We start from the raw sequence: 72,089 nt of genomic DNA on the forward strand, positions 1-72,089 counted from the left end.
TTACTCCAAGGCTCCCCTTCTACACCTATAAATATTCTATAAAATTAATTTTGAGAAATTAACTTTTAACTTTTGACCTAGGATTCTTTCTTTTTTTTCTTCTTTTCTTAAGATATTAATAGCTAAAGACCTTTGAAGGGGAGCCTTGGAGTAACTGATAAAGTTGTTGTCATGTGACCAAGAGGTCACGGGTTCTAGCCTTGGAAACAGCCTCTAGCATAAATGCAAGGTAAGGCTGCGTACCTTCCTCGTACCCTGCGCATAGCGAAAGCCTTAGTGCACCGGGCTACCCTTTTTTAGTAGCTAAAGACCTTTGTTCTAGGGCTGCGACTATCAATGATTGTCGAACATTAATTTTATGGATGAAGTCGGTTAGCATTTTTATTACTCCGATATGCTTGCTTCTGCTATTTTAATGTTTGATCACCATTAGAATAAATTTATTGTCTAACTGAAACTCGAGAGACGAAAGAGAGATAGAATACTAGAATATAGGGAACATGTTTGTTCTAAAATTGTCTAAGATAATTCGTGTATAGGATGCTCGTGACACATACCTATACACCATGTTTGGTTACTAGACAAAATGATATGATTACTACATCTTTGTTGGTTCATGCTTATCCCAACTCAACAATGTAGTTAGGCTGTCAACAAAGGTAGGCAATTAGAGGTCGAGAGACCATGATTGTAAAATCAACCCTGTAACTCAGTAATTTGATAACCTTCTGAAATCCATGAAAGAGATGTGAAACATGAATTTTTAGTACGCTGCTTCCTTGGAATTGTCCCAATCATTGTAAGTTAGTATTTTTATTCATATTTAATTCTTACAATTTTTAGTTTAATAATATTAATAGTATTTTTTAGATCTCTTAAATAAATAATTACCTTTAATATAATTTAGCAAAATAGTTAATCGACAAATCCTTGTGGATTCAATATCCGATTCTGTAAAGAGCCACTGCATTACTTGTGAGACTGCATGTACTTGCGTGTGCTTTGGTAGCAATAAGTTTTTTGTGGCATAGACCCCAAAAAAATGGACACATGTCCTTATTTAATTGGTCTATTTACAATTAGTTAGTACACTTAATTATTGACATTAAAACTTATATATATTTAATTATTTTCATTTATTTCTTTGTAAAATATTTACTTTAATTTCTTTCTCACTTCAAACTTTTTATTTTTTTCTCTTTCATTAATTTTTTATCTTTTCACTTTTAACTATTTTTAAAAAAATAAAAAATAAAAAGTGTCCTTTAAATTTTATCATTTTAATTCTTTTAGTTTTATTTGATTTTGTTCACTTATTTTGATATTCGTTCAAAATTAAATTATTTTAAATTTAGAACATTTGGAATTAAATTTGTAATCAAATAAAAAGAAAAGACAAAGAAAATAAAAGGAATAAATAAAACCAATAGAAAAAAAAGAGAAAAAAATGAATGAAGGTAAAAAAAATGAAGAAAAAGAGTTTAAATACAAGGCAAATTTTTTTATTAAAAATTATGTGTATTAGCTTAATTTAAATACAAGATAAAAAAAATAAGAAGATATAAAAAATAATTTTTTTAAAAAATAAAAAATAAAAAAATATTTACACACATGGCGGATGCGTGTTATACTAATGCGACCAACTTATCTGGTTAAAGGTGCTACGACAGCACAAAAGGTGCACAAGAATATAAGAAAAATGAGTTCAAGGGGGAGGAGGGGGAGTGGTAATAGGACTATAGTTAAATTAAGGTGTGTCGCGAGAATTTCGGTCATAATTTAGGAAGATACTTATGCATTATTCCTAGAAAGTATGTAAAACTAGAGAATATATTTGCGCTTTACGCGGCACTAAACAAAAACAACAAAGAACGAAGGTAAAAGGGAGTTTTAACACTCTAAAAAAAACGTAAATATTGATTTACAAAGTACTCTCTCCATCCAATTTGTTACTTGTCCATTATATTAAAAATAATTGTTTGATTTTTACGTTTTGAGTTTAAAAAATCAAGAAATAATTTATCACTTAGTTCCTACTTTACTTATACTCCCCCTGTCCATCTTTACTTGTCCACTATACTAAAATAGATGTCCAACAATACTTGTCCAATTTATGAAATCAAGAGATTTTTACACTTAATTTCTAATTTACTCTTATCATTAATTATTAGTCATTTCTCTATTGCATTTTTTGAGATATTGTATTTATTATATTTAAAGGATGATATGATAAATTACCCTACTATTTATAGTTTCTTAAAAATTATGCAAAGTCAATAGTGCACAAATATTGTTGGACGGAGGGAGTATTAACTACAGTCGTATCCCAATACACTTCCCAAAACATTAAACTTATTATATTCAAAGAATAATATAATAAAATTTTCATTCTAGTTATTGTTCATTTAGAATGTGTAAAATCTGGATAAGTAAAAATAAACGAAAGAAATATTTATTACTCATTAAAGGGTTTGTCTATAATTAAGGAAGTATTAGTATTACATATTTACACATAATAACATCAAAATGTAACTCACTATACATAATACATTTTACCTACCTAACTGAATTTGGTTATTCAATTTTGTAAGTTTAAGCAATAATTAATTTATTTATCGCTCAACAAAAAAGTCATTCAAATTGAATGAGTTTACATCAATTTTAGCTTGTACACCCAAAATGTGTTCTTTGATATTGATAAGAACTCAAACTTTCTGTATGTACCAAAGTTGTTGAATCACACAAAACATTTTGAGTGTTCTTCGATTGAATAGTAGGTGAGATGAATATACATAAGAGAATTATGACAGTGATAAGACTCGATCTTTGAGCTACCATGGCTAGGAAATCTCCTTGATAATACATAATTGGACAATGATTTAACATTTTCGTTTTGATCAATTTTATACAACATAGCAATTCAAGGTGAAGTTGGACTAGGATTTGGGTTGTTTTTATTTTTTGACACAAATAAGTTTAAGCTTTGGATTTTTTGCTTTCCTTAATTAAATTACTTGACTATTATTATGAAATTAGAAACGTGGCAATGTTGAGTTATATTTGGAAAATGATAACTTTTTTTGTTTAATCTTTTAATTGTATGGTCTCCAAGTCCAAAAGCAAATCAAAATTATGCTACTCCCATATATACTTTTTTGGTCTAACAACAGTGAAAAAAATAATTTTAAATTTTGAGGTTTATTATTTTATTGGTCAAATTTAATTTTTCACTCATTTTCTTGTAAAATTTATCATAGATATCCAAATTTATTTTTTACATATATATACAAAAAATAAATTACAATATACCCACAAAAAAAATTAGTTTTAAATACTTTTTTTCTACTTTTTCCATTTTCTCATATTTTTACACTAAAAATAAAAGAAAAAAATAAATAAGAATTAAAAAAAACTCAAAGAATAATAAGTAAATAAAGCTATAAAGGAGACCATACCTGAGAAATCATGTGGTGAATATTGTTATCAATTTATTATATGTGGTGCCTTTTCAAAAATAAATAAAAAAAGTAAATTATGACAAAGAATTGATTGGAACTCTTCTTAATTGTTTTTAAGGAAACACAACTTAAGAATACACCAAGATGCTCATAGAAAGTCCAAACAATTAGAAATATCTGCATAACGGTATACTAGATATAGAAGTTCGTGCAAACAGCCTAACATATAGAATTTGGAGAATCAATTAAATTTATATTTTGATTTTAGATATTAAAATTGTTAATTATTATGATTTATAATACTTATAATACTGTTTTCAAATAATATATATTACACTATCAATTTATTTGAAAATTGAGTGATGGGAAGTATGTAAAACTAGAGAATATATCCGCGCTTTACACAAAACTAACATAAACAACTAAGAACAAAAGTACAAGGGAGTTTTAACACATTTAAAAAAAAAATGCAAATACTGATTTACAAAGTACTCCCTCCATCCAATTTTTTAATTGTCCATTATATTAAAAATAATTATCGATTTTTACTTTAGAAAATTAAGAGATAATCTATCACTTCGTTCCTACTTTATCCTTATATTGATTATAGTCATATCCTAATACAATTCTCAAAATATTAAATTTATTATATTCAAAGGATAATATAGTAAAATTTTCATTTTATTTATTGTTCATGTAGGATATGTAAATCTGGACTAGTAAAAATAAATGAAAGAAGTATTTATTGCTCCTCGTTTGTCTATAATTAAGGAATTAGTAGTATTACATATTTACACCTAATGAAATCAAAATGTAACTCACTATACATTTTACCTACCTAAGTGAATTTATTTATTCAATTTTATACGTTCAAGCAAGAATTAATTTACTTATTGCTCAACAAAAAAGTAATTCAAAACCATATACCAAAGTTGTTGTACACCCAAAATGTATGCTCTGATGACAATTACTCAAACTTTCTGCATGTACTAAAGTTGTTGAATCACACAAAACCATCCATCCCCAATTAGACCAGAAAAAATTATACACCTGAAAAACCAAATTGTCCACATGACTCAATGCACCCCATTTTCATTTTATTACTTGTCTCTAGCTAGTTTTCAAAGGAAAGAAAAAGAAGCTCAACATGACCTTACCTATCAAATACGTACTTCCCAAGAAGATGAAATTGTTTCTTGAGGCATTCTTATTGTTACTACAAATTCATCTAACCAAACGTGATCAGCAGACCACAAGTAATAGTCTAATGATAAAAATAATTCACTGTGACTCAAGGAAGTCGCCGTTTTATGACCCAAAACTCACACTCAAAGATCGTGTGAGAAGAATGGATATGAGATCAGAGGCTCGCATTTCAAAGCTTATGATTGACCATGATCTAGAAAAAAATGGCGATAAATTTCAGATTTACCCAATCTATACCTCCGAGTTTCTTGTTCCATTAAAGATTGGCACACCTACTGTGCCACAAATTCTTATCATGGACACTGGTAGTTTATTACTTTGGGTTCATTGTGGCCCCACCATTGGTGGTGAAGGCTCACCAGGTTCACTATAGAATCTTCATCATATGTTGAAGATGTATTTTGTGACACACCTGTGTGTGATTTTATAATGCTTAGAGGGCAATGTGGTGTTCCGACGAGGAGATGTGAGTATTTTTATAAATATGCAACAGGTCGGACTGAAGGAAATCTTGCTTCTGAAGTTGTGACATTTGATTCAAGAAATGGAACTGAAGTGACTATCAAGCGTCTTATGTTTGGATGTTCCTCAATATATTCTAAAGGTGCAGATCGTTGTAGTGGAGTTCTTGGACTTGGACAACGAGCTATTTCTTTAGTTTCTCAACTAAATTATACTGGATTTTCCTATTGTATCGGCAATATAAATGATAGAAACTATGATTCAAACACATTAGTTTTGGGAGGAGAGCCTATAATTATAGCAGCCTCCACTCCCATGTTTATGCTTATAGGCAAATACTATATAACCTTAGAAAAAATCAATGTCGGAGACAAGTTTCTTGACATCGATCCAAACATATTCAAGAGGGTCGATTACCAAGGTGGAATGCTTGTTGATAGCGGGGCCCCTTCAACTTATTTGATGTGGCATTCAATAAATTGAAAGAGAAAATTACATCTGTTATTGGTACAACCTTGAAAGAATATATAAGCTCAAGACCAAACGAGCTTTGTTATCTTGGAACTATCATTCAGGATGTTAAAAACCTGACCATTTCTGCTTGTCGGTACAAAGTGCAGATAGTAGGAAGCTACCTTTTAGCATATTAGGTGTTTGGGCACAACAAATTTATTATATCGCCTTTGACTTTAACACCATGAGGATGTCCTTCACTAACATAGATTGTGGCCGCCTATTTGTTTGATCATTAATTGTGCTCAAGGAAAACTAAATATGTTTAATTATACTATTGTTTCTACTTAATTCAGTGATACAAGTCTTTCAATTATATATATCAATATCTTCATTTGCCTATATAATCTTGGTAACTAGTTAAGTCTACGTGTTTTGCATGTGTGTATCACGTTATTAATAATAAATATATATGTAAAAAGAGTAAATTATTGTGTGTACATCATATTATTAAGTAGAAATTTTTATAAAAAATAATGTAAATTTTTTTAAAAATAAAACATGTACTTAAAGAGGAACATGATAACTCACCATCAAAGTAACAATTAAGAAGCTAAATTAAATATAGTAAACAAATTTCGTCATTGACATTAAAAGTCAAAACTATGTTGGTATTGATATACAAAAACACACTTTAAATAATAAGGTAAAAAAAATAAATCTGCACTATATATGAGCATAAAACTGTGCATAAGCTTTCCTTACTTTCTTTTAATTTCTTTGTAGTGGATGGTATATTAACTCAATTATAGTGTAAGGAGGGACCAAAACCCCCTATACAATATGTTAGTATATCTTTTTTATATGCATATCCATTAACAACCACAGTAAAGTAAAAAAATCAAAAACAAATAATACTTTCATATGCTATATATACATACATGGATAGAGATTCTTCTACTTAAAACTAATTTTGTTAGCAAATATATTTATGAGTTTGTTTTTAAACAGCTAATGTTGTCTTGCATTTCAATTCGATCTTGACTTGAAGAGTAATAAGGGGCAAGGTACCGCTCAATTTTGCGATTTAGAACGGACATTCCTCTCGTTAAAAATATGGTATATATATATCCTTATTGTCTAACAAATGGTGCATATTTATCATTTTTCTTAATAAATCTATATATAAAAAATTATTTAGTAACATACTTGAGTTATAAACAATTAAAAAGAAGTGTAAGTTCTTGAAAACAATTCATGATTATCATATACGAATCAACAAAGTAAGAAATCCTTTCATAGAAAAAATCTTCAAACATATAATGCAAATTTAAATATTAATAAGTTAAACAACAATAACATACTCAGTGAAATCCCACGAGTGAGGGTTGGGGATGGTAAAATGTATGGAGACCTTATCACTACCTCATGAAGGTAGAGAGGCTGTTTCCGGAAGACCGTTGATTCAAGTGCAACAAATTCCGGTATAAAGAAGAAGACAATAAAGAAAACAAAAAACAACGCAAAAGTAATAAAATCATGTGATAATCAATAAAGTAATGTGATAATCAAAATGTCATAAACAACATACTAGGGTATATTATTATTAAGAAACAACTAACTATAAACAATGATAAACTAGTATCCTCGCAAACACCATCCACCCTAAGCCAGAAAACACTACCCTACTAACTACCCTGTACCATAATTTAAATACTACTAAAATAAAATATTGATGAGAATATACAAATACAAACAAGGAAAAATTACTTAATTGAGTGCTTTTTAAAAATTAATTACTAATTTTAGCGATATTTTTTATTTATTACAATTTATAGCAATACATAGCAATATTATGATAAATCTACACTTGTATTAAAAGTGAATTATGCATACAATATAAATGTATTATAAGTGTTTTAAAATATATATTGTGTTTGTGTAGTAAGAAATTGACATAATGTATTATAAATCTATTAAAGTATGTGATAAATATATTATCTATCTATAAAACTTGTATTATATATGTTTTATAAATAGTTCTCTGCAATATGTATTAAAACTGTATTATAAATGTATTATAAGTGTTCAGTGAATTTATTTTTTTATTGCTATAGATGGTAAATATTTTCTTAATATTGTATATTTATGTAAGTTTCCTACAAACAATGCATATATTTTGATCTACCCATTGTTTTATTTTCGCGTCGCACATAAATTCTATAATCAACTTGAATATCAACAATTATAATTTATTGTTGATTTACCGATCCTAAGCCTCTTTCTCACTTGGTGATTTCAATTCAAAAAAAAAAGTTAATATAAAATTGATGATTTGATATCAAAGATTCAATTTTTCTCTTCTTTTTTTTTTGAGTTTTGAACAACTATATCCATATATTTTAGTTAACATGTATAAAGGAAAAAGACTATCTTGAAGAAATAAAGAAAAAATATAAAAGCGAATCAGGAATATTCTTTTTGAGTATTTTTTTCGTCTTGCAATTTGGGACCTTCTTTCCCAAAATGGCTTCAAAATCAAAACGACAACATTGTTCTTGATATCTCACTTGCAAGTATCTCAAATACGGTTAATAGCGAATACATATAATTACATGGTTAAGAAGAAATAAGGACAATATTGATGGATGATCATAGTTGGATCTAAAGCTAAGCATAATTCTACTAGAGATGAAAATAATCTAAAAGGCCTTTTTATATGAGAAACGCTGTCATTAACTTTGCTAAAGAACAAATATGTTGTGTTAGTGCCGTTTCATTATTCTTGAAAATCAGAACTTGCTTTTAAGGCTTCGTAGAATTCTAATATTGGCCACCAACCTGTGTATTCATAACCATAGATTTGTAAATAGAAATCATGGGTGCATTGATGAATAATCCAATATCTTTCTTCATACACTTCTATTGACATTGGAGTAAACGAAAGGTCTACGCAATTTTCTATGTTTACAATGAATGCTTTGCCTGTTTTTGGATCAGTGTTATTCCATCCAATAGTCGGTGAGATGAACTTTTTAATTGTCTTCCGAGATATACATAGGAGAATTATGAGGGTGATAAGACTCCATCTTTGAGCTACCATGGCTATAAGAAATCTCCTTGATAGTACGTAATTGAACAATGATTTGATATTTTGGTTTTGATTAATTTTATAGAAAATAGCAATTCATTACTACGCGTATCTATTATAATAAGTTCGCTAAAATTGTTTTTGCATAACCTATTCTAACTAGGAATACAACGTGTATATATTATTAGTAAACCTTCAAGCACTACTTTCATCACCTCATATTTCTTATTTTCCAAAGTTTTGCAACAAATATGGCTGCTTGCATATCATCATCATTAGGTCATATTGATCATCAATATTCATTCAAGAAAGTTGATGATGATTTTTTCAACATCAACAAATTACCATGCCTAAAAATGGTGACTGCATCTCTATACATACCCAAAAATAACCCAAAGAAACTATTAGGCGAAGATGCACACTTCATCTATGAATCATACCAAACTATTGGTGTCGCTGATGGCGTTGGTTATTGGGCTAAACTGGGAATCAATGCTGGAATTTACGCGAGAAAGCTTATGAGAAATTCACTTAAAAGGTCCTGACAGAAATGTGGGATTTCAACATCAGAAATGTTCTTTTTCACTGGTTCAAGCCTTGGAAACAGCGTTATAAAAATACAATTTTTGAAGGATCGTTTACGGCTTGTATTATAACTTTAGACAAGAAAAAGAATACTTTATATGCTGCTAATGTTGGTGATAGTGGATTTTTTCTAATCAGGAAGGGAAAAATTATATACAAGTCGCCGATACAACAAAGGGGATTTGGGTGTCCGTATCAATAGGGAAAGTGCAAGGATAATCCTAGTATTGCTCAGGAGATGAAATTAATCATCGACAAAGATGATATTTTGATTGTTGGGACGGATGGGATGCTTGTTAATATGAATGAAAGTGAGATTGAGAAAATTGTTCGAAAAGGGATTGATAGGAAGTTAAAAGCAGAAGAGTTGGTTGGAAAAATTGGAAAGGCTGTGTGGTATAACTCATTTGATAGATTTGCAGATACACCATATGCAAGAACAGCTAAGAGGGAAGGCCTTAGTCAAACACACAAAGGAGGAAACATTGATGATATTACTGTTATTATAGCTTATATCAATTAAGATGAATATTTTGTATAACAAATTAATATGAAGCACAGAATGTTATGTGCATATACGATTTTATGTTATATTGGAGTTAGATTACACAAAATTTTGGAACTACTTTGCTAATTAATACTTATTTTGATAAAGTTTTGCAATATGTATTTCATGCACAAAATGCGATGATTAAAATAGTGGTTGGTCATGGCAAATTAACAATCTTATTGCTATCCAATTGTATACTTACTTATTTTCCTAAGTTAATAGTTGCGCAGATGATATCACTAATTAATTGAACATGTCGATAACTCTTAGATCGACTACTCAATTATTTCTAACGCCTATATTCTTATGGTCTTTAGTCAATACTGAATTACATATATATTTCTTCTGTATCAACTAAACAAGGCTAATGGGTATATTCCTATACACGTTAGCAAAACGATTCCCCCTCCCTATGAGATTCACAAACAAGCTTTACTTTTTCTTATTAAGCTCGCAAATTTCCTCTTCTGAGTCAAATTAATGAGCCACAAATAGTATCTGCAAGATGATCAAACAGTTGAGACCAAGAAAAAGAAAAAAACTCAATAATGGGAAACCAATAGATCTAAATAATTTTAACAACAATCACGAAAGAACCACAATTCTAGAACGAGAAGCTTAGCTTTACATAGACATGGAGGAAATACAACAAATCATCCCAAAAAAAAGCATAAATAATATAGAGAATAAAAGGTAAATCAATAACTCCGACCTTCACAACGACTCCTAACCAATAACTCCGGCCTACTTATAATATGTTATATGTTCAGTCAATAAGTTGTTGCCTTCAACTTTCCGGTGCACATCTCATCACAATTCACAATCTACTTCATCCAAATTTAATCACTTTTCAATCATCACGTGAACCTTCAATGTTGCCTTCACTTCATTTACTTGATTGAATTGTACAAAATGCTTTTACTTGGTGAATAATAAATTAATATATAATTTTCCAAGCATCAAAAACCTTTCCATGGAGTATACAAAACCTTCGAAACAGATTTGTCCATCAATAATGGAGATCATATTGGTGGAAATATAGGCTGATACGTCTCCAGCTTGTATTTCAATGACGGATAAGGCGGCTTCTCTTTGATGAATGTGGGAGGGGGGAAATTCGGAGAGGGTTGATTTGGAGTGAAAGAGTAAATTAGGGAGATAATTATGTGAGACAAATCTATTTTTAATAACTCATGTATCTCACCCTAATGTGGTACATAATTAATAAATGAATGAATAATAAGTAATTATTTAAATTAGTAGATACATAATTAATAAATAAATGAATAATAAGTAATTATTTAAATTAGTAGATATATCATGAATGTATGTCTAATTAGGTAGTTTTGCCTATTAGAAATCCAGTAGTTCTAAAGTTTAGAAGTGGTAGATATAGTCAAACATCTCTATAACAGTCATTTGTTATAACAACATTTCACTATAACAATATAATTTTTTCCAGAATTGATTTTTAAAGTCACTATATTTTATTTCTCTATAACAACATTCTACCTATAATAGAAATGATATTAATTATAATAGTATACTCTTTATAAAATTACGCTATTATAACAATCATACTAGAATAATGTGTAATAATTTTTTGTAAATATAATATGTGTCAGGATCGAGAACTCGAATAATGAAGAATTTAACCAAATAATCTTATAATGACAATACCAAAGATAATAGTAAGTTGATAATAACGAAAGTAAAGACAAATAAAGAAGACACAAATTTTACGTGGTGAGGTCGGTGTGACCTAGTCCACAGGCGGAGAGGATGATTTTACTATTTCAACAAGAGTACAAAATTAGAGTAAATACTCTAATTAATCCCAAATACCCCAAGAGAATAACCTCATAAGACCACTCCAAAGAGAGGGTTCACACAAGTGTTTCTCAACACTAACTACTCTCTTACAAAATAACTCTTAATGAAAATACAAAGAAAGAAAACAATGAAATGTTTTCATATGCTTCAAGGTGTGTTTCAACTAATGGTCAACTTTTCTATTTATAGGAAAACAATGAATTGCTTGATGTCATGGATGATATCATTTGAAGATACAAAAATTTAACATCTTAGTGTAAATATATCAAATATTGTGGCTACCAAATCTTTGACATTTATGATTGTCAAATGTGAACCTTATCAAGTATGCCAAATCTTTGACAAATATGATTGCCAAATTTCAACATTTATGGCTTCCAAACCTTTGACAAACAAAGGCCACATTACAATATGTATAAAATAAAATATTAAAATATTTATGATAATCATCATTAATGTCATGCACATAGTAAATTTTAAATACCAATATATAATAGGAAAAAAATGTATTTAAATGGTATCCATTAATGATGGTCATAACTCCAGAAAGACTAGTGATGTTTGTCAATTGTCATTTTACATTCTGTTTTTTTGGTTAAACTAGTTAACAAATACATTCCTTCTTTTTGAAGACAGAATCATTAAACTATTTATTTTTTTTGCATACTTTTGCTTATAACAGAGATTTAAATGTCAAATATCAGTATACATAAATAAAATCACCTTATTATAATAGTCATAAAATGTTCAGACAAACGCTATCACTATAGAGAGGTTTGATCGTATTAGTATATGTTTAAACCAGGATTTTCTATGTCAAGTCTACTTATAGGCACTTTCGCAAAACTATGACAAGCTATCGTACTACATTCCATCAGTGATATTGATTCAATTAACTTACTATTTGCAACATATTTTGTGTACATAAATTAATAACTGTAATCACAAAATAATAACATATTTAATATATCTATAAATGAAGTTTGAAAAGGGTGATGTGGCCGCAATCTTATTTATCTTGTGAAGGTAAATAGACTATTTTTGATAGACCATTTGTAGTCAAACTAATGAATTATATGTGCACGATTATTATGGAAAGCAGAGACGTGTACTCCCAACATATATTTATTTTTTCTCTTGATACATTGCATAGTTCTTGTTATTTTGACACATTAGATTAATTCATGTACTATTTAAAGAAGTCAATTTTATTAAAATACTCCATTTGTTACCTTTGGAGAATTTAAAAAGTTTTTTTTGTTGATTAATTTTTTGAAAACATTTTATATTATTAATTATTGTGATCTATAAAAATTTTAAATAGTTTGAATATGTAATTAATTTCAAAAACTTTAACCGTATATATACTTCAATAGGGATGTAGATGGGTTGGGGTAGGATAGGACAGGGCAAGCTTTGACCTGCTAAGATTTTGACCTCGTATATGTTTTCCTTTTGTTATTTTTCCTTTCACTTTGAGTGTTATCACATTGTTTTTTTCTTCTTTTTTTTTTGGTATATTTTGTTATAAAAGGTTCAAACCAGATTCCTATTTGATATTTGACAACAAATCAAGTCAAGATTAAAACATCTATCATTAAATCAAATCAAGATTAAAAGGTTCAAATGGAAAGAATTTTTAAAAAAAAACATGAAAAATTCAATATAAACAAATAAAAATGAACGGAGAAAAATATTAATCAAGAATATAATAGACAAATAATAATTATGTATTAATTTAATGAAATTGATCCAAATACACGACAGTATTCACATTAAGTCTAGTGCAACTATGCTTAAGCCATTGATAGTATTCACATTAAGTCTAGTGCAACTATGCTTAAGCCATTGATTACAGGCCTTGATTTTGAGATTTAGATATAAAAAAATGTAGGGAGTGCATTTTTTTTAATGGAGTTCTATATCGCGCAAATTTAGATTAGTCAGATTCCAACGTAAGTAACAAGAAAACCCACATATATATATACTATACTATACTAAAAGCACGAAGGTCCTTAATAATATTGATTGAATTTTTTGTCATTCATTAAAAGATTTTACTTTAGACAAAATCGTCTTTTCACTATTTTTTAAAATTATTTAATTGTTTTCATAATATTTAAAACGGAGAAGGGCTTAAAATACCCTTAACGTATTGATATTGATACAAAAATACTCTTCGTTTACCTTTTGGCCTCAAAATACCCTTGGGGTTAACCTTTATGGCTCTATTCAACCTTTTTCTCAAACAGAATATTTAGTCCACTTAATTAAAATTTTATTTATTACGTGGCACTATGTGATTCCTTGGTTAATTTAATTAACTATAACTAATTAACCCAACCCAAAACCCGGATCCAACCCCCTTAAAAACCCGACCCTCCCACTAAACCCATTAATCTAAAAGGGGAAAACCCAACATAATACCCTTCCAAAAAGAAGCTTTCTTCTTCAACAATAGAACGCGATCTGAAGACAAATTTCTGAAGATAATCGCTATTCTACTTCGATCTTCAGGTAAGCTGCAAATTTCTGGTGAAGAAAAATTTCATGTGACGATGTGAAGACATCTTCCTCTCTTCTTATTAGGGTTCTTGAAAAAGCTTCTTGTTTAAATGTTGGCATCTTCTTCTGTCTCTTCTCCTTAACAAGTTGAGTCCCATACTTGTAAGTGTGGATTGATAGCAAAAATGTTAACAGCTACGACCCCTGCGAATGGTGGACGTCGATTCTTGAAATGTCGTTGTCTTAGCTCATTATCTTGTGGTTATTGGAATTGGATCAACAGTAAAATTCCAAGTCATGTGTCGTTGCTGATTCACAATCAAAAAACTGAATTAGATTCAATTCGGAATGAAAGAAACCAATTGAAGAAGATCTTGAAGGATATGGGTGGCGTTGAAATTTATAAACCCAACAATGGTTCAAACTTGAATGATAGGACTTTTTTTGAAAGTTCAAATTTGGAGGATAAAGTTTCAAACTTAGAGTTGAAGCATGGTATTGAAGGTGCAAATTTGAAGAACTTGGATGATAATGTACTGAAATCGAGATTGAAAGTGCATCAATTGATAAGCTTGCTTCTAATCTCTTGGGGTATTATTGTTGGTTTGTGGCTGCCAAGTTGATGTAGTCCATCTTGTCTTCATTCCCAGAAGTTCTTACGTTGTTAGTTTAGTTTATTAGATTAGTTAGTTGTATGACTATTTTGTAATGTTTGTAACGCTAGCAATCTGCAGGTTAAGATTAATTGTGATGTAATGTTAGCAAGCTGCAGGTTAAGGTTAATTGTGATGTAATGTTATCCTTGTTGTCAAGCTTGCTCGTGATCAGAAAATAAATTAGTCTATGTACAAACTCAATCCAAAATGGTATATGTGGAATTAGCTTCTATGCTTCCAACACTTCAAACATCACATGAGAACCAACTGAACACAACCAGAAAACAAAAATGTTATTCACTAAAACTAAGCTCCATGTTACAAAAGCTTTGCAACTCACAACCAACTTTGTAAAGAAACATATTAAGACATCTTCATAGCTAACTAGTAACGGAATTGTCATTATTTTGAACCCATAAAAAATTACAGTCACTTGTTCAAGATGGATTAACATCAAAAAAGAAAAATATTAAGTTTCATTATGCCATTACATAACACTGAAAACAAGAAAACAACAACATAAGTAACGACATCTTCCCTACTGCTTTCCATCCCTTTTTGCCTTCAATTTGCCAATTCTTTTCTCCTTTTCAACTGTCAATTAATTTAAAGTCATACCTTCTTTCCCTTTCCAACCCAACTTTCTTGGTGCATATGGAAGATTAGTAGGCATGCTCACACCATTTTCATCTCCCTTGGAGTCAATCCTCCTAGTACCAGTTGGTCGAATCTACATCTTCTTAGCTTGAAGCCTAGTCCTAGCTTCAGATATTGTCTTTGGCCTAAGAATTGGCCCCTCTTCATCTTCAAGGTTCACCATCATCCTCATCAGCAACTGCACTTGAAGGTTCAACAGGTTGATCACCTTCAGATTCATCAACAACTACATTTCTGTAACAACCCCTAAAACGTTGTATGTCGGTATTTCAATTCTCGACGAAAATGATACAGCCTCTGTATTTTGGGAATAACTTTTCATAGGATGGTCCAAATTTGGTGACCCAAATTTTTCAGTAACCACAACATCATTACTTACAACTTTTGTGAGACCATATGTTAAATTTCAAAGGTTAAGTAGGTCAAATAAATTAATTATTGTAAGACAGTGTGCTGTGACGAAATGGAGTATTTGTAGAAGAAAGATCATATCTCACTGTCGAATGCTCTAAATTATTTGATTCTTAAACGAAATAAAACTAGACTTCTATATCTACAATTCTTATAAAGACACTAAATCCTAATAAAGAATTTATCTTGTTCAAACGCAGCTCCAAAAACGAGTATTCTGTCAAAGATAACTCATTTCACCTACCATGGAAAGATCTAGATACATTTGACATCACTCATGACATCAATAGTCCTCCATTTGACATCACCCATGACATCAATATATTCCATTAAATTTTCATATTTCTTTTTTATAATTATTTTATTTATTGTTAGGTCTCTATTTCCCACCTATAAATACCCACCTTATTTCCTCATTTTATTCATCAAGCTTTCTTAAGCAACTCTTCTCTCTATATACTTATTTACTCATTCTCAAATATAGTTTTAGTTTTAGTAGTATAAAAATACTACTCCGGTGATTTTTATACTTCGGGTAGTACACAAAATGCTCCGGCGAGAAGAAAAGGCTAGGGGTCCAAGAGTGTTCCAATTCGGAGTAAAGCTTCGGATATAAGGTATGTAAGGCTTTTATAGTATTGGATTGAGTTCGTCCATGCGCCCAATATTTAAATTCATTATAATTGAGTTATAGTTGAGTTTTATCCAAATCTTGAATTCTAAATAAATTAATTCTTCTTCTATTGAGTTAGATATATTTATGCATTAATATTATTATTATTGTTATCTCTCATATTATTGGAATTATTGTTCATGGCTAGTTTCCCATGAATCCTAATTGATTTAATGTTCATGAATATTTTTACACATGTTTTGAGTAAAGATGTTGGCTTTTTAAAATTTTCATTGATAAAAAGAGCGATATGAATTAATACTATATATGTATTTTATTGAGTTTTAAAAGAGCAAAAGAGTTAAGTTTAAATAAATTTGAGTAAATGATGTTTTGAGCAAGATATTTTGATGAGATGTAAATGATATTTTTTTGAAGTATAATGATTGATGAAGAGGTAATGAGATGAGTTTAATGATTTAAATTAAAGTCCAATGAGACTAGATGATGAGATTAATATGAGCACATATTTTAGGAGTAGTATTGAGCACCGAGTTGGGTAAGAGTTTAATTGACTCAAACCCTAGAACTACGTAGCCAGCGTAGTATGGAGGCTATGCCTCTTAAGTCCCCAAAAGAGGACTTTGATGAGTGGATCCAAGATGGTGATGTCCTTTACCCTGGCAAGGTATTAAATGGATGTGGCAACGACATCGCTTTGTTGTATCATCGGTAGCTCATAAGTGATGGTTGTCGGTTAGAGAAACTCTCAACTGAGTAAGTATTTCTTATTATTATTTTAAATTTGCATTACTTATTAATATTGAGATGATGTTGAGTTCTGAGCTGAGTTTTCCTGAGAAGAATTTCTTGATATATGTCCTTACCTTCCTGCCATTTTACATACTCGTACATTCCACTTACTGATGTCATTCGACCTGTATCGTTTTATGATGCAGATACAGGTGTTAGAGATCCTCAACAGGCGCATCGTTCAAGATCATTATTTTTCAGCTATTTAGTGAGTCCTTCTTGTATTCGAAGGAACTCTCTATCCTTTTAGTATTTTTAAGTATTATGTTTCTTTTAAAGTAGCCATGGACATGTCATTAGCACCATTTAAGAGTATTAGAGGCTTCATAGATAGAGTTTGATGATGTAATCAGAGTAGTTCTCCTTAGAAACTACTTCTTCTAAAAATTATCTATTTTTCCTTTGATGTTGATGATGACAAGCCCACATTAGTATTCTGAAGTTTTTCGCTGATGAACAAATGAGTAATGAGACCAAGTGGTTCTCTCGGAAGCCAGAGATGGTTTCTGAGTGCTAACCACACCTAGGGTACCCTCTCAGGGCGTGACAAACTTAGTATCAGAGCACAGAATTCAAGAGTCCTAGGGTGTCTATGAAACTGTGTCTAGTAGAGTCTTGCTTATGGGTGTGTAGTTCACCATACTTATAATTAGGAGGCTATAGGACATTAGGAATTATCTCGCTTTTTTCATATGTGAGTTCGTGTGATAGAGTTTAACTCTATAACAACTTCTTTTCTAATTTATGTGTTTACACATTTTAAAAATGCCTCCTAAACGTTCAGCTAGTAAGAGGAACGCTGCTAGCACTGAGGTTCCACAGTCAATGATGCCTCCACGGAGAACTAGGGGCCGACCTACAAGGTCTACTGAGGTACCTCAAGTACCTACTGTTCAGACCACTCCTACTTTTGAGGAAAATTTTCGAGGAACGATTGTTATACTCACCCAATTGGTGGTTGCCCAAAAAAGTAGCCAAAGTTCACCAACTTCTAGCTCTAGTTATCAAGAGTGGTCTGCTACCACGAGGATTAGAGATTTTCTAAGAATGAATTTGTCGGTCTTCACGGGTTCCAAGGTTGATGAGGACCCCCAATATTTCATTGATGAGATGTGGAAGATACTAAAAGCGATGCATGCTATAGAGATCGAGGGGGTTGAATTGGTGTCTTATCAGCTCAAGGATGTGGCAAATGTTTGGTATAACTAGTGGAAAGAAAGTAGAGGTGAGGATGCAGAGCCTGCTCTTTGGGATGAGTTTGAAAGAGCATTCCTTGATAACTTCTTTCCCCAAGAGCTACGTGAAGCAAAAATTGAGGAGTTTGTAAACCTCAAGCAGGAGAGTATGACTGTAAAAGAGTATAGTTTGAAGTTTATTCAATTGTCCAAATATGCCCCAGAAATGATTCCTTATATGAGGGCCAAGATGAGGAAGTTTGTCTCTAGCCTAGGCAAACATGTAAAGAAAGAATATAAGGTAATACTAATGATTTTTGACATGGATGTTTCTAGATTGATGGTGTATACTCAGCAGGTTGAGGAGGACAAGAAAAGGGACCGAGAGGAACACCTAAGTAAGAAGGCTAAGTCTGTTGGGCATGAGAACGAGCAGAAGGAAGGGAAGGGTAACAAGTCCTTCTTTCAGAGGAGGTATTCCAATTATGCACCTTCCCCAACAAATGCTTTTACACCTAATACCAGGTATGATTAGAGATCTTTAATTCACCAAAACTTTCGAGCTCAGGGTTCTCAGTCCCAACTAAGTGTGGCTCAAGGTTCTAGAGGAAAGCCACCATGTGCTAGATGTGGGAGGCTCCATTTGGAAGAGTGTCGTTTGGGCACCAATGCTTGCTATGAATGTGGAAAGACAGGTCACTTCCAGAATGAGTGTCCTTCAAAGAGATAGGGAGATGGAAGTAGTAGAGCTCAATTTTCTTCTGCAGCTCCACAGAATAGAGGTAATTAGAGAGGTGCATCTTCAAGTGTAGGCAGGGGAACAAACCGTCTGTATGCTTTGGGTAGTCGCCAAGACCAAGAGAATGCACCTGATGTTGTTACTGGTATGCTTTGATTCCTTTCTTTTGATGTGTATGCATTAATTGATTAGGGTGCTACATTATCTTTTGTGACTCCTTACTTGGCTAGTAAATTTGAGATCCTTCCTGAGTGTCTTCTTGAGCCTTTCAGCATGTCTACTCCTGTTGGTAAGTCCATCTTAGCTGAGAGGGTTTATAGAAATTGTGTTGTGTCAATTTATCACAAGGATACCATGGCTGACTTAGTTGAGTTGGACATGGTGGATTTTGATGTGATTCTTGGCATGGACTGGCTTTATGCTTGTTATGCCTCAGTTGATTGTAGGACCCGAATTGTCAAGTTTCAATTTCCAAATGAGCCTATCTTAGAGTGGAAGGGGAGTTCTGTAGTACCTAAGGGTAAATTTATTTCCTACCTAAAGGCCAGAAAGTTAATCTCTAAGAGATGCATATATCATATAGTCCGAGTCAAAAATATTAATGATCAGGCTCCATCTCTTGAGTCAGTTCCCATTATGAATGAATTTCCTGAAGTCTTTCCTGAGGATCACCCTAGAATACCTCCTGATAGAGAGATAGACTTCGATATTGATGTCTTTCCTAATACACAACCTATCTCCATTCCTCCTTATAGGATGGCTCCTGCTGAGTTGAAAGAATAGCTGAAAGATCTACTAGATAAGGGATTTATTAGGCTAAGTGTCTCACCTTGGGGCGCTCCTGTCCTATTCGTGCGAAAGAAAGATGGGTCCCTTAGAATGTGCATTGATTACCGATAATTGAACAAGGTCACCATAAAAAATAAGTATCCTCTCCCCAGAATAGATAATTTATTTGACCAACTTCAGGGTGCCACATGCTTCTCTAAGATAGACCTCAGATCAGGCTATCAACAGTTGAAAGTAAGAGAATGTGATATCCCGAAGATGGCTTTCCGAACCCGCTATGGTCATTTTGAGTTTCTTGTTATGTCCTTTGGATTGACAAATGCTCTTGCAGCTTTTATGGACCTCATGAACTGGGTATTCAAGCCATACCTGGATACGTTTGTGATTGTCTTCATCAATGATATTTTGGTCTACTCTAGAAGTAAGAGTGAGCATGCTAATCACCTTAGGATTGTCCTTCAAACTCTTAAGGAGAGGGAGTTGTATGCTAATTTTCGAAGTGTGAGTTTTGGCTTGAATCTGTAGCTTTCCTAGGCTATATTATATCTGGTGATGGAATTCAAGTTGATACTCAAAAGATTGAGACAGTTAAGAACTGGCCCAGACCCACCTCTCCAACCGAGATAAAGAGTTTCTTAGGTTTGGCTGGTTACTACAGGAGGTTTGTTGAGGGATTTTCTTCCATATCCTCACCATTGACTAAACTGATTTAGAAAAAGGCTAAGTTTCAATGGTCTAATGCTTGTGAGAAAAGCTTTCAGGAGTTGAAAGCTAGATTGACTATTGCTCAAATACTGTCCCTACCTGAGGAAACGGATGGTTTTGTAATCTATTATGATGCTTCCAGCGTTGGGTTGGGATGTGTGTTGATGCAGAAAGGTAAGTTCATTGCCTATGCCTCTAGACAGCTTAAGACTCATGAGAGGAACTACCCCACTCATGACCTTGAGTTGACAGCAATGGTATTTGCTCTTAAGATCTGGCGTCACTATCTTTATGGTGTACATGTGGATGTATTGACAGATCATAAGAGCTTGCACTATGTATTCAAACAGAAGGAGATGAACTTGAGGCAGATGAGATGGCTAGAGTTGCTCAAGGATTATGACATGAGCATTCTCTACCACCCAGGTAAAACAAACGTAGTTGCCGATGCTCTTAGCAGGTTATCCATGGGGAGTACGGCCCATGTGAAAGAGAAAAAGAAGGAGTTGGCAAAGGAAGTGCATAGACTTGCACGTTTGGGAGTTCAACTTATTGACTCTAGTGAGGGTGGTACAATAGTCCAAAATGGAGCTGAATCATCTCTAGTTGCATAGGTAAAAGAAAAGCAAGAGCAGGATCCCATTCTTTTTCAACTTAAGGATGAGGTTCACAAGCAAAAGGTAATGGCTTTTACCAAAGGGGGAGATGGAGTGTTGAGATATCAAGGAAGATTATGTGTTCCAAGTATTGATGGCATTCGGGAGAGAATCATGAAAGAAGCCCATAATTCTAGGTATTTCATCCATCCAGGTTCAACAAAGATGTATCATGACTTAAGAGAAGTATATTGGTGGAGTGGAATGAAGAGCGATATAGCAGAGTTTGTGTCCAAGTGCCCGAATTACCAACAAGTTAAAGTTGAGCACCAAAGGCCTTGTAGAGTGGCTCAAAATATAGAGATCCTGGAATGAAAGTGGAAAATTATCAATATAGACTTCATTACTAGTTTACCACGAACCCACAAACAGCATGACTCTATTTGGGTGATTGTGGATAGGATGACCAAATCGGCCCATTTCTTACTTGTGAAGACTACGAACACTGCAGAGGATTATGCCAAATTATATCTTAGAGAGATTTTTAGACTGTATGGAGTTCCTTTGTCTATCATCTCAGATAGGGGAGCTCAATTCACTACTCAATTTTGGAAGTCATTTCAGAAGGGTTTGGGTTCAAGAGTGAACCTTAGTATTGCTTTTCATCGGCAAATAGACGGCCAGGCAGAGCGTATGATACAAACTTTGGAGGATATGTTAAGAGCCTGTGTCATTGACTTCAAAGGTAATTGGGATGATCATTTACCTCTTATTGATTTTGCATACAATAATAGCTTCCATTCGAGTATTCAAATGGCTCCTTATGAAGCTCTGTATGGGAGGAGATGTAGATCACCAATTGGTTGGTTCGAAGTTGGTAAAGCTGAGTTGATTGGACCAAACTTGGTTCACCAAGCTATGGAGAAGGTAAAAACCATCCAAGAGAAGTTGAGGACTGCTCAAAGTCGCCAAAAATCCTATACTGATGTTAGGAGGAGAGATTTGGAGTTCGAAGTGTACGATTGGGTATACTTGAAAGTTTCACCCATGAAGGGTGTGATGAGATTTGAAAAGAAAGGGAAGCTTAGTACCCGCCACATTGGTCCTTATCAGATATTGAGGAGGGTAGGTAACGTAGCCTATGAATTGGAGTTGCCCCCAGAATTAACTATTATTCATCCCGTGTTTCACATCTCTATGCTTAAGAAGTGTTTGGGAGATTCTTCACTTGTTGTCCCGGCTTAAAGCATTGGGGTGAAAGAGAGTTTGAGTTATGAAGAGATTCCAGTTCAGATTCTTGATCGTCAGGTTCGCAAATTAAGAACTAAGGAAGTGGCATCTGTCAAAGTCCTATGACGAAATCAATTTGTTAAAAAGGCTACATGGGAAGCTGAAGAAGATATGAAGGCTAAATATCCTCATCTATTTGTGCCTTCCGACGACAATGTTCAAGGTAATATTCCTTACTTCTACCTTTGAGTCGATGTGTATTCTTGAGTTTTTGTCATTGACCATTTGAGTATCAGAGTTTTTGAGAAATTGATGTATTGATGATATTCATTCTTGATGTATCCTATTTTCATCTTCATTCGAGGATGAATGATCCCAAGGGGGAGATATTGTAACAACCCCTAAAACGTTGTATGTCGGTATTTCAATTCTCGACGAAAATGATACAGCCTCTACATTTTGGGAATAACTTTTCATAGGATGGTCCAAATTAGGTGACCCAAATTTTTCAGTAACCACAACATCATTACTTACAACTTTTGTGAGACCATATGTTAAATTTCAAAGGTTAAGTAGGTCAAATAAATTAATTATTGTAAGACAGTGTACTGTGACGAAATGAAGTGTTTGTAGAAGAAAGATCATATCTCACTGTCGAATGCTCTAAATTATTTGATTCTTAAACGAAATGAAACTAGATTTCTATATCTACAATTCTTATAAAGACACTAAATCCTAATAAAGAATTTATCTTGTTCAAACGCAGCTTCGAAAACGAGTATTCTATCAAAGATAACTCATTTCACCTACCATGGAAAGATCTAGATACATTTGACATCACTCATGACATCAATAGTCCTCCATTTGACATCACCCATGACATCAATATATTCCATTAAATTTTCAGATTTTTCTTTATAATTATTTTATTTATTGTTAGGTCCTTATTTCCCACCTATAAATACCCACCTTATTTTCTCATTTTATTCATCAAGCTTTCTTAAGCAACTCTTCTCTCTATATACTTATTTACTTATTCTTAAATATAGTTTTAGTTTTAGTAGTATAAAAATACTACTCCGGTGATTTTTATGCTCCTGGTAGTACACAAAACGCTTCGGCGAGAAGAAAAGGCTAGGGGTCCAAGAGTGTTCCAATTCGGAGTAAAGCTTCGGATATAAGGTATGTAAGGCTTTTATAGTATTGGATTGAGTTCGTCCATGCGCCTAATATTTAAATTCATTATAATTGAGTTATAGTTGAGTTTTATCCAAATCTTGAATTCTAAATAAATTAATTCTTCTTCTATTGAGTTAGATATATTTATGCATTAATATTATTATTATTGTTATCTCTCATATTATTGAAATTATTGTTCATAGCTAGTTTCCCATGAATCCTAATTGATTTAATATTCATTAATATTTTTACACATGTTTTGAGTAAAGATGTTGGCTTTTTAATATTTTCATTGATTAAAAGAGCGATATGAATTAATACTATATATGTATTTTATTGAGTTTTAAAAGAGCAAAAGAGTTAAGTTTAAATGAATTTGAGTAAATGATGTTTTGAGCAAGATATTTTGATGAGATATAAATGATATTTTTTTGAAGTATAATGATTGATGAAGAGGTAATGAGATGAGTTTAATGATTTAAATTAAAGTCCAATGAGACTAGATGATGAGATTAATATGATCACATATTTTGAGAGTAGTATTGAGCACCGAGTTGGGTAAGAGTTTAATTGACTCAAACGCTAGAACTACGTAGCCAGCGTAGGATGGAGGCTATGCCTCTTAAGTCCCAAAAAGAGGACTTTGATGAGTGGATCCAAGATGGTGATGTCCTTTACCCTGGCAAGGTATTGAATGGATGTGGCAACGACATCGCTTCATTGTATCATCGATAGCTCATAAGTGATGGTTGTCGGTTAGAGAAACTCTCAACTGAGTAAATATTTCTTATTATTATTTTAAATTTGCATTACTTATTAATGTTGAGATGATGTTGAGTTCTGAGCTGAGTTTTCCTGAGAAGAATTTCTTGATATATGTCCTTACCTTCCTGTCATTTTACATACTCGTACATTCCACCTACTGATGTCATTCGACCTGTATCATTTTATGATGCAGATACAGGTGTTAGAGATCCTCAACAGGCGCATCATTCAAGATCATTATTTTTCAGCTATTTGGTGAGTCCTTCTTGTAGTCGAAGGAACTCTCTATCCTTTTATTATTTTTGAGTATTATGTTTCTTTTAAAGTAGTCTTGGACATATCATTAGCACCATTTAAGAGTATTAGAGGCTTCATAGATAGAGTTTGATGATGTAATCAGAGTAGTTCTCCTTAGAAACTACTTCTTCTAAAAATTATCTATTTTTCCTTTGATGTTGATAATGACAAGCCCACATTAGTGTTCTGAAGTTTTTCGCTAATGAACAAATGAGTAATGAGACCAAGTGGTTCTCTCGGAAGTCAGAGATGGTTTCTGAGTGCCGACCACGCCTAGGGTACCCTCTCGGGGCGTGACAATTTCTCCTTGACTTTGAAGGTCCAGCATGTTGGCTACGCTGTTGGCTACTCTATTGGCTACTCTATTGTTTACTCCGTTGACTAGAAGAAATAATAAAGCCGGGAGTAGGCATGAAGACACTGTCAGATTCTTGACTTGCTTGGGGTGCTGACACTGGCACATATTGGGCTGGTTGTTTTGATCTTTGAAGCTATAAAAATTGACAAAATAATTAGAAATTGAACTAACTAGTGTACATATGACTAAACAAAGAACTTGACGCGCATTATTAAAGAATGGATGTCATATCAATATATAACAATATAGTCTAGAAATCATAACTGTTTAAAGAAGAAGAAAAAATAGTCAAAGGAGGCCTTATAAGTACTTTAAAGTGGGAAATTCAAAGTCAAGAAACTAATATAAGATATAGTAATAATAGAATTAGATGGTGTAATATGCGCATAAGTGATAAAGCCTATCAACTAGGAGAAAAAACCTTCTAATATTTCATGGAAAATCAAACCGTATTTCAAAGATACAAACAAATACACAGGTGGCTCCAAGAAGAATTACAGCACAACTCTGAAATAACAAAGTCTTTGAATATGTAAAAGGAAAAGATAATAATTTAGCAGATCAGTTGAGTAGATTGCAACTTAAGACTAATTAAATAAATTACATTTTAGCATGACACCAACTGGCCAACAGCCAACAGACAAAGGCAAGGGCGTAGCCCAATCAGACTCATACGCTCAGACACTACTAATCAAGACTAATTTTAGACCCCAAGGTACAATTGAGATGATGAAAAGAATTTACTTCGGAAATTTCTTATCCTCAATGTAACTTATCTTTTAGAATACTACCAGACTGTAATTTAGATAAAACTCATAAATGCCTAATTGATAATCTATGGATAGTTTATAATAAACAAGACACTAAACACTTTATAGCTGTAAATAATGCTTTGTGTCAATATTTTTCAGATAAAAATAGAGAAAACAAATTTAAATTTTATTTTTTCATACATGGTAAAAAAATGGTATTTTTTAAACATGGTTAGAAGTAATAGACTCAATAAATGGGTTAAAAATCCTTTTTTCAAAGGTTTTAATAACTTCACAGAAGCTTTAGACTATGCTAGAGGAATACTTGGTCCAAATTACTACATCTCACCAGCCCTCAGACAAAGCCAAAACTAAACACCCCAATACAATATCCAAAAAGACACTGATAAACTAATTTTTTGTGACCATTGTTCCACTATGACTGAAGCCTTTAAAAGATTAAATACCAAAAACGAGGGTCTTATCCAAGAAAATATGAGACTTATGAAATAGCTTGAGACTTTTCAAGAAAAGTTTGTTCCTAAGACGGACACAGGTACTCAGACCTCAGAAATAAGTTCTCCATATCAACAAAAAATGGATGAGAGGGGTGTACATTCTCCTCTGAATGTTAAGAAATCTACTATATCAAATCCAGATACAGCTAGTCCGGTTCAAATGCAAAGGATGCAAAAAGGGAGCGTTACTCGATAAACCAATATTTCAGATGTTGTTTTTAAGTTTAGATATAAATTTCCTTTCAAAAAGAATTAGATTAAGATAAAACTGGATACACGATGAAAGAAAATTTTAATGTGTTTATCGAATTCCTTTAAGTTGATTAAAAAATCCGGACTGAGATAAAATATCCCTTCATTGCTTGTCATATCTATTTCAATTAGACCTATTATGGACGTTTTTAAGTCTAACCATCTATCATCATATAATACTATTAAGACTTTAGATCCCAAATTCTTTCTGGTTAATCAAAAAAACCATTTCAATTTAAACCATTTTAATTTTAGTATCAGAGCGACAAGTTTCTGCAGACAATTAATGCGAAGACCACTAAAAATATACAGGCTTTAAAGAAACACAAAGAAAGTTAAAAAAATTATATTGAAATATAAATGGTTGAATCAGACGAAAGAAGACATCTATAGACTGGTATCAGAGCAAGCAGCACATAGGGAGAAGAAGTTCAAAATACCCTAGTAATAACAAAAATTACTGAACAAATAAACCATATAACTGCAGAAGTTAGAGACTTGACTATAATAATAACTACTTTGTATGTACTAAATCGAATGTCTTCCTATATATATATATATATATATATATGGACTCCTTAATTTTAAATCTTCTTATAATTTAGACACGTATTGTCACGCTCCGGGAGGGTACCCTAGACGTGACCGACACTCGAAAACCATTGCTGGCCTTCAAGCGAACCACTTGGTCCAATAACACTTCCATTCAATCACTATATATTAGCGGAAAACTCAAATCACTAGAATACTATTCATAATTAAGGCCAAGAGTCAACCACATATTCAATCAACAACTAGTAAGAATAAAATTAGTCAAAATGAATAATTCAACATCATCCACACTCTAGTCTATGAAACCTCTATCAACAATCCAAGAGGTGCCAATGACAGGTTCATGGCTACCACAAATCAAAATAAAGAAAAACAAACTCAAATTTGAAAAGATAACTGTGGTATCCTCCGGAAACAGGGAGGACTCACCAACTAGCTAGAACTGAATAGATCTTTAAAGGTGCGCCGGTTGATGATCTCTAGTACCTGTCTATGCATCATGAAACGATGCAGGCCAAGTGGCGTCAGTACATGGAATGTATGAGTATGTAAAATGGCCGAATAAAACAAACATCAAGGTAGAATTAAATCAACTCGGAATCTCAACTCAGAAGAAGGAACAACTCAATCAAGATGTCCTGACTCTAAAAAAGAATATATGATTTAGACAAGACCAATCACATACAATTCAACCCAATCCATCCCAATCTGGCTTAGAGTATTATCAAGACCTAATGAGAGTTTCTCTTATATGACAACCATCACTTATGAGCAAATGATAGTACAACAAGTTGACGTTGTTGCTACGTCCGTTCATACCTTATCAGGGTATGAATAAATCAACCAATCATGGATCCATAACCAATCAAGTTCTATCATATTAGGATAATAATTTGGGAAACATCCGACTTTAACGGTCCATCTCCTCCTACGTTTGGCGACATAGTTATTGGATTCAAGTATTACTTACTCTTACCTAATTCAGTGCTCGATACTCCTCCCAAGACTCAATGCTCATAAAACTCTACACAATCAACTCAATCTAATCATATCTACAAGTCTCATTTGGACCCTTGTCAATTCATCAATTTTATCGCAATCAACATCTCAACCAATTATACTATCCAATTAATCCCAACACATCTTTCAAGAATAGTTTAGATATGCATTTATGACAATATTTAATCCTATCCAATCATCCCTTCGTTCATTTCACCAATCTTTTGGGGACTCATCAAGACTCCAAGACTCTAAATCAATAATTTAAGATAATCAACATATTTAAGTTTTTAACAAAAATATGTTTAACAACTCATATCAATCAACTCATATCAACATGAAGCATTTATCAATTTCTTGACTCAACAACATCAACATAACAAAAATTAAGTTAATAGATGAAAAAGACTCATTTGGACATAAATCTATCAAGAAACTCCATTCTTATGAACATTCAATCTCGAAGAAGATGTAGGGCACATGGGTGGATTTAACCCATGTTTTGAGTAGCCTTAATACCTTAGTGTAGATTTTGAAAAAACCTTGATGTTAGGTCTTCAATGGGAAGCTTGAATCCTTGAATTTTGTTTAGGGTAAATCTTGTTGGAGATGAATTGAGAAAGAAGAGGGTGAAGGTTAGGGTTCTTTGGAGGTGAAAATATGCATAATTTGACCCCAAAAATATTCCAAGTTCGTGTATATATGTTTAGGGAAAAAGTCCAAGTTTCCATTCATCAAAATTTTGGAAAAATGGGCAAAAAAACTGCAAGTGCAACAGTGACACATCGCACCAAGGGCCAAACTACTGAGGCTAGTTTCGGGCGCTATAGTGGCGCCGGGCACCACTGAAGCCCCAGGCCTGAAATTCCTGCAGTGATAGTCCAGGCCTGAAATACTTGTAGTGATAGTCTGTAGTAAAATGGTCATAACTTTTGACTCCTAACTCCAAAAAATACAATCTTGGTGGCGTTGGAAAGAATACTCAAAGACCTTTAATTTGATAGGTTAGGGGCTACCCAATTAGTTATATTCTATGCGATATGGTCATTTGAATTTGACCCTTATACGACCTTATTTGGAAACTTAGCCGAGATGAATTCTTTTGACTTGGCTTCGTTTTAGGGATTCCTTATGACCCTAAATCATATATAATACACTTTAATTATTTAGGAATTGATCCTAACTCATATATATAAATTTGAAATCTTCGAGTTCAAACGTATATGCATACGAAGAATTGTCCGAATCCTAGCGTGGAAATTTTTGAGGTGTTACAATATCCCCCTTTGGGATCATTCATCCTCGAATGATGAGTAAACTAAGGATGGAATCGAGGTAGAAATAACAATCATGACTCAATCATTCAACCAATCAAATGCTCAAAATAAATTACTATTCAAACTCAAGAATGGACATACCAATTCAAATCAAGAAAATAGACATTACCTTCAACATTCTCATAGATAGGCACAAATAAATGCGGATATTTAGTTTTTATATCTTCCTCAGCGTCCCATGTGGCTTCCTCAACAAATTGATTTCTCCACAAAACTTTGACCGAGGCAATCTCCTTGGTCCTCAATTTGCGAACTTGACGATCAAGAATTTGGACCGAAACCTCTTCATAAGACAAGCTATCCTTAACTCCAATACTATCAATGGGGACTACCAATGAAGTATCGCCTAAGCACTTCTTCAACATCGAGACGTGAAATACTGGATGAATGGTGGCTAGCTCAGAAGGTAACTCCAACTCATAAGCAACACTCCTAATCCTCCTCATAATCTGGTAAGGACCAATGTATCGAGGACTAAGCTTTCCTTTCCTTCCAAACCTCATGACGCCCTTCATGGGTGTCACTTTCAAGTACATCCAATCATCCACCTCAAACTCTAAGTCTCTCCTTCTCATATCGATGTAAGATTTTTGGCGGCTTTGGGTTGTATTTAGCCTATCTTGAATAACTCTCACCTTCTCCATAGCTTGGTGAACAAAATTGGGCCTAATCAACTCAACTTCACCAACCTCAAACCACTCAATTGGTGATATATACCTCCTCCCATACAAATCTTCATAGGGAGCCATTTGTATACTTGCATGATAACTATTATTGTATGCAAACTCTATGAAAGGTAAATGATCATCCCAATTTCCTTTAAAGTCAAGTACACATTCCCTCAACATATCCTCTAATGTATAGATGGTGCGCTCCGCTTGGCCATTTGTCTAGGGATGAAATGTTGTACTAAGATTCACCTTTAAACCTAGTCCTTTTTGAAAGGATATCCAAAATTGGGAAGTGAATTGAGCTCCTCTGTCTGAGATGATAGACAAGGGAACCCTATGTAATTTGACAATCTCCTAAATATACAATTTTCCATAATCTTCTGCGGTATCACTAGTCTTAACTGCCAAGAAGTGAGTTGATTTAGTCATTCTATCCATAATCACCCAAATCAAATCATGCTATTTTTGGGACCTCGGCAAACCTGTAATAAAGTCCATATTGATCATTTCCCACTTCCATTCCAAAATCTCTATATTTTTAGCTAACCCACATGGCCTTTGATGCTCAACTTTAACCTATTGGCAATTCGAGCACTTGGAAACAAATCTGGCGATATCTCTCTTCATCCCACTCTACCAATAGACTTCCCTCAAGTCATGATATATCTTTGTAGAACCAGGATGAATAGAGTATCTGAAACTATGTGCTTCGGCCATAATCCTTTCTTAAACATCATCAACATCTGGGACACACAATCTATTTTGGTATCTCAACACACCATCTCCACCTTTGGTGAAAACCATCACCTTTTGTTTGTGAACAACTTCTTTCAACTGGAGAAGGATGGGGTTTTGGTCTTGCTTCTCTTTTACCTCTTTCACGAGTAAAGATGCAGACTCATTCTGAACATTAACTTCACCTTCATTATTCTCTTCAAGCCAAACTCCCAATCGAGCTAATCTATGCACCTCTTTAGCTAATTTTTTCCTTCCCTCCTCTATATGGGCAGTGCTTCCATAGACAACCTGCTAAGAGCATCAGCAACAAAATTAGCTTTACCTAGATGGTAGAGAATGCTCATATCATAATCCTTGAGCAACTCTAGCCATCTTCTTTGACTCAGGTTGAGTTCTTTCTGACTAAAGACATACTACAAACTCTTATAATCGGTGAAAACATTAACATGCACTCCATACAAGTAGTGGCGCCAAATTTTAAGAGCAAATGCCATAGCTGCCAGCTCAAGATCATGAGTTGGGTAATTTATCTCATGAATCCTAAGCTGTCTTGAAGCATAGACTATCACTTTCCCCCTCTACATCAACACATAGCCCAAACCAACTCTAGACGCATCATAATAGATTACGAAATCCTCTATTCCATCAGGCAAAGTCAAAATAGGAGCAGGGGTCAGCTTAGTCTTTAATTTTGGGAAACTCTCCTCGTAGGCATTAGACCATTGAAACTTAGCCTTCTTTTGGGTCAGCTTGGTCAATGGTGATGATATAGATGAGAATCCCTCTATAAATCTTTGATAATAGCCAGCCAAACCCAAGAAGCTTATTTTGTCTATTGGGGATGTGGGTCTGGGCCAATGTTTCACTGCCTCAATCTTCTGAGTATCAACCTGAATACCATCTCCAGATATAATGTGGCCTAGGAAAGCCACTGATGCAAGCCATAATTCACACTTAGAGAATTTTGCATACAATACCTGGTCTGTTAGAGTTTGCAAGACGACTCTAAGATGATAGGCATGCTCCTCCTTATTCTTGAATTAAATCAAAATATCATCAATGAAGACAATCACAAACATATCAAGATATGGCTTAAATACCCGATTCATGAGATCCATAAAAGCTGCAGGGGTATTAGTCAACCTAAAGAACATAACCAAGAACTCAAAATGGCCATAACGGGTCCAAAAAGCTGTCTTTGGGATATCACACTCCCTCACCTTCAACTGATGGTATACCACATGATCTTAGGTCTATCTTTGAAAAACAAGTGGCACCCTAAAGTTGGTCAAATAAACCATCTATTCTGGGGAGAGGGTATTTGTTCTTTATGGTGACCTTGTTTAGTTGCCTATAATCAATACACATTCTAAGGGACCTATCTTTCTTTCGCACAAATAGGACAGGAGCACCTTAAAGTGAGACACTCGGCCTAATGAATCCTTTGTCTAACAAATCCTTCAACTGTTCTTTCAACTCTTTCAACTCAACAGGAGCTATTTTATATGGAGGGATAAAGATAGGCTGTGTATCAAGAATGACATCAATCCCAAAGTCGATCTCCCTATCAGGAGGTACTCTGGGCAGATCTTCAGAAAAGACTTCAAGGAACTCATTGACAATCGGAACCGACTCAAGGGATGGAGACTCAACATTATCGTCTTTCACTCAGACAATGTGATAAATACACCCTTTTGAGATTAACTTTTTGGCCCTAAGGTAGGAAATAAACTTACCCTTGAGAATGACAGGATTACCCTTCCACTCTATGACAACCTCATTCGGGAATTTGAACTTAACGATCTAAGTCCTACAATCAATAGAGGCATAATGGATATAAAGCCAGTCTATGCAGAGTATCACATCAAAATCAACCATGTCTAACTTAACTAAGTCAGCCAAGGTATCCCTGTGATAGATTGACACAGTACAATCTCTATAGACTCTCTTAGCTAAGACAGAATCACCGACAGGAGTAGCTACACTTAAGGGCTTAAGAAGACATTCAGAAATTTTATTAAATTTACTAGCCACATAAGGAGACACAAAAGATAGTGTGGCACCCGGGTCCATCAAAACATAACAGTCAAGAGTAAAAACTCAAATCATACCCTTCATAATGTTTGGGGAGTTCTCCTGATCTTGGCGACTACCCATGGCATATAGACAATTTGTACCTCCACTCGTACCTAAAGTAGTGCCCCTTTGATTACTTTTAGCTGGTGGTGCAGTGGTAGAATACTAGGCTCTGTTTCTCCATGTCAGACACTCCCTATGAAAATGGCCTACTTGGCCGCATTTATAACAACCATCTTTTCCCTCCCTGCACTCTCCCAAATAGAGCTTACCACACTTGCTGCGTGGTGGCTTTCCCTTCGAACCTTGACCCACACTAGCTCGGGATTGAGAACCCTGGGATCTAAAATTCTGATGACTATGTCCCTGCCGATCATACCTATTATGCGGCGCAGATGAACTTGCCGCAGATGGGGCATAGTTGGAAGACCTCTTTTGAAAGAAGGACCTATTGCCCTTAATTTGCCTCTGCTCACTCTCATGTCCAGCTGATTTTGCCTTCTTGCTCAAATGCTCCTCCTTGTATTTCCTCTTCTCATCCTCTACCTGCTGAGCATACACCATCAATCTGGAAATATCCATGTCAGAGATCAACAATGCTACTTCACACTCTTACTTCACATGTCTTGCCAATCCGGAGACAAAATTTCTCATTTTTGACCTCATATCTGGGATCATCTCCTGGGCATATCTGGACAACTAGATGAACTTCACACTATACTCCTTAACTGTCATACCCTTTTGTTTCAAATTCACAAACTCTTTTATTTTCGCTTCCCTCAATTCTTTAGGAAAGAAGTGATCAAGGAATGCCCTCTCAAACTCATCCCAATTGGCAGGCTAATTGGCAGGCTATGCATCATTACCTCTAATTTCTTCTCACTGGCTATACCAGATATTTGCCACATCCTTGAGCTGATAAGACACCAACTTAACCCCCTCGATTTCCATAGCATGCATCGCCTTCAGGATCTTCCACATCTCATCAATAAAATTTTAAGGGTCGTCATCAATCTTGGAACCCATGAATATGAGAGGATTCATTCTAAAAAAGTCTCTAATCCTCATGGCAGTAGAGGGCTCCTAATAACTAGAGTTAAGAGTTGGTGAATTCTGGCTACCATTACGGGAAGCCACCAACTAAGTGTGCATAGCAATCGCTCCTCGGAAATCTGCTTCCAAAGTTGGTGTAGGCTGAGTAGTAGGCATTTGAGGTGCCTTAGTATATCTCACAGGTCGGACCCTAGTCCTTGAAGGGGGCATCCCTGTCTGTGGCACTTCTGTGTGGATAGCATTCCTTTGAATTACGGTACATTTTGGAGGCATTGTCTACAACGTGTAAATGCATGAATTAGAAAAAAACCTTTATAGAGTTAAACTCTATCGCACGAATTTAGAGTATGAAAGAAGTGAAAAGATAACTGCGGTATCCTTCGGAAATAGGGAGGACTCACTAACTAGCTAGAAGTAAATAAATCCTCAATGGTGCGCTGGTTGATGATCTCTAGTACCTGTCTATGCATCATAAAATGATGTAGGCCAAGTGACGTCAGTACATGGAATGTACGAGTATGTAAAATGGCTGAATGAAACAAACATCAAGGTAGAATCAAATCAACTCAGAATCTCAACTCAGAAGAAGAAACAACTCAATCAAGATGTCCTGAGTCTAAAAAGAATATATGATTTAGATAAGACCAATCACATATAATTCAACCTAATCCATCCCAATCTGACTCAGAGTACTATCAAGACCTATATGAGAGTTTCTCTTATTTGACAACTATTACTTATGAGCCAGTAATAGTACAACAAGCTGACGTTGTTGCCACGTCTATTCATACCTTGCCAGGATATGAACGAATTAACCAATCATGGATCCATAACAAATCAAGTCCTATCATGTCGGTACAATAATTTGGGAAACATCCGACTTTAACGGTCCATCCCCTCCTACGTTTGGCGACATAGTTATTGGATTCAAGTATTACTTACTCTTACCCAATTCAGTGATCGATACTCCTCCTAAGACTCAATGCTCATAAAACTCTATACAATCAACTCAATCTAATCATATCTATAAGTCTCATTTGGACCCTTGTCAATTCATCAATTTTATCGCAATCAATATCTCAACCATTCATACTATCCAATCAATCCCAATCACATCTTTCAAGAGTAGTTTAGATATGCATTTATGACAATATTTAATCCTATCCAATCATTCCTTCGTTCATTTCACCAATCTTTTGGGGACTCATCAAGACTCCAAGACTCTAAATCAATAATTTAAGATAATCAACATATTTAAGTTTTTAACAAAAATATGTTTAACAACTCATATCAATCAACTCATATCAACATGAAGCATTTATCAATTTCTTGACTCAACAACATCAACATAACAAAAATTAAGTTAATAGATGAAAAAGACTCAATTGGACATAAATCTATCAAGAAACTCCATTCTTATGAATATTCAATCTCGAAGAAGATGTAGGGCACATGGGTGGATTCAACCCATGTTTTGAGTAGCCTTTGGGTGGATTCAACCCATGTTTTAAGTAGCCTTACATACCTTAGTGTAGATTTTGAAGAAACCTTGATATTAGGTTTTCAACGAAAAGCTTGAATCCTTGAATTTTTTAGGGCAAATCTTGTTGGAGATGAATTGAGAGAGAAAAGGGTGAAGGTAGGGTTCTTTGGAGGTGAAAATGTGCAGAATTTGACCCCAAAAATGTTCCAAGTTCGTGTATATATGTTTAGGGAATAAGTCCAAGTTGCCCTTCATCAAAATTCTTGAAAAATGAGCAAAAAAACCTGCAAATGCAGCAGTGGCGCATCGCGCCAAGGGCCAAACTACTAAGGCTAGTTTCGGGTGCTATAGTGGTGCCGGGCGCCACTGGAGCCCCAAGCCTGAAATTCCTGCAGTGATAGTCCATGCCTGAAATTCCTGTAGTGATAGTCTGTAGTAAAATGGTCATAACTCCAAAAAATACAAAGAACTTTAATTTGATAGGTCAGGGGCCACCTAATTAGTTATATTCTATGTGATATGGTCGTTTGAAGTTGACCCTTATACGACCTCATTCGGAAACTTAGCTGAGACGAATTTTTTTTACTTGGCTTGGTGTTAGGGATCCCTTATGACCCTAAATCACATCTAATATACTTTAATTATTTAGGAATTGATCCTAACTCATATATACAAATTTGAAATCTTCGAGTTCAAACCTATACGCATACGAAGAATGGTCTGAATCCTAGCGTGGAAATTTTTGAGGTGTTACACCTATGTATAAATTAGATGGTGTAATATGCGCATAAGTGATAAAGTCTACCAACTAGGATAAAAATCCTTCTAATATTTCATGCAAAATCAACTCGTATTTCAAAGATACAAACAAGTACACAAGTAGCTCCAAGACGAATTACAGCACAACTCTGAAATAACAAAGTCTAAAATAGAGTTAAGACAAATTATAGACCAATACAAACTATATCATCCAGACCAACATACAATTTACTTACAAAGAAAATTAGAAGCTTTAAAATTACAAATTGAATATTCTAATATTAGGATTAGACGATATAAAGAAATACTTCAATCTATTCCATTAGGATAAAACATAGTCTACATGCCCCTAGAATACGTAAAAGGAATTAGATTAAGACAAAACTGGATACACGACGAAAGGAAATTTAGATTTGAACTTAAAAAGAACCTTGCATGATTAAAAGAACAACTCGATAAACCAGTATTTTAGGTGCAACCGTACACTACATAAGCCATATATAAACAGCAGACTGAGCTTAGAGTAGAATTACTTAAAGAAATTTCTAGCATACAGGAAGACATTCGATTTAGTACATACAGAGTAGAATTATACGAAGTGCTTTGGAAGGTAAATTCTTTAGGATAAACAAAATAGATTCATTAAAACATCTTGAATATTTAGATCTAAGAATACATCCAAAAGAAATATAGAGCTTTACACAAAACAAATACTATTAGGTGTAATTTTGCACAAGGTGAACACATACAACACTCTGAAGATAAACATCATAATACTCTAGTAGATTTAATTATAAACTTTAGTGATAATACCCAAATAAAAGATAAGATAGTAATACGCCTCTTAGAAACTATAGAAACTACCTTAAACAAACAAACTAAGATTATAAATAAATTAGAACAAACTTTGATTTTCTCAAATCCCAACAACTAGAAGTAGATAGAAAACTTCAATATCTTAATACTAAGTTCAACCTTGAGAAAATACCTACAAAAATAGAAATAGAAAAATTAGTAAAGACAATTATTGAAAAATCTAAAGAATTAGAAGTTCAAAATACCCTAGTAATAACTAAAATTACTGAACAAATAGACCATATAGTTGCAGAAGTCAGAGACTTGACTATAATAATAAAAAGACTAGAAGAAATCTCCTTTTCATGAGTGAAGAAGACATAAACTATAAGAAAGCCTTAGAAACAGTAGTAAAATATCACCAAGACCCAGTAGGATTTTCAACACATATTCCTACTAGCATTAGTGACAAAGTTATAGTAAAACAAAATAACACAATAATAGCCCTGCTAATAGAACTAAATAACAAAATCGATAAATTAGTCAAAGAAAGACAACCTGAAAGGCAGGTACCTAACAATACAGAGATAGACTAGTTAATTAGTGAATTAAAAAGGATAGAAATAACCCCACAAAAAGAAAAACAATAATTAGTTAAAAAATCACAACCATGGACTTTCTTTCACATGGATCAAGAAAAACAGTAGGAGAAAGTAGTCAAGAAAACCAACAAAGGGTAATTTTTTCAGACAATAGAATTGGAAATAATTCTATATCCAGAATTTTATCCAAAAGATACCCTAGTGATGACCAAAACCAAGAGTTAAATGAAATAATAGATGTAGACAAAGTTTTACAAATATTCCAACAAAATCAGTTAAAATTATTAAACCCTAAGACGTTATACAATGTCAGATGTTTCTCAAGAGACAATCAACTATATAGACATTACAGAGAAGAACAAATATCAGCCATATGAGAAAGTTTTTCAACCCTAAACTTAGTTAACTCTACTTTCCTAAAGACAATTAAGAACCCTAAAATAATGTTAATGCACTTAGGATTAATAGTAATAGGAATAAAAGGATTAACCAGAAAGAATTTGGGATCTAAAGTCTTAATAGTATTATATGATGATAGATGGTCAGACTTAAAAAAGTCCATAATAGGTTTAACTGAAGTAGATATGACAAACAATGGAGGGATATTCTACCTCAGCCCAGAATTTTTAATCAACTTAAAGAAATTCGGTAAACACATTAAGATAAGAATACAAACCAAAGGATATGAAGAAATGAACAACGAAAACAATTTGTTAATGTGTGTAGTTTTATAGGAAAAATGACCCTAAATAGTAATACCAAGTTCAAACTTCAAGTTAATGATGTCATAGAAGTAATGGAAAACAAAGAGATAAGATTAATAAAACCAATTAAAATTAATCCAGAATAGTATGCAAGCCTAGAATGGAATTTAGATAAATTAAGTAAGCCTAAAGTGTTCGCACCAGAAAATCATCTTATGTATACCAGTTCTAAAGGAGAAACCTCAATAAGGTTTACAGACTATAATTATGTTAGCCAAAATCAAATGGACGACGTAGACACTGAAAGTACAATAGCCACAGAACACGAAGAAACGCTAATGAACATAGAACTAATCCAAGAAGGATATGAAGTAGACAAAGTTATCGAGACAGCAAAAAGATTATACAAAGAGAATGAGTATAGTGTATTTAAATGTAAAGGATGCAAAAAGGGTAAAATAGATATTTTAGAGACTATTGAACATTTTAGAATATGCCCAAAGAGAGAAGATAACTTAGCATATAGGATAGAAGACTCAAAATACTTAGACGAATGTTATCAAACGAAAAATAACTTGGAATCATTAGATGATATAGAAGATATATAGTCCATACTAAGCTATAAAGCCCTAATGAATGAAGCTACAACTGCCCACAGTGCTAGTCCTTTCCAAAGAACTAGTCCAGCACCTAACACAATACATAGTACAAGAAAAATGAAATGAACTTCTGTAAATCAATAATATACACAGCCCAAAGTTATGATAAAAAACCACAAAAGCAAAAACAATATAAAAGATGACCTTATTATAACCAACAACAACATAGACGCAAAAAATACTACTTAAAAAGGTCTTCAGCTAAAAAACCGTATTTGAATAAAGATAGACATGTTAGAAAATACAGAACTGATAAAAATTATAGAACTAAATTAGAATGTTATACATGTGGTAGTATCTAACATTTATCTAATACATGTCCTAAAAGAAATATTAGTAAAACTAGGAATTCTCAATTAGTGGAAGAACTACAAGAAACACTTCTAAATGTAGATGAATATATGTCAGATACAAAGAGCATATACTTCATAGTGAGTATCGAAATAGCAGAGCAGGCTCAATTCGAATCCTCTGATTCTAAAGAAGATAACCTCATAAATGAAATAAAAATAGAAAGAAGAATGTTAAATCTAGAAGACTTGCAATTAAGTACAATGATGAATATAGGTACAGAATGCAGTCATACCTTTGAAAGAAATAAGGGTATAGACAGAAACCAATGTATTATATGTAGATGGTACCCTAGCAAAACAAATAGATCCAAATGTCAACATTGTTACATGGAAGCATGTATAACTTGCATAGAAGCCAAATTAAACATTAAAATAAGGAAACAACAAGAACAGACCTCAGTAGGAAAACAAAAAGAATCAATAGAAGACTCGGTTACTAACCTTAGAAACTAGGATAAATGAATTAGAACAAAGATTTGTATACCTTGAAAAGGGAAAACAAAAGGTAGAAGAAGAAAACACACAAACTATACACCTAGATGATATAGAAACTGAGTTAATGAATATAGAAGAAAATAATACTAGCCTCATATGTAACGAAGATAAATAATTTGGCACTATAAAAGTATTAGCAAGAATCAAGATTAAAGACATAGAAATAGAAACAATGGGATTAGTCAACACTGGATGCACCAGTTGCCTTATAAATAAAAAAAATACTACCAGCAAAAGTTCTGAAAACGTTTAGAGAACCTATATCAACAATACAAATGGATGGAACATATAACTTCTATAATCATTATATAGAAAAAGCCTAAATAAGCTTTATTAATACATGTAATAGCTTTTATAAACCCACACACAATATGTATTAAATTCTAGCAAAAAACTTAGACATTAAAACAGACCTAGTAATAGATTTACATTTTCTTATATAAAATAATGGAAGTTGTTTGTTCTCAAGAGACGGAATAATGCTATTCAGTAACTCAACTTATACACCAGTGCAAACTGAACACCCCCTACCAAAGAAAGATCTCAAATTAAAAATATAACAGCACAATAAGTAATGCCTTGTTGTGACGATTGTAGTAACAAAGGAAGTTGCTCGGCACAAAACCTAAATGAAGAAGAATATTTAGATGATATAGAAAATGATTACACTTTAATAAATATAGAAACAAAATTCTATAATTTCCAGAAAGGAATACATACGAGAGGAACTATAAAAAATCCTACAGAGCTAGATAGTATAATATCAATATTAGACAAAATGAAAATAATTGGTGGAAAACCCTTAGTACATTGGGGATGTAACAAGATCATGTGTAAACTAGACATAATAAATCCAGAATACACTATAAAAACAAGAGCAATAGAAGCTAATAATGAAGACACAGAAGAAATGTACAATTTAAACTTAGTTATATATCATAACTAAGTTTAGTCTTCTATAGCTCTGATATCATATACATTATTACTCCTATATATTGACCATATAGGAGTAATAATTATGAAGACGCTCAAGATCCATATGCAGACGATGACTCAGGCATGAGTTTTGACTCTATTGCCCTTCATAATTTAGAAACTTGAAGAAATAAAGACGTGCAGAAACAAAAGAAGAAAAAGAATAGAGCAGGTCAGAATCAATAGTAATGTATGTACATAGTGTGCCATGTGGGTATGCCCACTTTATGTCTTGTAAAATTTATGTTTTGTGAGTGTTGTCCCTTTATCACTACCCTCCAAAAGAGGGAAAAACTGTTGACAAGCACGCGTCTGTTTGTCAGTCCAAAAAAATGAATTAATAATGCATGTGACGATGGGGCCCACTGAGCACCCGACACGTATTATTAAAGAATCTTATCAAGATGTCGGCCATAGAAAATAAGGTCACATAGTAGATTTCCCACCTTTGTTTAATTTTTCTACCTCTATATAAGAGATAGTTGTGTGAGTTAGAAAAATAGAAGTTTAGAGAGAGAGAAGTGTGAGAAGTCTTAAGTCTCCAACATATTCCCCTTCCTTTCTTGTATAATAATCCACTCTTCTAACAACCTATCATTTTAGACTTGTACTAAAGATTGAAATAATAAGTGTGTTTGTGTGAAGTTTTCAGTTTCCTCGCAAAGTTCTTCGGGGCTCCCAAAAGGTTAACCTCTCTCAGTTATATCATGTAAGTCTTATACAATTTATACTTGTTTCCCCCCAAAAAATATGATATTACTTTGATTTATTATTTTTGGTATCAGAGCTCTGATACTATATATATATTACTGAATCCTAGTTGGTAGGATTTATCACTTATGTTTATATTACACCATTTAATTTTATTGTTACTATATCTTATATCAGTTTCTTGACTTTGAATTTCCCACTTTAAATCACTTATAAGGTCTCCTCTGACTATTTTCTCTTCCTGTGTACTCCTCTCTCATGTTGTCGCATCATGTTTGTCTAGTAGTTTACACTCAGATTTCTGTGATTTTTTTAGTAACTTACCTTGTTCATCTCTTCCTTTTAATCTAAGTTCATAACAACTGCATCTTTAACCCCACCCCGGACATTGATCTGGCCACAAATTTGTCCTTTTCTTCGTTAAGAGGACTTTCAAGGCCAATAATCCTAGGAATTTACAGGTTAATCCATAGCGTTGTTAAGAAGTTAAAAGGATAACCATATACTAAGAGCTCGTATATATATATATATATATATATATATATATATATATATATATATATATATATTTCTTCAAGTGTCTAAATTATAAGGAGTCCATATATATATATTAGCTTTTGTGTCTTCTTTAATAGTCCATATATATAATATGCTTAAGCCCAAGCCCAAAATTATATAACTAGGTTTCTTTCTTGGGAGTCTAATTTCTTTTTAATCTCCACGACTCTCTAATAGTCTACCACCTCGACTCATATCTCCGGCGAACTCATCGGCGCCGATCTCCCTTTTCAGGCGAATTTGTATTCGTAAGCTTCTCTCTATGATTGTAAACATTCCCGTTTCTTGGTTATTGTTTTTTTGTAAATAAAACTGAATCTTAATTCCTCTCTGTGAATTAGTAGTTTCTAGTGATATTAATTATGAATTACGAATTGGATTTTGATTCAGTTTGGCTGCTTCAACTTTATGAAGAAAGTGGTATTTTTTAGCTGCTGAATACAGGACTATGAGTGTTAGGTTTTAAGAGAGAACAGAGTAAGGCCACAAAATGTTTCTGTTTTCTTTTTTTTATTTTAGAAAGCTTTTCTTGGATTGTTTTTGTGTGTGGATAGTTGCTAAGGATGAATATTTTTTTTATCATGCTATTCTAATTTCGGGGTTTTCAGTTCTTAGGATTAAAATGCTTTAAGGATATTTCTTAATTCCTATTTTATCTGAGTGATGGAACTGAATCAAATTGATAAATTTTCAAGTGATTCACAAAGTGTTTGATACAAGGAATTGGTACAACAACATATCCAGTGAAATCCCACAAAGTAGGGTCTGGGGAAGATAGAGTGTACGCAGATCTTACACTATCTCGCAGAGGTAGAGAGGTTGTTTCTGAAATAGCCTCAGCTCAGGTTCATCAATCCCAAATAAAAGAAGAAAAAAATAGTGGAGAAAGCATAATGGTTAATAAGAAAAGAAGTATAAAGTCTACATGAGTGAACCAATAACAACAACAAAATAATGTGATAATCGAAATACAATAACCAACATATGACAATCGATAGCAAGAAGCTAGTGACTTCTTTCAGGTCATTAACTATAACTTGCACGAGGTATCACAGTGGGGCCTCATTGATTAGGTCTTCTGGATCACCTGATTGATCTTTCTTATCCGAGAGTCTTATCAAACTCTCTGCCACTGTAGGTGCGATACAGGTAGTAGTGACTGAAAGAGCTGATGTGGCATGATCGAACTACAAGGGCAATACAAGGGAATTAGTGTTTGAAAAAAATTGAATCTTGGCATTTTAAAATAGATTAATACTAAGTACACAATTATATAAAAATAGCTAATTGTGATGATATATTGAAGTATAATGGATTAAGAGGATTCATGTAGATGATCTTATCTAGTTGGGGATTGTGGGCATAGTGGTTTGGTTGAATATTGGATGAAGATTTGGTGCTTCATTTTCAGGATAAAAATTGCACATTATTTTTGAGAATTCTTTAGATACAAAATAGCTTAGATTCAATTTGGAGTAAAACAGACTTAATATTTGCTTTGAGAAAGAATAAACGAACTTAATATTTATAATTGCTTTTAACATTCGTTTTATAGTATTTTATTTAATGTAACAAGGTATAATTGAAAGTTTATACTAGAACCTTCTTTTGTCTTCTCCGCTGGTTTGTGCAAATCAGTGGGAAACAGCTTATCTACCTCCACGAGGTAGGGGTAAGGTTTGCGTACATTCTTACCTAATACCTACCTGTGGGATTGCTTTGAGTATGTTGTTGTTGTTGTTGTTGTTATTGTTAGAGTGTTCCAGCAATCCTTTGGCTTTTGGAATGATTAGATATGTCACCATGTTGCTCTCTCTTTCTCTCTCTTTTTTCCTGTAACATATGTTCCAGTGTTTAAATCTGTATAATGTCATTAAAGCTTTTTGTATTTTTCTGGTTCATTCAAATGTGCCTCGGCCATAAATTTTATTATTGCCCTTCTGTCCTCTTCTTACTTCTTTCAATGTGATTTTATGCTGCTTTCTTCTCTATTTATGCTGCTATTCAGCCTATTCTAATTTCTTGCTATAATGTGATTAATCTTTTGTGCGAAGCCTCTCCATTACAATTTTGGATGTGTTGTTTCTTGTTCAGTTGGCTGAGCTGACTGGTGTACTGACGATCTATTTGTTCAAATTTTCTAATTTCTCTCTTTGGTTACAACAGATTGTAAATTCAATGGGGAAGAAAAAAACAGATGAGGCTGGTGTAAGTGGGAAGGCTAAGGGAAGCAGCAAAGATTCCAAGGAAGGGAAAAAGGAGAAGTTTTCTGTCTCTGCCATGCTTGCCAGCATGGACCAGAAACCTGAGAAGCCCAACAAAGGATCTTCAGCCACTAGTGCTAGTAAGGCCAAGCCTAAAGCAGCTCCAAAAGCATCAGCTTACACTGATGGTATTGATCTTCCTCCCTCTGATGACGAGGAAGAGGAGTATCTTCCTGGCTCCGAAGAAGTGGAAGAACAGATCGATGGTCATAGAAGGCATAGAAGGAATGAAGCAGGTCCAATTGATACCTCCGTAAGTTATAAAGAGCTAAATAAACGAGAAAAGAAGGATATGCTTGCTGCTCAGGCGGCTGAGGTGGCAAAAAAGGAGGCCCTTAGGGACGATCATGATGCTTTTACTGTTGTTATTGAGAGCAGGGCGTCTGTTCTTGAAGGTCAAGATGATGCTGATGCAAATGTTAAGGATATAAATATAGAGAATTTCCGTAGCAGCTCGTGGAAAAGACCTGTTAAAGAACACATCAGTTAAGATATCTCATGGGAAGAGATATGGTTTAGTTGGTCCCAATGGAATGGGCAAGTCCACCCTACTAAAGCTCCTTGCTTGGAGGAAGATTCCTGTGCCAAAAAACATTGATGTACTTTTGGTCGAACAAGAGATAGTTGCTGATGATAGGACTGCACTTGAAGCTGTTGTTTCAGCTAACGAGTAACTCATCAAGCTCCGAGAAGAGGCTGCATCTTTACAGAATGCTGCTGCATCTGCGCCTGATGTCTACTCAGTCACCACGATGGGAAAGACTAAAGGCGGCTGCTTGTAAACCAAACAGGTTACATCTATTACCTCTTGAATTTTGGATTGGAAGGCTCCGCACCTCAATCCTTATTTGAAGGCGAAAATAATAGATTATCTGCGTGAGGCTGTAAAGCCTAAGCAGATACAAATCTTTCCAAAAGATTTGGTATTTGATGGAGAACGGGAAATCCTTGAGCGGACTGTTATCCTTAATTGGATGAAACAGTGGTTGACTTGGCTTTCTTGCTGGCTCTACGGTGAGAATAAAGATGATGCTGATGGGGACAACATTGTAGAAAAACTTTCTGAATTGTACGAAAGGTTGCAGCTGATGGGATCAGATGCTGCTGAGGCCCAAGCATCAAAAATTCTCGCTGGGCTGGGTTTCACCAAGGAAATGCAGGGGCGTGCTACCCGATCTTTTAGTGGTGGATGGAGGATGAGAATTTCTCTAGCACGGGATCTTTTTGTTCAGCCTACTCTATTGCTCTTGGATGAACCTACTAATCATCTTGACCTTCGGGCTGTTCTATGGTTAGAATAGTACCTGTGCAGATGGAAGAAAACTCTGGTCGTTGTTTCACACGATCGAGACTTTCTGAACACTGTTTGCAGTGAGATCATTCATCTCCATGACATGAAACTACACTTCTATCGTGGTAACTTTGATGATTTTGAAAGTGGATATGAACAACGTCGCAAAGAGATGAACAAGAAGTTTGAGATTTATGATAAGCAGTTAAAAGCTGCCAAGAGATCTGGAAGTTGAGCACAACAGGAGAAGGTAAAAGTCCGAGCCAAATTTGTAGCTTCCAAAGAATCAAAGAAAAAGGGAAAGGATAGGGTTGATGAAGATGAAACTCCACCTGAAGCCCCTCAGAAGTGGAGGGACTACAGTGTGGAGTTCCACTTCCCTGAGCCTACTGAACTGACACCACCACTTCTTCAGCTAATTGAGGTCAGCTTCAGTTATCCTAATCGACCGGACTTCAGGCTCTCTGATGTTGATGTTGGAATTGATATGGGGACTCAAGTTGCTATCGTTGGGCCCAATGGAGCAGGCAAATCAACCTTGCTTAACCTCTTGGCAGGTGATTTAGTTCCTACAGAAGGTGAAGCCCGCAGGAGTCAAAAGTTGAGGATTGGAAGGTACTCACAGCATTTTGTTGATCTTCTCATAATGGATGAAACACCTGTCCAGTACCTGCTTCGTCTTCACCCAGATCAAGTGAGACCTAGTAAGCAAGAAGCTGTTCGTGCAAAGCTAGGAAAATTTGGACTTCCCAGCCATAACCATCTTACCCCCATTTTAAAGTTCTGGAGGACAAAAAGCTAGAGTTGTGTTTACATCTATTTCCATGTCGAAGCCTCACATCTTGCTATTAGATGAGCCAACAAACCATCTGGATATGCAGAGTATCGATGCTTTGGCAGATGCACTTGATGAGTTCACTGGTGGAGTTGTGTTAGTAAGTCATGACTCGAGGCTCATATCGAGGGTCTGTGATGATGAAGAAAGAAGTGAAATTTGGATAGTTGAGAATGGGACCGTTGAAAAGTTCCCAGATACATTTGATGAGTACAAGGCAGAGCTTGTAAGGGAAATCAGGGAAGAAGTTGATGATTGATGTTGCAACTGGCTTATTCTATTGTAGTGTCTTGTGGGAGAATGTAATCTTCTGTTGAGGGTGGGTTTTCTTTTCGACTTCACATTGAAGGGAGAGTGTAATCTTTTGTTGAGGATATAAAACAACATAGTGACTAAAGTTATATGTACTGTGTCATATTCTATCTATTTCTTTTTATTATGATTTGCCTCACAGGCAATAATGTCAAGCTACATTGAATTTTGCTTCTCATTCTATCTGTTTCCCCTCTTCGTTTTAGGTCTCTGTCAAATTTGCCTCACTTGCAAAATCAACTAGCATTTACATCTATACTGTTTCATTTCTGTGGATCCGAGGAGAGGTTCTATAAGTTCTTAACGTGAATGGTTTGCCGGAATTAATTCTACTTCTAGAATGGCTAGTTCGATATTATATTTCCGTTTAGTTTGAATATCCAGTTGCATTGGCATCTTGATACTGGCTTGCATTTAGGGTTCTCTTTTCACGTTAAAATCACATTCAAATATATTTTGATAAACAGGTGGAGTAATCAGTTTGGTGTTTCTTTTGAAGCAATTAGAATCTTTAAAGAGCAAAGGACAAGAAGTGTGTGAGTAGACTGGTTAAGATCATCTGTAGGTGTTTTAGTTCCGAATTTTAAAAGCATCTTCCTGTGTTCTGTGTTAAATGTCACGAAGCCATGTGGCTATAAAGGTGTCATTTAGTTGAAATAGTTCTCTAGGAGATTTTATGGGGAACTGTAGAAGTGAATATCATGGAGCATACATTCGTGTGATTTTTGTATTTATTATTTTGGTTGCGTTGTTACAGATTGGTTGCTGTTCAAGCTGTTGCTAGTGACTCGTGGGGGTTTAGTCCACTGCTTCTGAAAGTAAGCGTAGTCTAATATGAAGTGAAAGCAGGTTTTGGATTTCTTTTCACTATAAGTGCTACTTATTGTTAGCAAACTGTATTGTAAATATTAAAATAGTAAAAATAACTACTGAAAGTAATAAAACACAGAATTTGAAAAATTAATGTAAGAACAAAATCGAGTCCACTGAATGCAAAGTGTGTCCTTAAGGAAATTATTCCCCTCAACGTACCTGAGGTTTTTTGGAATTTTTCCTCCCAGGATAGAACGATTTACTCACCAAAATAGAGGTACTGCAAATTCTGGTGACTACGAACCACTCGAAGGCTGTATATCACACAAGTTTTAGGAAGTGCAAAAAGAAGAAGAAGATGTTATTTCAGAAATTTCGTATGGAACATTCTGAGGATTAACAGATATATATAGACAGTTTACACCTTTTAAGAAAAGACACATGTTGGGAAAAAGTTTGCCTATTGAAAAAATGTTTGCAACTTTTCGGACAAGGTTGCAACCTTTCAAAAAATCCGTTGGAAAAATGAAAGAAAATATTTTTAAATTAATCCGGGAAAGAAACGGGTCGTGGATCACGGGTCAGAATTTTTTCACTTAATTAATTAAATAAATAAATAATATTAATTAATTAAAATTTTAAAAAAATTTGGTCCAAAAAGATTATCAATCAATCATATCAATTGACCAAATCCAAATCTAAATCCAAAGCCAAAGCCAAAGCAGTAGCCGTAGCCGTAGCCGGAGCCGAGCGAGCGACGACGACGATGGCGCGAGGGGAGACCCTCTTCTTGACCCTTTAGCAACATGAAGGAGTGCTTCTACTTTTTAGTAGGAGACTTTTCCTTTCCACCACCTATGTGAGACCAAAGCTTATTTCATAAAGCAAGAGAGAACAGATCATTTTTCCCTCCACTTTTTTTCCCCTTAATTTCCCATTCAAACTAACAATTAAATCCAACAATCCCCCACATGAATGGGGAATGTCTACAAGATAAAAAAAATGCACAGATAAGTGTGTGATATACAAGCAAAGATTAATTGCATCTGGATAAGTAGGTTTCCCTTTGAACTTTTCATAGTGAACTTATATAGGATATACTCGATCAATCGGTAGATGCGATATCTTTGAACCGTCGAACTTTGTTGTATAACTAGACAACATAAGTCACACAATTAATCATCAACCATCTATGGTTCTCACGGTTGTGTTCATTTCAGCCATAAAAACATCGCCTGATTTCGTGAATGCATAGTGAATGGGCCTTTACCGTCATTCCCCTTGAAGCGGCTTATACTTCACATTCACATAGGTGATTTCTAAACATGTAGTCCTATAGACACACTATCTAGTCATTTTCTGCCAGACTTAGATAATCATTAAAAAACCTTTAATGCTTTATTAACTCATTAAAAAGCCTTAAGGTTTTATCCTTTGTTTCTGAACATTGTCATCTTCACGAGAATGGGTTGAGTTATTTGACAATGTTGAACCGCTAATCATAACTTTGTTTGATCTCTTTGAACCTAGTTCTTGGGATCTCTAGTCTACTAGGTTGTCACGACCCAAAAACTGAGGTCATGATGGCACACATCTCAAAACCTAATCTGATGTGTAACCCTAAAAATAAAACTCATACAAGACTCCCAAAGGGGAAAGTGATGCCACGATTTAAATAAAAAGAAAAAAAAACAATGAAGAAATTATCCAAAACCTGGTGTCATAAGTATAAAGAGCATCTAATACAAGGTTCGAATCTGAAGATACAACATAAGTCTCTGAATGATACAAAAGACTGAAAAATAAAGATAGACTAGTGACGTTCCGAATTCTGGGACCTCACCACTAATCTGAGAATACACAATCCGCTGCTAGAATATTAACTGCCACGTGGGGTACCCCAACTAGTATCTGCATCAAAAAGGGACACAGAAGTAGGGGTGAGTACAATTCACATGTACTCAGTAGGTTTTAGCTGACTGAGTATAAGGAATTAATCAAACCTATGAAATAAACTAAGGAACGCATCCACCTGCATACAGAAAAGTCCCACTTCGGCATTGGCGCGAGTAAAGTAAACCCATAATAACAGCTCATAATCACAATTAATCAGATAATTCAAACAGCACAGATATCAACGCAACGCAATGCAATATGATGATGCGATATGATGTGGTGGTACGGTGGAATCAAGACTATCGCACAGCCTGTCGTATACACCTGCTGAGCTGTGCTACCAAGCAGGACCCATGGGGGTCTCGCAGACCATATACCTCAATCACAATATCTCATTATCCTTGCCACCTCCTCGTGGTCAAGGGATCACAATGCATCCACTACCCTATCGGAAAACCGCCTCGGTCAGGGACTCAAGATACAAAGGTTGAGATCACAATGCATCAACTATCCTGCCGGAAAACTGCCTCGGTCAGGGACTCAAGATACAAATGTTTAAAGGTGTTTCATTTTCTTTCTCAAAAAGAATTTCCATATTTCTCAACTTCCCATGTTTCATGATATGATGAATGAGGATGAATGCATCAAAACACATATGGCATGGAAGTAATATTCAACTCACATGTGGTATAAGGTTCAAAGTTCTCAAAACTTAACCTACACATGATATTCACCCTCAATAAATAGTAACGGGAAGGAAACACTTTCTTTTAAATATTCACCCCTTTCTCAACAATATTTCAATACTCAAGTATGCTAAAAAAAAAACCAACTCAATCTCTCAGGCGGCATCACAAGTCAAATAATATACTCAAGCCTCTCTCTTAGGCAAATCACAAATCACATGCTCTCAAAGCAAATAAGATAACAAATAAGGCCCCCACACGGGCTATGTAATACGAATAAACCCCCACACGGAAATACATTAATAAATAAGCCCCCACACGGGCATCACAATATATATAACATTCTCAACTCATACTACAACCCCATCCCAAAGTCTATAACATAAGAATGACTAATTACCCCATCTCAATCTCAAAGAAAGATAGCCAAACCTACCTCAATTGCCGAAACCGCATTCGAATACCTCCACCGGACAAGCAACTCTCGAATTCAGCACTCGGAATGACAACCCACTATCAACAATGAAACATACACGTCACAAGGAGTCTAATGACACCCATATTGATAGGTTTCGGAATCGGGGGTAAAATGGTTCAAAAATTAACTATTTTCGAAAATGGTCAAATCTGGAAATTTATTGAACAATCCCATTCTATTGGTAATAAGGAACTCATGGTTGAAAAACCCATAAAAATAGAGCTCAAAACGAGTTGGAAATCACAATTTTCCTTAAATTCGAATTAGGGAAGAAACAAAGATTTTTGGGGTTTGAAACTAAAATTTAAGAGTTAAAATCGTCAAAATCTTAATGAAAAAGGAAGGTTTTAGGTCAAAAATCACTTACCCAACACTTTGCCTCGAAAATCTCTTCTCAAATCACCTCAAGGAGTTCAAGAACTCAAACAAATGATGAAAAATATTGAAATGGGAAGAAAGGGGCATTTTCTGCCCAAAAAGTTACTGTTCACGCGTGTTACTGTTCACGCGTGTTTTGTACAAATTTTCGAAAATCACCCTCAAGGTCATTACATAGGTAGAGTTACTGCCATGATGACTTGTCCTAGGCCTTAATCCCATTCCCCTCGATGATCTTTCAATAGCCTCTCTAGATAGGCCTGTTGTTAGTGGATCTGATACGTTATCTCTTTTAGTGATAACACCATTAGAGAGTAGTTGTCTAATAGTATTGTGTCGCTGCCGAATGTGACGCGATTTTTCGTTATACATAACGCTTCCTGCCTTCCCTATTGCCGCTTGGCTATCACAATGTATACATATGGGTGCCAAAAGTTTGGGCCAAAATGGAATATCTTCCAAAATATTTTGGAGCCATTCAGCTTCTTCACCAGCTTTGTCTAAAGCTATAAATTCAGACTCCATTGTAGAGCGGGCGATGCATGTCTGTTTTGATGATTTTCAAGACAGTGCTCCTCCACCAACGGTGAAAACATATTTCCACTTGTGGATTTAACTTCAGATGATCTGGTGATTCAGTTTGTATCACTATATCCCTCAATTACTGTGGGACATTTATTATAATGCAAAGCATAGTTTTGGCTGTGTTTCAAATACCCCAAGACTCGTTTCATTGCCATCCAATGAGTTTGATTGGGATTATTCGTGAATTGACTCAACTTGCTAATATCACATGCTATATTTGGTCGTGTACAATTCATAATATACATCAAACTTTCCAAAACTCGTGCATAGTCCAATTGTGAGTCACTTTTACTTTCATTCTTTTGAAGTGCAACACTTACATCAATTGGAGTTTTTGCAACATTAAAATTTAAATACTTGAACTTATCAAGTATGTTTTCAATATAATGTGACTGTGATAATGCTAGACCTTATGGAGTTTTATGAATCCTAATTCCTAAGATCAAGTCAGCAACCCCTAAGTCTTTCATGTCAAATTTGCTAGCAAGCATACGCTTCGTAGCATTTACATCGGCAATGTCTTACTCATTATCAACATGTCATCAACATATAAACAAACGATGACTTCATGATTTGAAGTATTTTTAACGTAAACACATTTGTCACACTCATTAATCTTAAATCCATTTGCCAACATTGTTTGGTCAAATTTCGCATGCCATTGTTTAGGTGCTTGTTTAAGTCCATAAAGTGACTTAACAAGTTTGCACACTTTCCTTTCTTTACCTGAAACTACGAAACCCTCAGGTTGTTCAATGTAAATTTCTTCCTCCAATTCTCTATTTAAGAAAGTCGTCTTAACATCCATTTGATGAATTTCAAGACCATATACAGCTGCAAGTGCCACTAACACCCGAATAGATGTTATCCTTGTTACCGGCGAGTATGTGTCAAAGTAATCAAGGCCTTATTTTTGTCTATAACCTTTGACCACAAGTCTTGCATGATATTTATCAATAGTGCCATCAACTTTCATTTTCCTTTTAAAAATTCATTTTGATCCTGAAGGTTTATTTCCAGGAGGAAGATCAACCAATTTCCATGTATGGTTATTCAAAATTGATTGAATCTCACTATTGATTGCCTCTTTCCAAAATACTGAATCAGAAGAAGACATTGCAGCTTTAAGTGTTTGAGGCTCATTTTCAAGCAAGAATGTCACAAAATCTGGTCCAAAGGAAGTAGATATCCTTTGACGTTTGCTACGCCTTGGATCCTCTTTGTTGGTTTACTTTCCTTTGGTTCTTCTCGCGGTCGTTTAGATCTTTCACTTGAGGACTCACATTTAGTTTTATACGGATAAATATTTTCAAAGAATTCAGCATTATCTGATTCACTTACCGTAGTAACATGAATTTCAGGATTGTCCGATTTGTGAACCAAAAATCGACAAGATTTGCTGTTTGTAGCATAGCCAATAAAAACACAATCCACGGTCTTTGGTCTGATTTTTACCCTTTTGGGCAAAGGAACTTGGACCTTTACTAAACACCCTCACACTTTGAAATATTTCAAGTTGGATTTTCTTCCTTTCCATAGTTCATATGGAATAGATTGTGTTTTGTTGTGGGGCACTCTGTTGAGTATTCGATTAGCTGTAAGGATAGCTTCCCCCCACAAGTTCTGCGGTAAACCGGAACTTATTAATAAAGCATTCGTCATTTCTTTTAATGTTCGATTTTTTCTTTCTGCAATTCCATTTGATTATGGTGTGTAAGGGGCAGTAGTTTGATGAATAATTTCATATTCTAAACATATCTCTTCAAAAGGAGATTCTTATTCTCCACCCCTATCACTTCTAATTATTTTTATTTTTTTATTCAATTGATTTTCTACTTTGTTCTTATATTACTTAAATGCATCAATTGCTTCATCCTTACTATTAAGCAAATACACATAACAATATCGAGTGCAATCGTCAATAAAAGTTATAAAATACTTCTTCCCACCACGAATTGGTGTATACTTTATATCACAAATGTCTGTGTGAATCAATTCTAAGGGACTAGAATTCCTTTCAATAGATTTATAAGGATGCTTAGCATATTTAGATTCAACACATGCTTGACATTTTGATTTATTGCAATCAAAGGCAATATATTTAAGTTAATCAATTTTCACGTTTTTTGATACACCTAGGACATGGATTCTATATGAACCAATGGATCGTGACAAGTCGTTACTGCCGACTACAAGAAAAGCAAAGCTTCGTAGACTCGGTCAAGTCGCTTATATAATGCCGACGACGATTTTGCAAGATTTTATGATTGACATGTCCTAAACGTGAATACCATAAATTATTTGACTCAAGTAAGTAAGAAGAAGCTTGAACTTTATTATCATCAACAACCATTACATTTAATTTGAAAAAAACCCTAGTGAGATAGTCTTTTCCTAGATACATTTCATTCTTACTGACAACTACTTTGTCTGAAACTAGAACACACTTGAATCCATTCTTGATAAAAAGACCGACAGACACCAAATTCTTTCGCATTTCTGGAACATGATAAACTTTGTTCAGCGTCACCACCTTGCCGGATGTCATTTTCAGAAATACTCTCCCATATCCTTCAACCTTAGCAGTTGCAGAATTTCCCATATAGATCGTCGCATCAGATGCTGCAGGAGAATAAGTAGAGAAGGTTTCTCGGACTGCACACACATGCGAAGTAGCTCCCGAATCAAGCCATCATTCTTTGGGATTACCTACTAGGTTGCATTCTGATAGCATTGCACATAGATCATCCATACCTTCTTTATTTTTCACCATATTGCCTTGTCCCTTTCTCTTGTCCTTTTTCGGAAGACGACAATCTGGAGCTTTGTGGCCAACTTTCCCACAATTATAACAATTGCCCTTGAACTTTTTCTTGTTCTTCTCCTGATTCTTTCCAAAAGGTTGCTTCCTTTTCTTATTCTTTGGAGCAGCATCTTCAACGATGTTCGCTCCCATAATTGTTGAATTTCCATGCGACTTCTTTTCTGTTGTTTTGTTATCTTCCTCAATCTTGAGACGAATCACAAGATCTTCCAACTTCATTTCCTTGCGCTTGTGCTTTAGATAATTTTTGAAATCTCTCCACGAAGAAGGCAACTTTTCTATCATCGCAGCCGCTTGAAATGCTTCATTAACTACTATACCTTCAGCAATAAGGTCATGAAAAATAAATTGTAGTTCTTGAACTTGGGTTCCAACAGTTCTGCTAACTATCATTTTATAGTCTAGGAACTTAGCAACCACAAATTGTTTCAAGCATGCGTCTTCAGTCTTGTACTTCTTCTCAAGTGCATCCCACAATTCTTTAGAATTTTTCACAGCACTGTAGACATTGTACAAATCATCATCCAAAGCACTTAGGATGTAACCCTTGCATAGAAAATCCGTCTGTGTCCATGCCTCAGTAATCATAAATTTTTCATTGGCCGGCATATCAGCAGCAGGTACAGGAGGGTCTTCGTTGATGAACTTCTGCATACCAAAAGTGGTAAACCAAAAGAATACCCTTTGCTGTCATCCTTTGAAGTTGGCTCTAGAAAATTTTCCTGGTTTTTCTGCTGGTGGCACAGAAGTGCGGTTTGTTGCAGCAACAGTCACAGAAGTAGTAGCAGTATCACTTGTCATTTCTTTTCACTGTCAAAATAGACAAACTGTCTTAATATTTTAGAATATCAGACCTTTTACAAAAACAACGATGAAGTTTTTATACTCTTCAAATCGTTGTACAAGAATGAACTTTAATATTCCAACGAAGTTTTTATACTCTTCAAGTCAGAATATTTATTTCATACGGAATAGAAAACCACGCAGGTTTTAGTCTCCAAAAAACATAATAGAGTTTAGTCAGAAAAACAAAAATAACAATAATTTCCTTAAGATTGTTAGTAAACTGTATTGTAAATATTAAAACAGTAACAATAACTACTAAAAGTAATAAAACACAGAATCTAAAAAATTAATGTAAGAACAAAATTGAGCCCACTGAATGCACAGTGTGTCCTTAAGAAAATTATTCCCCTCAACGTACCTGAGGTGTTTTGGAATTTTTTCTCCTAGGATAGAACGATTATTCACCAAAATAGAGGTACTGCAAATTCTGGTGACTGCGAACCACTCGAAGGTTGTATATCACACGAGTTTTAGAAAGTACAAAAAGAAGAAAAAGAAGATGTTATTTCAAAAATTTCGTATGAAACATTCTGAGGATTAACAAATATATATAGACGACTGTTTATACCTTTTAAGAAAAGGCACCTGTTGGAAAAAGGTTTGTCTGTTGAGAAAAGGTTTGCAAATTTTCGAACAAGGTTGAAACCTTTCAAAAAATCCGTTGGAAAAACGGAAGGAAATATTTTTAAATTAATCCGAGAAATAAACGGGTTGCGGGTCACGGGTCAGGATTTTTTCACTTAATTAATTAATTAAATAAATAATATTAATTAATTAAAATTTAAAGAAAATTTGGTCCAAAAAGATTATCAATCAATCATATCAATTGACCAAATCCAAATCCAAAGCCGAAGCCGAAGCCCTTTTAAGTAGGAGACTTTTTCTTTCCACCACCTATGTGGGACCAAAGCTTATTTCATAAAGCAAGAGAGAACAGATCATTTTTCCCTCCACTTTTTTTCTCCTTAATTTTCCATTCAAACTATCAATTAAACCCAATACCTTTTCTACCTATTCTGTTGTGCTCCTTTCCTTTAGATACAACATACCATCTCTTACTGAGCCATATTTGTATGGTTATTAACGCTTAAGGGCATCTTCATATATATGTCTGAAACTGAGAATTCTTGCTGTAGTTGTTATCCTCTGCAATCTGAATACAGTATGGCATAGTGATCAAAATTTGAAAGTAAAGTTGTCCTCATTTGAAATGTAGCCAATAATGACATGATGAAAGGTAAGTAGTATCTATCCTACTGTTTGTGATTCCTATATCCTTCTGGTTTATATACTTAGCATAGCCTTCTCCCTTTGTAAATTATTAAACTTCTGTATGTCTTCATTCATAAGTTTCTACGTCTTTGCATTCACCAATATAGAAATGAAACATTCACTGATTACTTGTAGAGAAGAGTTGCACATAGAAACCACAACAAGAGGAAATCAACAATCAGGTAGAACGAAGATCAAGAAAACAAGCCAACTCTTAAAAGTAAACAAGTATGGTGGAACTTTACATTTATTAGTTCCTTAGATTTCCCTTCAGTCTTGCAAAGCAAAGTATTGATGTCAAATGGAGCCAACTCGTCATGTCCGTTAAGAATGTGAAGTAGGCATTCCTCCAAGAACGGTTGACAATTAAACATCCCAAGAATCCCCAAAATGCGATAGGGAAACCTAGCACCATTGATATATAGAACTCCAGAGATAGGAACTCTTCATCATCATCATGTTCTTGTGGATTGGTTTTGCTGCCAGGATCGATACGGGGCTAGGAAGAGCATATCCTGGACACTCTTGAAGAGGAGGACCGCAGAGTTGAGCATTATCACTGTAGGATGATCTATCAAAACTTTGCAATTGAGTGCTTGACGGAATTCTCCCTGTTAAGTGGTTGTTCGACAAGTCCAACACACTAAGAAAAGTCAAATTAGCAAGGCCCGGAGGGATCACACCAGAAAGTTGGTTTCTTGACAAGTCAAGAGACTCCAACATCTTCATTTGACCAATTCGTTCAATGACACTTCCATTCAGATCATTTCTTGAAAGGTTCAAAGATTTCAATCCTCTCATCTCGGCGATTTCTTCAGGAACCCCTCCAACCAATTCATTACTTGAAAGATCAATAGTCTTCAGATATATTAAAGGATTCTTGTACTCAGACTCTTGGTTTTTCCATTGAACCAATAGGTCACCATTATATGAGTAACTGCGAGGATATTTACCATAGAAACCTTGGACTGTAATTTCCATTGGCTCACCAGTATTATTATCTTGATACAATACGGTAAAATTGTTGAAGCAACGTGGAATTTTCCCCGATAATCCATTTGCTGAAAGGTCCAGTATCTGAAGAAATTGAAGCTGACAGATAATTGATGGTATGCTGCCATACAATCTGTTGAACCGCAGGCTTAGAATGCGCAAATTGAGTAGATCAGTCCCTATCCATGCTGGGATACTTCCTGTCAACTTATTCCCTCCAAGATCCAAGATTTGCAACTGCTGACATTGTGAAAAAGAAGGCAACATTCCACTAAACTGTTCTGGCGTATGTATAACGCCTTCAAATTAGTCAAGGAACCCATTGAATGTGGAACTTCTCCAGAGAAATTGTTATAGGCTAGATTAAGAACAGATAGACTAGTCATATTCATCCAACAATCAGGAAGTTCTCCTGAGAATTGGTTGCGTGACAAGTCAAGAGAAATGGGGGATGTTCTACTTTGACAAATTGAAGAGATGGATCCGAAAAACTGATTTTTATGCAGGTAAAATATTTGGACATTGGTAGGGACTAGCGGCAAAGGCCCTGAAAAGTTGTTAGAGCTTAAATCTATAACCTTGTAACCATATGTATTCTCTATTAAGTCAGACACTCTTCCACTGATTTGGTTGTTTGAGAGATTCAAGATCTTTAGATCGGAGGGGAAACCAGAGAACCAACTTGGAAGTGTGTCTGAAATACTTGCAAGAGAAATATCAAGAACAGTATAGTTATTTTGATTTTGAAGCCATTTTGGGAAAGAAGGTCCCAAATTGCAAGACGGAAGGCTTATAACTTGTAGCTGAAAAGGAGGAAGCCAATCGAAGCTCATCTTTAGAGCCAATGAGTTGAATGACAAGTCCAAATCCACTAAACTGGAAAGGTTTGAAAGGTGGGACTCAGTGATTATACCCTTCAGGACATTATAAGAGGCATCAAATCTTTCCAGGTTCGATAGTTTCCCCATACTTTCTGGTAATCCTTCCAGTCTATTGGATGAGACATCCAAAATTCTAAGCTGTGAAAGTTCTCCAATACCTTGTGGTATCCTCCCTTGAAATTGATTAGAGCCAAGATGCAACTCTATCAATGATGGAAACAATGCTAAATCTGGTAATGGCCCTCTCATTTGGTTAGCAGAAAAATCCAGATACTCGAGCCTAGAAACTTGTCCCGCTCTTTCCATGAAAGAACCATTCAGCACATTTTCCTGCAGGTATAATTTCTTCAAGGATGAAAATCTTGTGACATTAACAACTGAACCAAATAACAAGTTGTCGTTCAACCCCAAAACCTCAAGTGATTTCCTACTGCCTGATAACCTGAGAAACAACTCAGGAAGCCATTGGTCTGTCCGAGTGTTAGACATGTCCAGATGACGTAAACGTGTCAAATTCCCAAATGAACTGGGAACCCCACCTTTAATCTCAAAGTTATTAGCAAGATTAAGATGTTCAAGATACATCAAGCTCCCAAAGCGATCATCAATTTGACCGATGAGTTGATTATAAGTGAGGTCAATGCTAGTTAGGCTTGTGCTAAAATTGAATAACCAGCTATATTCAGATGAAGAAGAAAACTCATTACAACATAAATGAAGAACAGAAAGAGAGATGAAAGAAGAATTGGCTAAATCAGCTTGAGATGGAACCAACTTAGAGAGTCCACAACCACTCAAGTCCAGTTCTTGTTGGGCTATGACCCATGTTCCAGCCAAAGGCCTATGGCCTAATCCTATTTGTAAAAGGATTTGAATAATTCTCCTAATTTGGTTTTCAATTCTATTTGGAAAAGAATTGGAATTATAATCCTAATTGGAGTTGGTTTTGACTTTAGGAAAAAGTACCACTCTATAAATACGATGATTTGATAGAATTATGTAATTGCTCATTGGTATTGTCTTTGAGAGACATTAGGCACATAAGAGAAGGTTTTTGAGAGAGCTTTCAACAAGAGAGAAGAGAGAAGAGAGAAGAAAAGAGTGTTTTCCGCAAGAGTTTTGCCTCTCCGATCAGCAACCTTCAAATTGCTTTTGTTGGTATAGCTATTGCTTCTCCTTACTTGGCAATTGTTGTGTAGCCATTTAGGAGAATATTTGTAACCCTCTTATTGTTATAGTGGAACAATTCAGATTTTGAAGATCCCGTGATTGTTACCTTCGATTTGAAAGGTTTTTCCACGTTAAATTTGGTATTATTTATTTTCTCTATTTTTGGGTTTGCGTCCTTCCGTCATAACAGTTCTTTCAATGAAGGGACCTTAGTTATCTCTTGAAACCAATTGTTTACTTGGAAGTTGCTAGAACTCAGACTCAAAAACTCTAGAGAAGACATACGAGAAAGCCATCTAAGGTCCTTCACTATAAGATTATTGTTTCCAAGATCAAGAGTCCTTAAAGAAGTTAGATTCTGGAACTGTATTGGAATTACACCAGAAAAAAAGAAGATGAGAGGTTCAAGTACTCTAGTCTCTTAAGGGAGCCTATGAATCTTGGTATTTCACTTCTTTCAAACTCATTCACACTGAGGTCCAAGAAATTTAAGTACTCCAACTGAAGCAGAGAAGGGCTAAGCTTACCTGTCAATCTTGGAGAAAAACAAGCACTGGTAGAACAAGTAAACTCATTGTGTAGATCAAGAACAGTTACATGACCTGTTCTTCTGTCACATTCAATACCCTTCCATTTGCAGCATTCTTGTTTATCTTCTTCATCACCCCATGTGGATAAATGATCAAAAAAATCAATAAGGCCTCTTTTGAACTCAAGAAGGGCATCTCTCTCCTTATCTAAACACAGGGTCTTGTTACCTGTTAATCCAAAAGATGTCTCTAGGAACAGTAGAGACAAAGTAACAAGGAACTGAGCTAACCTTACATATTTCCATTTGTCCATTGTTTTTCGCTTGAAACTTTGACCAATAAGCAACTAATATATGTATATCTTTACCATTGACTAGGTCTTCCAAGTATCTATGTACTTTCCTAGACAAGTGTCCCATCTGATTTTTCTCCCCCTTCGGCTAGTTGCATAAACAAGTACATGGAAACTTCTAAACAAAAAAGGCTAAGGGTATGTTTGGTATGAAGGAAAGTGTTTTCCATGGAGAATGTTTTTTTGGAAAATAAGTTGGTTTCTAACTTATTTTCTCATGTTTGGTTGGTGACTAGAAAATATTTTTTATTGTTTGATTGGTGGACGAAAAATATTTTCCAGAAAATATCTTTTATTATTAGCTAGAGAGTAGAAAATATGTTTTAGAAAAATAGTTTTTGACATGAAAATCAACTTCATTAATTGATTCGAGACCTGACCCCGACATTCGAATCGAAATTCGACCCCGACAATCAATTCGGGATCCAACCATGATGATCGATATGGAATTCAACCCCAATCTCCGACCTTGGAGCTGACCCGACTTTCGATCCGAGAATCGGCATTCGAACTGGTATACAACCCTCAATCCTAACTTTCAAATCGAAATTTGATTTTTTTTAAAAATATTTTTTAAATTTTTTTGGGGGGAGGGGTCGGGGTTAGGGGTGGAGTAAGAAAAATGAATTTTTCATAATTTAAAATATTTTTCAAAAATAAACTTTAAAATTTTTTTTGTGGGGGAGGGGAGCTGGTAGGAGGGTCGAGATAGACATGTGGTAAAAAAATAAAATTTTCTAAATTCAAAATATATTTCAAAAATAAACTTTTAAGTTTTCTTGTGGGGGGAGGGAGGTATGGGGGTCGAGGTAGAGGTGGGATAAAAAAATAAAATTTTCAAATTTTGAAATTTCAAAAATAAATTTTTAATTATTTTTATTTTGTGTGTGTGTAATGGGGGGGGGGGGTCGTGATGGTCAGGAATAGGGGTGAGGGAATTGAATTTTTTAAAATTTAAAGTATTTTTCAAAAATAATTTTTTTAAATTTTAATATTTATTTTAGGGTGGGGGGGGGGGGGCTGGGGGCTAGTTTGGGGGTAGAGGAGCCGGGGTAGGGGGTAAACGAATTTAGAAATTTTAAAAAAGAAAATTGGAAAATATTTTCCGAAAACATTTTCCTTCATACCACACACACCCTAAGAAAAGCAAAATGAGAAAAGGGCTGCTAAGAAACTAGCCACATGAAATATCTATGTAAACTTTCAAGTTCCAACAATATCACCTAATTTTCTGTATTACTTTTATATATATATATATATATATATATATATATATATATATATATATATATATATATATATATATATATGGGGTTAAATTACCTATTAGGAAATTTAATACTGGACAATACAAGATTAAAAAAGAAATCTTTAGGAATAAATTATACAGACTTTGGCTAATAGCATAAACAAGTACATGGAAATGGAGTCAAAAAAGACTTCTATAGAAAGCTGCTAGTGGGGGAATCTAAGGGGGTCGCGAGGGGTTGATCTGAACCCCTCGGCAAAAACTAACACCGTATATATAAGGTATTTTTTTATGTATATATATAGATTTTGAATCCTCTGAATATAAAATTAAAGATTGACTCAGTGATTTAGAAGGTTCAAAATTTATTTTGAGGTTATAAGTTCAAATTTCAGGTACTATATTTTTATTTTTTCGAACTCTCTTATTGATAATCCTAATCCGCCACTAGTTTTCACAAATAACTGACATAATAGGAAGTTTTGTACTTAGTATGAAAAAGTTAAGAAACTAAGCACATCAAATATGCATGTTGTCACGCTCCGAGTCTATACCTTAAACGTGTCCGCCATTCGAAAACCATTGTTAGTCCCAAGCGAACCCTTGACCTAGCTGAATATAGAATAAATAATTAACTCAATATGACTTGTGGAAGCTAAACTAGAAGAGCATCCCAAACATTTAAGAAAAACTTAAATCAAATGTCTGAAAGTAATCAATATACACTAAATGTGTTTCGAAACATCCGAAAAGAAAGGTTAAACTCATTGTGAAGATCAAGAACAGTTACATGACCAACTTATCATCGCATTGTTAAGATGAACACTACGTTATTTATGAAATAAAATAAAAGGACAACAATATCATCGCATTTTAATTTGTCCATGAAATAAATCTTAAATAAATCTTGCAAAACTTTATGAAATTAGTAACAATAGCAAAGTAGTTACAATATACTGTGTAATCTAACTCCAATATATATAACATTTCAATTTGAAAGAAAACAGAGAAGATAGAGAAGTCAAAAAAAGGAGGAAGAAAAAGAAGAAAAAAAGAAGTCAAAAAGAGAATAAGAAAAGTTGAAAAGGCAAAAGGGGAACAACACGTTTTTGTTGAAAAACAAAAAACGTGTACTGCCCAACTTTTCTTTTAATTAACGCGTTTACGCGTTTCATCCTCCTATAAATAGAGGGCCTCTTGCCCTCATTTAGATCATCTTAAAAACCCAGAAAGAGAGAGTAAAAATAGAAAGAGAGTTATACACCAAGATAAATATTGTAGTCTTGAGTGTCCTCTTTAGTAGTTGTTCCTTTTACAAGAGAGAAGTATTAATTGTTGTTTTCTCCTTGTATTTGAGAGCTGTGTACTCCATATTAAATTAGTGAGATCCTTCTACCCTGTGGTTTTTCCCCTCTATCAGTTAAAGAGGTTTCCACGTAAAATTCTCGTGTCCAATTTATTTTCATTATTTTTATCATATCAAATTTTAGTTGTGGTGCTTCCTACCCTCTAACAGTGGTATCAGAGCCCTCGGTTATTCTGTCTATTTTATGTGAAAGTACTATCTATGAATAGTAACTTTTCATGAATAGTAAAATTTGGTGAATAGTACTATTCACGTGAATAGTAAATTTTGGTGACTGTACAGTTTGTCACGATTGTTCGCAAAAATATTCAGAAATGATCTAGAAGGGTATGAAGCAAATAACAATGTCGAGTACAACAAAGTTTGACGTTGAGAAATTTAATGGGATTAATTTCTCATTGTGGAAAATGAAAATAAAAGCAATTCTGAGAAAAGACAATTGCTTAGCTGCAATTGAAGGCAGGCCCACAGACTTTGTTGATGACAGCAAGTGGAATGACATAGACAGCAACGCAGTTGCTGATCTACACTTGGCACTAGCTGATCAAGTGTTGTCTAGTATGGCGGAAAAGCGGACGGCGAAGGAAATATGGGATACTCTTACGGAGTTGTATGAGGCCAAGTCTTTACATAATAAAATCTTCTTAAAAAGAAGATTGTATACTCTTCGAATGGCAGAGTCCATGTCAGTTACTGAACACATCAATACTTTGAATACTCTATTTTCGCAACTTACAACAATGAGTTGCAAAATAGAGGGTACTGAACGTGCGGAGCTTCTACTTCAAAGTCTGCCTGACTCGTATTATCAACTCATCATCAACCTAACGAACAATACAGATAGTCTAGTTTTTGATAAAATTACAGCTGCTGTCTTGGAAGAAGAAAATCGGCGCAAAAACAAGGAAGACAGACAAGCAAGTTCGCAGTAAGCTGAAGCTTTGATGATGATGAGAGGAAGACCAACGGAACGTGGCCCCAGTGGGAGTCACAATCATGGAAGATCTCAATCAAGAGTTCAAGAAGAAGAGTGAAAACCCTGAGCCATCAAATGCTCAAGGGAATGTTGCATGTACCTCGGATGATGGCAATATTTTATGTAGTGAGGCAATATCAAATAATGAAGGCAGAAAACATTTCGCTGATGTCTAGATCATGGACATAGAAGCAACATGGCACATGACTTCCCGGAGAGAATGGTTCCATCAATATAAACCTATCTCTGGAGGATCTGTGTTCATGGAAAACGATCACTCTTTGGATGTTATTGGTATTGGGTTCATCAAAATAAAAATGTATGATGGCACGGTACGCACCATCTAGGAGGTACGACATGTAAAAAACTTGAAGAAGAATCTATTATCTTTAGGACAACTAGATGATAACGGATGTTCATATAAGACTCATGGTGGAGTCATGAGAATATCCAAAGGAGCGCTTGTAGTGATGAAAGCGGAAAAACTTGCGGCAAACCTATATGTCCTTAAAGGTGAAACACACCAAGAAGGAGAAGCATCAACCGCGTCAGCAAGTTCATTTGAAGAATCAACGATGATGTGGCATCGTAAACTTGGCCATATGTCGGAACGAGGTTTGAAGATTCTTCCTGAGCAAAAACTTCTTCCAAGGCTCAAAAAGGTTTCACTACCTTTTTGTGAGCATTGTGTTACCAGTAAGCAAAATAGACTGAAGTTTAGCAGTTCCTCTGCTAAAAGCAAGGAGATACTAGATCTGGTTCACTCTGATGTCTGGCAAGCACCGGTGGAGTCTCTAGGAGGAGCGAAATATTTTGTGTCATTTATCGACAATTACTCCAAGAGAAGTTGGGTGTATCCAATTAAGAGGAAGGGAGATGTTTTTTCAGTTTTCAAAGAATTCAAAACGCGGGTGGAACTTGAATCTGAGAAAACGATCAAGTGTTTGAGGACAGATAATGGAGGAGAATACACTGGTGATGAATTTAATAACTTCTGTAAACAAGAAGGTATTAAACGACAGTTCACGGTGGCATATACTCCACAACAAAATGGAGTAGCAGAGCGGATGAACAAAACCTTGTTGGAACGAACAAGAGCTATGTTGGCAACTGCAGGGTTGGAAAAACCATTCTGGGCAGAAGCAGTCAAAACCACCTGTTATGTGATCAATCGGTCACCATCATCCGCCATTGATCTGAAAACGCCAATGGAGATGTGGACAGGAAAACCAACTGATTATTCTCGCTTACATATATTCGGAAGTCCTGCTGATGTTATGTACAACACCCAAGAAAAATCAAAGTTGGATCTGAAATCCAGAGAATGCATTTTCTTAGGGTATGCTGATGGAGTCAAGGGGTATCGCTTGTAGGATCCCACAGCCAGCAAGGTGGTAATCAAAAGGGATGTTGTATTTATTGAAAACAAGATACAAGCAAACAAAGGTAGCACTTCAAAAGAAAAATCAGAGACTACTACAGTTGAAGTTGAAGAAATAGAAGAAGTTCCAGTTTCTTCTGAAGCAGCACCAGAGCACGAAGAACAAGAGCAAGATGAGATCGAAACTCCAGAAGTTCGACGGTCAACTAGGGATAGAAGAAAACCAGCTTGGCACTCAGATTATTCTATGGAGAGTAATATTGCATACTGTCTACTAATAGAAGATGGAGAGCCTTCAACTTTTCACGAGACTATGAAAGGCCAAGAATCATCTCTGTGGGTGGCAGCAATGCAAGAAGAAATTGAAGCTCTCCATAAAAATAAAACATGGGATCTTGTTCAATTACCACAAGGAAGGAAGGCCATTGGAAACAAATGGGTCTACAAGATCAAACGCAATGGTAATGATCAAGTGGAGAAATATCGTGCAAGATTGGTGGTGAAAGGATTCGCTCAGAAAGAAGGTATCGACTTCAATAAGATATTTTCTCCAGTGGTTCAACTCACAATAATTCGAATGGTCCTGGCGATGTGTGCTACATTTGACTTGTACTTAGAGCAGTTAGATTTCAAAACTGCATTTCTTCATGGAGAGCTTGAAGAAGAAATTTATATGCTCCAACCAGAATGTTTTGAAGAACAGGGAAAAGAGAACTTGGTTTGCAGGTTGAAAAAATCTCTATACGGTCTCAAACAGGCACCGAGATGTTGGTATAAGAGATTTGATTCCTTCATTATAAGCCTTGGATACAACAGACATAGTTCAGATCCTTGTGTTTATTACAAGATATTTGGTGATGACGATTTTGTTATTTTGCTGTTGTATGTTGACGACAAGTTGGTAGCAGGCCCCAACAAAGATCGTCTCACAAATTTAAAGGTACAGTTGGCTAGGGAGTTTGAAATGAAGGATTTAGGACCAGCAAACAAGATTCTAGGGATGCAAATTCACCGAGACAGAAATAATAGAAAGATTTGGCTTTCTCAAAAGAACTACTTGAAGAAAATCTTGAGACGCTTCAAGATGCAAGACTGTAAGTCAATTTCTACCCCACTTCCTATTAATTTCAAGTTATCCTCAAGTATGAGTCCTAGCAATGAAGCATAGAGGATGGAGATGTCTCGAGTACCGTATGCATCAACAGTGGGAAGTTTAATGTTTGCCATGGTATGTACAAGACCTGACATTGCACAAGCAGTGGGAGTGGTTAGTCGATACATGGCTAATCCTGGTAGAGAGCATTGGAATACTGTTAAGAGGATCCTGAGATACATCAAGGGTACCTCAGATGTTACAATGTGTTATGGAGGATCAGACTTTACTGTTAAAGGTTATGTTAATTCAGATTATGCAGGTGATCTTGATAAAAGCAAGTCCACCATAGGTTATGTGCTTACTCTTGCTGGAGGAGCTGTAAGCTGGGTTTCAAAACTGCAGTCTATCGTGGCTACATCTACGACGGAAGCAGAATATGTAGCAGCTACACAAGCTAGCAAAGAGGCAATATGGATGCAGATGTTATTGGAGGAGCTCGGGCACAAACAAGAGAAGATTGCTTTATTTTGTGACAGTTAGAACGCTTTGCATCTTGCAAAAAATCCGGCATTTCATTCAAGGACAAAGCACATACGAGTTCAGTATCACTTTGTTCGTGAGAAGGTGGAAGAAGGCAGTGTGGATATTCAGAAAATTCACACTAATGACAACCTGGCAGATATGTTTACAAAACCAATTAACAGTAACAAGTTCATATGGTGTCGATCTTCTATTGGCCTAGTAGAAACGTAACATTGCAATAATTGGGTAGCAAGGATGATGTGAAGACTTAATTGATTCTCAATTAAATCTTCAAGTGGGAGAATGAAAGAAAACAGAGAAGACAGAGAAGTCAAAAAAAGGAGGAAGAAAAAGTCAAAAAGAGAATAAGAAAAGTTGAAAAGGCAAAAGGGGAACAACACGTTTTTGTTGAAAAATAGAAAACGTGTACTGCCCAACTTTTCTTTTAATTAACGCGTTTACGCGTTTCATCCTCCTATAAATAGAGGGCCTCTTTCCCTCATTTAGATCATCCTAAAAACCCAGAAAGAGAGAGTAAAAATACAAAGAGAGTTATACACTAAGATAAATATTGTAGTCTTGAGTGTCCTCTTTAGTAGTTGTTCCTTTTACAAGAGAGAAGTATTAATTGTTGTTTTTTCTCCTTGTATTTGAGAGCTGTGTACTCCATATTAAATTAGTGAGATCCTTCTACCCTGTGGTTTTTCCCCTCTATCAGTTAGAGAGGTTTTCACGTAAAATTCTCGTGTCCAATTTATTTTCATTATTTTCATCATATCAAATTTTAGTTGTGGTGCTTCCTCCCCTCTAACACAATTTACAGTAAAAGTGTATGCACATAGCATTTTGTGCTTCAGCTTAATTTGTTATACAAAATGTTCACCTTAATTGATATAAAGCTACAATAACAGTAATTTCATCAATTTTTCCTCCTTTGCGTATATGACTAAGGCATTCCCTTTTAGCTGCACTTGCATATGGTGTATCTGCAAATCTATCAAATGAGTTATACAATGCAACCTTTCCAATTTTTCTAACCAACTCCTCTGCTTTCAATTTTCGATCAATCCCTTTTCGAACATTTGCCTCAATTTCACTTTCATTCATATTATCAAGCGTTCTATCCGTCCCAACGATCAAAATACCATCTTTCTCGACGATTAATTTCATCTCCTGAGCAATACTAGGATTATCCTTGCACTTCCCCAATTGAAAGATAATATATCTCTCGTTACAAAAGTGGCTCACATATACCCTCATAGCTACAAGAATAGCTCACATATACCCCCGCCGTTACAAAAGTGACTCACATATACCATTTTCATCTAATGAAAGTGAAAACATTAATTTTAAATTTTAGAAAAATTCATGTATGAGTATGTATGATCCTTCTAGCAAAGTTCAGGGTATATTTTATTTTTCTCACACATGATTTTCTTTTTGACTTCTTTAAATGCAACAACTAATTTGAGCTTTAAATATCTTCGTTATAGATTTATTTGCTTATCATTATTTGAGTTTTTTATTCTTATTTAATTTTTTCTTTCATTTTTTTAGTGTAAAAATATGAGAAATAAAAAGAAAAAGTGTGAATGGGAAAAGAGAAAAAAATATTTTAAACTAATTTTTTTTATGGCTATATGGTATTTGTTTTGTATGTGTAAAAGATATATTTGGGTACTATGACATATTTTACAAGAAAATGAGTGGAAAAAATAAATTTAACCATTAAAATAATAAATATAAAAATATTTTTAAAAATAAAAATTTAAAAAATAATAATTTAGAATTAATTGTTTCACTGCCGTTACCCGAAAAGAGTCTATATAGGAATAGCATAATATTGATTTGTTTTTGGACTTGGAATTTGGAAGACCTTACAATTAAAAGATATAATTCAACATTCCCACGTTTCTAATTTCACAATAATAGTCAAATAGTTTAATTAACCAAAGAAGAAACGTATGTTGTTAAAAAATAAAAAGTAATCCGAATCTTAAACGTATTTGTGTCAAAAGTTGGTTAAGAAGAATCCTAGTCCAACTTTACCTTGGATTGCTATGTTGTATAAAATTTGATCAAACCCAAAATATTAAATCATTGTCCAATTACGTAATATCAAGGAGATTAATTTCCTAGCCATGGTAGCAATCCAAGATATTGGGTTATTCATCAATGCACCCATGATTTCTATATACAAATCTATGGTTATGAATACACAGGTAGATGGCCAATATTAGAATTCTACGAAGCCTTAAAGCAAGTTCCTATTTCCAAGAATAATGAAACAACACTAACACAACATATTTGTTCTTTAGCTTTTCTAGACAAAGTTAAGGATAACCTTTTCCATATCAAAAGGCCTTTTAAATTATTTTCACCTGAAGAGACACTAGTAGAATTATGTTTAACTTTAGATCCAACTATGATCATCCATCAATACTGTCCTTATTGCTTCTTAACCATGTAATTATATGTATTTGCTATTAATCGTGTCTGAAATACTTGCAAGAGAGATATCAAGAACAGTGTTGTCGTTTTGATTTTAAAGGCCCCAAATTGCAAGACGGAAGGCTTATACTTAATCTATTATAGTATACTTCTAAGCTTTTATATTTTTTCCTTATTTCTTCAAGAGAGTCTTGACTAAATTGCTATGAAACACAAGAGTTACCATGTACAAATTTGTAATCTTAGTTTTTTCTCGAGCACCAAATATTTCAACTAGTGTATTGAAGCACCAAACAAGTATTCTCAAATTAAGTTATCAACTTCTTGTATTAAATTTGAGATAATGCACAAGTATCCCCTAAACTATGACTGAAATTCCAGCAATACACCTTAATTTAACTAGGATGCTATTACCCCTGAACTCATTTTTTTCGCATTTTCATGCACCTTTTGTGCTGCCGTGACACTTTCAACCAAATAAGTTGGCTTGAGTTTGTACACACATGTCTACCACGTTATTTTCTTAATTTTTTAAAATTGTTTTAAAAGAAATAATTTTTTCAGTTTTTTTAAAAAAATTTTTAATTCTTTTTTAAATCTTTTAATTTTCTTTATCTTGTATTTAAATTAAGTTAATACACATAATTTTTTAAAAAATAAATTTCCTTGTAATTAAGCTTTTTTCTTAAATTTTTTTTTACCTTCAATCATTATCTTTTCTCTTTTATTTTTCTATTAATTTTATTTACTCTTTTTATTTTCTTTGTCTTTCCTTTTGATTTGATTTCAAATTTAATTCCAAATGCCTTGTATTAAAAACAAGTTTATTTTAAATGGATATCAAAATAAACGAAGAAAATCAAATAAAACATAAAAAATTAAAACGTTAATGTAACTGAACTATCTGACGAATGTAGATCTTAGCAACTTTCTCAGCCGTGTACTTTACCTTAACAGGGATGAAATGGGCGGTTGTTCAATCTATCAACAACCACCCAAATAGAATCATAACCACCCATGGTAGGAGGCAAACCCACCACAAAATTCATGGTGATACGCTCCCACTTCCAAGTAGGAATGGGAATCTTGTGAGAAACACTACCAGGTCGTTGATGCTTATACTCGACCTATTGGCAAGTAAAGCACCTAGCCACAAACTCCACAATTTTCTTCTTCATGTCGCACCACCAATAATGTTAACTTAAGTCATGGTAAATCTTAGCCGCTCCCGAGTGAATAGAGTACCTAGAACAATAGGCCTTCTCTAAGATCAATCGGACTAAACACCCACCTTAGGCACACATATCTTGGTCCTAATCCTCAAAAGTCCCCTAGAATCGAGCACCGCCTCCTTAGCTTCACTCTCAACACCTTATCTCGAATGATACATAACTTCTCATCCTCAAACTTCCACTCACGGATCTGCTCAACCAAAGAAGAACGTTCCTCCACAAAGTCAAGAACACCACTATCCTCTGAAATCTGCAATCGAACAAGGCTGTTAGCTAGTCTCTAAACATCCCACGCCAATGGTTGCTCCTCAACTCGAATGGAGGCAAGACTTACCATGCTAGAAGTTTTCCTACTCAAAGCATCGGCCACCACGTTGGCCTTTTCCAGATGATACAAGATAGTCATGTCATAGGCTTTCAGCAACTTAAGCCATTTAAGCTGTCTCAAGTTAAGATCTCTTTGACTGAATATATTCTGAAGACTCCTATGATTGGTCAACCTCACAATGCACCCTATATAAGTAGCGATGCCATAGCTTTAACACAAATATAACCGCCGCCAACTATGGATCGTGAGTAGGGTAGTTCTTCTTATGAGCCTTCAACTGACTAGGATCATAGGCTATCACTTTCCCTTTTTGCATCAACACTCTACCTAAACCAACTCCAGAAGCATCACAATACATAGTAAAGGCCACACCTTCCTCGTGTAGAGTCATAGTAGGAGTTAAAGTCAATAAAGTCTTGAGCTTTTGAAATCTCGCCTCACTCATCGAAACAATGGAAACCCACAATTTTTGAGTCAATCTAGTCAATGTGGCTACAATAGTGGAGAAACGCTGCACGAAGCTTCTGTAGTAACCCGCCAACCCCATAATACTCTAAATCTTAGTAGGAGAAATAGACCTCGTCCAACCTCTGATTGCCTTAATCCTTGCCAGGTCCACTCTAATAACCTCTTTGGAAACTTTGTGTCCTAAGAATGCCATTAAATCAGGCCAAAACTCACACTTGGAGAATTTTGCATATAACGTGTCATCCTTTGACCTATGAAGAACCAACCTCAAGTAGAGAACGTGATACCTTCTCAGTATTGGAATACACCAAGATGTCATTAATGAACACGATAACAAAAGAGTCTAAATATGGGCATAATACCCCATTCATCAACTTTATGAACGTTGTTGGAGTGTTAGTCAACTCAAAAGATATCATCAAGAAGTCAAAGTGGCCATAACGGGT

General features: G+C 34.6%; 2 protein-coding genes and 3 pseudogenes across 2 annotated transcripts; 3 read left to right on the forward strand and 2 right to left on the reverse strand.

Moving 5' to 3' along the window:
• Positions 1–4,806: 4,806 nt before the first annotated feature.
• On the forward strand, positions 4,807–5,609 carry LOC129892940 (aspartic proteinase nepenthesin-1-like). The gene is made up of 2 exons (XM_055968448.1): positions 4,807–5,026; positions 5,158–5,609. The coding sequence occupies exons 1-2, from the start codon at positions 4,807–4,809 to the stop codon at positions 5,607–5,609; spliced, it is 672 nt and encodes a 223-aa protein (XP_055824423.1).
• A 3,611-nt stretch (positions 5,610–9,220) lies between these two features.
• On the forward strand, positions 9,221–9,778 carry LOC129892941 (probable protein phosphatase 2C 55). The gene is made up of 2 exons (XM_055968449.1): positions 9,221–9,364; positions 9,458–9,778. The coding sequence occupies exons 1-2, from the start codon at positions 9,221–9,223 to the stop codon at positions 9,776–9,778; spliced, it is 465 nt and encodes a 154-aa protein (XP_055824424.1).
• Positions 9,779–15,337: 5,559 nt separating this feature from the next.
• On the reverse strand, positions 15,338–33,929 carry LOC129892942 (uncharacterized; annotated as a pseudogene).
• Positions 33,930–43,981: 10,052 nt separating this feature from the next.
• On the forward strand, positions 43,982–47,097 carry LOC129891326 (ABC transporter F family member 4-like; annotated as a pseudogene).
• Positions 47,098–56,253: 9,156 nt separating this feature from the next.
• On the reverse strand, positions 56,254–60,535 carry LOC129892943 (receptor-like protein EIX1; annotated as a pseudogene).
• Between the last annotated feature and the right edge of the window lie 11,554 nt (positions 60,536–72,089).

This window comes from Solanum dulcamara, chromosome 6, assembly GCF_947179165.1.
Source record: "Solanum dulcamara chromosome 6, daSolDulc1.2, whole genome shotgun sequence".
Classification (NCBI taxonomy): domain Eukaryota; kingdom Viridiplantae; phylum Streptophyta; class Magnoliopsida; order Solanales; family Solanaceae; genus Solanum; species Solanum dulcamara.

Excerpts from the sequence above, each read along its gene's own strand:
- LOC129892940 (XM_055968448.1), top strand. The coding sequence starts at position 4,807 with ATGGATATGAGATCAGAGGCTCGCATTTCAAAGCTTATGATTGACCAT. Across the intron at positions 5,027-5,157 it reads TGGTGGTGAAGGCTCACCAG|GTCGGACTGAAGGAAATCTT; the intron begins GTTCACTATAGA and ends AATATGCAACAG.
- LOC129892941 (XM_055968449.1), top strand. The coding sequence starts at position 9,221 with ATGTGGGATTTCAACATCAGAAATGTTCTTTTTCACTGGTTCAAGCCT. Across the intron at positions 9,365-9,457 it reads ATACTTTATATGCTGCTAAT|GGAAAGTGCAAGGATAATCC; the intron begins GTTGGTGATAGT and ends CCGTATCAATAG.